The following is a 61,806-nucleotide window of genomic DNA, read 5'->3' on the forward strand; positions in this document are numbered from 1 at the left end:
CTGACATGTGTCACAGGACCTTACAAAACGATTCATGTCCTTAAAACATCCAGGCAAATAGTATTCTTGTAAAAGCCTCTGCTTTGTTTTCTTGATTCCCAGGTGGAGTGACCACGAATTGCCATGGGAAAGTCGCAGTAAGTCTTGTCGGTACTTCTGGGGAATGACTAATTGGTCTCGCTCCACTCCACGCTTATCCCTGCACAAGCGATAAAGCACACCTCCTCTCATTTGGAAAGCAATATTCTTTTTTTCCCTTACCTTTTCTGTGGAGCTTTCTGATCTCCTGTATCATCGGGTCATTTGCTTGTGTTCTACCTAGCTCTTCTAGGTTCGGACTGAGCAGTGTCTTGAAACTGCTTGACACTGGTGGCAAAAAAACCACTCTCTTGGATTTCCTCATTCCGCAGTTCATCATGCTTACTGCTAGGCTGACCGGTCTCGGGTGCCTTGTCAGCGCGATTTTCTGAACCTTGTTCATTCATCTCTGCCTCAAGTTTAACGGCTGTTTTCTCCGCACTGGAATTCTCAGGATTAAGCTGTGTTGCAAGTTCTCGCACCTTCGAATGGGTCAAGGCCTGCACAACTCTATCTCCAAGAAGGATCCCCTTCTCTCGTAATGACACATCCGATTTGTTGAAGAACAAATACGAATAGCATATAGGTAGCTTTGCTGACACTGCGGCTTCGGTTGTGAGCGTACCGAAAAGGCCCTCCATTAGCACTGTCGCTATAGGCAAGCACACGCTTTGTTCCTCCACCACCTGTCGGATCCATGCACATTACCCTGTGTAAACGGACGACGACACATACGACAGATGGACAACATCCATCATTGCGGCTGTGTTGTGCAGCACCTTGCATTGCTTCCCGTTCGCTACCAGGTCATGCATGTAAGGTTCCAACAGCTTCATGTTTTCAACGCAGTTACTAACATACGAGAACGCAAGCTTTTTTTTTTGGCAGTTCACTGCTATGTGACCCGGCTCATTGCATCTGCAAGAAGTGAGCGGCCTCCTAGCCTCACACACGACTTTTTCTTTCTGCGCTTTGACCACTTTTGCACCCTTCTCATTGTCTTCCTTTCTTTGACGTTTATCGGAAGATACCTTTCTTCGTCTTTCTCGACTGTAGAGCTACCAAAGTACGTCTCGTGACGATAATTCCCACTTCTACCGAAATTACGGGGCCTATCAACTGTAGTGCTGCTGCTAAACTGCCGGCGCAAAGCGTACTCCTAAATAAGTTCGACCGCTTTTGTTGCAGACATCACATTGTACTGGTCCTGTAACCAATTTTTTTTCTCTTCAGGGTGGCAGTTGTAAAACTGCTCCAACAAAATCCTCTCCACTACAGCATCCCAGACACTATAGGATTCTGTGCTGTTTAACCATTCGATCAAGTTCAGTTGCAACTTGCACAAAAAATCGGGATAGCTCTCGTCCCTAGACTTCTCAGCTCCCCGAAATCGTTGCCTGAACGCCTCGGGCTAAGTCTATATTTTCGTAGAAGGCAAGCCTTGACCTTCTCGTAGTTGTCCGTGTCTTCCTTGCTAAGACGCGCGACAACCTCCGCTGCCTTTCAGGGCAGAACCGTCAGTAGCCTCTGAGACCAAGTGTCTCGACTGCAGTATAGTTTCTCGCATGTTCATTCAAAATTTGCTAGATACAGACCGATATCCCCTGATATGATACCACATATGGCTGCATGTGCCTAGACATCTTGAACTCTGCCTCATTGTTGAGAAGAGGTACCATTTGCTGGGGACAATTCCCGAACTCTTGCTCAACTCCACTTCTAACTTACGGAGCTCTATCGGACGCTCCTGTTTTTTTGCTTCATTCTCACTTTCACGCTCACGCCTTTCCTGCTGTCTGAGCTGCTCTTTCTTTTTTTGTCCTATGAGGCTCCAGGCCTCATTGAGCTCCTCATCATCTGCCCCCAAATCAGTGATTACCTGAATAATCTCAGGTTTTCGTGCCAAACCCTTTGTATCGATCCCCAATTCCTTACACAACAGCAACAGGTTCAGCTTGTGCAGCTCCTGTAGGTCCATGATAGTTCTGAGTCCAGGCTATTTCCAAAACAACTATGCAAAATTACCAAACCTCAAGGAATTAAGCACAGGTCTCAACCAGTTCTAAATTTTAACCCTCTTTTAGAATCTGGTCCACATCAGAGGAAAGCCAAGCACTCATTCACACATGTGATCATGTCCCGAGACAGCTGCTCTCTCGCTGGCTGACTGTTGTTGCCGCTTGCAGGTTTCGATCTCACCGCTGGTCACTAGTTCTTAGGGTGCCAAGGCTTCGTATCCCACTGCTGCCACCAGTTGTCGTGGCGCAGGGATTCACTCGAACCCGGGCTCCATTGGGTAGCGTGTCCGAGCCTTCGGGTTGAAGAAATATAGAACTTTAAGCTTCGGAAAACGAAAAACAAAACGGGTTTACTGGCACTTTTCAAGAAACTTGATTACAAAGTTTAGAAGTGAACAGAAAGGGCAAACGATCAAGAATTAAATGTTCATTGCGTCAAGCGACTGGATGAGCCTTGTCGCCAAGGCCCAGAGCGCTCGTTCCTACTCAGAACGCTCGTTAAATAGACTGAGGCTCCGCCTCTTTCACCACACGATTCACAGATGGCAAGAGTCGCCGCGCAAGCACGCTGAGCCCCATGGGAATGGGCGAGGAGGATACGGAGGTCTGCTGCTACTTCGTCCTAAGCAGTCAGTCACGGTAGTTACGGGAATGCGCTTTTTCTCGCTCCCTTTCGTCGTCTTGTCCATCGTGGGTCGCGTCTTGCAGTCCGACACAAGGGGAGCGTGCGTGGTAAAGGTTCCACACGTAGTTTTCCCCGAGACATCTTTTTTTCTTTTCGTGGGGTTAACGAGGGGTCAAACAACGTGCCCCCAGCAGAGTCGTAAGAGCCCCCATTGCAAACCCTTCACTCACAGTGAGGAGTCATCATTCTGTGCTGTTAATGTGGCATGAGAATGGCAGCGCTGGCGGTGGTTTTTGCTGTTTGGGTTATTTTTCAATTTTGCTGTCCTGTCGAGCCGTTTCCTTTTATAAGCCTTTTAATTGCAGTATTGAACCATCCCACTCCTATGAGCGCAGTTAAAAGTAAAACAGAGAAAAATCCTTCCGAACAAGCACGCAGAATACCGGAATCCTGCTAGGTAGAGCCATAGAGGAAACAAAATTTCAACAACACTGTAGCATCTGATATCTTGTTTGTCTCATCTTTATTTACGATGCCATGCTTTGGTTTATATTTGAAAATATGAAGGGGGGGGGCCCTTCAGATTTTCAAATATAAAAAAAGGCAGACTTCCAATCATGTAAATACGGTATTCTATTCATAGCAAACCAGTTTAAGAGGAGAGAGGTACATATTTATAGGCTGCTCATCATACCTTTCCCTGGGGGGATCAAGGGCTGTGTAGTCTGTATAAAAGTAAATATTTTATTTCAGTTGTCGGCAGATATGCTAAGATAAGTGGCCTCTACAAAGCAGTGTTAAGCATGCCTAGACCACTCATGCCATCCCTTCATGTATCAATAGACCCCTACTTTTCCCTTCCTTAACAACCCAATTCCCTAACAAACAGCCTTCAGCCTCCCTTCCTAAATAAAGAGCTCATTATTTATTCATTTTAGAGCCATATGACCCAGCTCATTCACGTAAATATGTAACAGCAGAGGTCACAATACTAAGCCCGGTGGGACCCCGTTTTTGGTCTAGCACTGTGTCACAGTTTCCAACATTAACACATGGTTGGTCAAATTTAATAAAAACACTGCGACATACTTGAAAACTAGAATTATACAGACGTAAGTAAAACAGTGCCAATGAAAAAGCCCGAAGTCAAAACAAAGGCACCTTCAATCCAATGCTTATGTCAGAATGGACTAACTAGACCAGCAAGAAGTTCTATTAGAATTACACAAATTGACCAAAGCGAACTCATGCTCTACCACATCAAATGCCTTTTTTACAAATCAATGAGGATGCTGAAGACTTATTTTTGTCTTTTGCGTTGAGAACAAAATTACTAAAAACTTCTAAAATATGTGTAACACTAAATCTGCTCGGAAATCCATACTGGGCCGGATTAAATAATTAAAAGTTATTACAAAGGTCAGTCGGTCCTATCTGTGCTTCCACTTTTTCTTCGTATTTAATGTTTCCTAAATGGTAACATTGTTCTTTAGAATTTGCAAATTACACCACAGGTTCTTATTCCAAGCCCTCTTGTGATATGACGAGTGGTGTCTCTACTACTGAACATTGCAAGACTTGGGAACTTAAGCTGCAACTCATTTTTTAGACCAAAGTCAACAGCTCTCTGTAGAACAGCAGGTATTGAATAAATCAAAACAACTGGTAAATAATCCCAGCTTCTTTGTTTTGTGTGTTTATCATAATACAAACAAGCCAGACCATGTGCGCCACTGACCAATTTCATTACGTAAAAACCGGAATATAGGTCGAACTTTTTTTCAAAAAACCATGGTGAAAAGTCGACCCCCGTCTTATATACCGGTCATTGGCGGAAAAAATACGGAAGTCTTGCAACAATGGGTGGCTGAAGTCGGCAGCCTCCATCGCCATCAGCAGCAGTGCCGCCATTATGCGTTTCAGTAGATGCAAAGCGGAAGCTAACGGCAATTTACCGTCGCCTTCAAGAAAAACACGATTGAGTACGAGGAAGCTCACGGGAACCTGGCGGCACAGCGCGAATTTGGAGCATCCGAAAAGAGCATTCAGTACTGGCGGAGGCAGAAGCTGCGTATTACAACTTGAGGCAAACAGCAGAAAACATCATTTCGTGGGCAGACCGTAGTGTATCGAGAATAGGAAGGAAACGTTGCGCTGCGAGCAAGATCGCTGCCTGTGACTGCCGAATGCATCCGCGTGAAAGCGGCAGAGATCGCGCGTGCCTCTAGACTCACGAGGGCGCAATTTAAAGGCTCGCCATCCTGGTTGCGGCGATTCATGAAGAGGAGGGCTTTGCTCTACGGCGCCGTACTTGCCTGTGCCAGAAACAAACACGCGGGCCGATTGGTGCGCGATATTGTTAAAAAATTTTCCGGGTGTACATACAAGCAGCATTTAAATGAAATTAAATACTGTCACCATTGTGCAACCTCTTGAGTCGCATTTGTTTCAAAGTAAGGATGTCTTTCGGTACTTTTCCCATTGAAAAAGATCTTTTTCATTTTTAGAATTGGTTAGTTAGGGGGTCGACCTATATTCCGGTCCGACCTATAGTCCGGTTTTTACGGTACATAAGGAGCTATGAAATATGTGTAAAATGCAAAACTGAAAAAAAAGCTACTAAATGATAACAAAAGTACACGCAAGTGCAAAAAGACTAGTTGAAACACTTTAATACACTCGTGGCTGCTACATACTCAACTGCCAGCAAGTTCAAAAAATGCGTCTTGCTGGCACCTTCTGTTCATGCAGCCCTTGTCGGAAATAATCAAGAAAATTGGCACAAAATATGAATAAAGCTCATAAGATCGTGAGTGCCAATAGAAAGTGCAGCATCTTAGTCACTACACTCTCCAAGAACTTTGCAAAGAAAAAGGTATGACTCAAGCAACAAGTAAAAAACAGAACCAGGCTGTTGAGGCGGTCGAGTTGCTACAACATAGTATGTCTGACTTAACTTGCAAGTTCTCATTCAGTAAGCGAAAAACAGGCACAGGCATTTAAAAAGGCTGCAAAACACACAGTACAAAATGGAAGAAAGATGGCTGCTAGTGGCAAACCTAGAACAAAAAACTGAAATTATATAAATAACTTGAAAACAACAACGGAACAACTCTCTTTCTTTGTGAAAGTAGCAAAAGCATATCTGTGACATACAAATTATCATATTTTGCTGTGCCATCAGCGCTGTTCGACAAGAAGCACATGACAAGGCATTAACAGAACTTAGGGGCTTATTCTGCAGTTATTTACGTGGACAGTTGAGTGAGCAGAAGCCATTTGGCAGAGGCAGCGAATCCTTTTTGATGATGTTGCATAAGAGTGTTCGCGCTTCCTGGGCAGTCAGGGCGCCCCACTGGTTCGGACCAGAAACAAATTCCTCAGCCGTGAGAGCCAGGAATCTCATCTTAGAGAAGAATGGCTGCATGAAATGGCGAACACTCTTCTCTTCTCCATTTTCCCTGATTGCCACAAGACACTGGTTGAGTGCCCAAGCATGGATGGCTCGCATGACTGAGAATTCAGGTACATTGATGACATGGTCAATGACATAGCAGGCCGTGTATTCCAAGCAGGAATCAAAGCCTTTGGAGGAGAGCACGGTAAGGCTGTTCGCCTCGATGAGAGACCTTGTAGGGAGGTCAGTGACATCTTCTTCCCTAGCAAGAACATAATCCAGGACGGGGCACACGTCATCCTCTTTTATGTTGCGCTTCACGTAACTGACACATTTCTTGGCAAGTTCCGGCTCCAGATACTTGATGGCCGCGCTGCGAGTAAAGAGAGCCTGGTACACACTATCCACTTCCAGCTGGCCGCTGTAGAAGTACCTGCGTTGTACCAAGACGCACAATCATTAAGAAAGAACATTACATACCATCAACATAAGTTCAGTTGCTCCTTCAGTGAAATGCACTAAAGACCAGGAGACATGAGGCATCTCAGACTTAATGCTCATATATTATTTCCTCCATGCATGACTGTAAAGTTGGGCCGAGATACTACACAATCAAGACTGCTGCCAATATTCAATACTTTTTCAGCCATTGCACACTGTATGAATGGTAAGCACAGGCTTCATGTCCTTGTAAAATGCTCAGGAAGATCTCCAGTAGGCTACAAGAGAGAAAGATGTCCTTAATGCGAAGAACAGTGAGCGGATCTTTAGGAAGAACATGCCCCTGGATTTCTACTCCAGAATTCGAAAAGGAAGTCTGCATAAGATTTTGCACTGGTCCTTTTAGAAGGAAAAGAAGAGGGAATGACAGGGAAAGTGAGTGATATTGAACTGACAGAGTGAGCCGTACACAACATTCTAGGCAAAAACCATACAAAGATGGGCCTAGCACATATGCATTCTCCTTCAACGACCAAAAAGCAGACATCAAAGGCTGTTTCACCCTAGAATTGCAGGACCACAGTCATATCATGCCAGGCATGATAAAAATTCTACCAAGGTGCCCAAGTGAGCTTCTTCAGAAGCAACTCGGAAGTACAGACAAGTGATATGGTGGCTTGGCCTCTTGACCGCATAGCGAAGACACTTGCAAAAAGTATGCAGAAAGATCTCTCAGGTATTACAAATAGCAGCAAACAGTTCCTCATCTGTGTTTCTATAAAGCAACCCTGCAGCATATTCTTCGCAATGCCTTAAGCAGCGATATATGGTTTCTTTGTCTTGCCAGATCAGAAAAGGATGACCTATCAGATCCAAAGCAGAATCAAACTGCAAACCCAGGTTCAGTAAAGTCAGTTATTTAGACACACGAGTCACCCCAAATGCAATTTTTGACAGTTTTCATGGCACATGGCAGCAAGTTTGGGACATCAGCTCTGAAGAAGCAACTCATACACGCAACCATGAACACAAGCTTGTGCGTTACCAGCTGTCCTGAAGTAAATCAGAATTCATTGAAGCCTTCTGGCACACAAGGACACAAGACCAACCTGGGTAGCAGATGTTACTATTTAAGGGCAGCACTCACAAAGCCTTTCATTACTGACAATACTTCTTGAATGGCTGGCTGAGGAGCACTGACAAACCCTAACATTAAAAAAAATATCAAAGCAGCTTGCCAAGCTCATTGAAAAAATGATGGTTCTCTTTAGACCTCTGTTGATGACGCTAAGATTTTGCGAGTGTTTTTAACAATCTTGCCACTGCGATCAATAACAATTTCCTGCTGAGATTGGAAAGACATAACTCTGCATCATTTTTTTCATAGCCTCAGATAGGTGACTGTAGTTATGGAAGTGCCAACTGTTAGAAATCCTTGGCCAGCCACATAGCAAAGGTCATGGACTGTGATGATGACAAGTGCATTATGCCAACAAATTCCATTTGAAAAGAAAACTCCAGACATTAAGAACTACAACTGGAAACAGCGAGCGGCCCTTTGCTACGTCCAAGCACCAATTACGCCAGCAGACTTCGACCATCTGAGCAGGCGTTCCCTGACTGAATATCTTTAATAAATCGTTCTCGGACGGATTAATATTTGGATCAATCTGAGGAAATGTAGCCTGACAATACAAACCAAAACTCCAAGAACTATATTCACTTTCAATATCATTTAAACCTAGCATCCCAATCCAGCCTTTTATGGCTCATGGAAAAGTCTTTGGGGTTTTCTCTGACAAGAATGTTGAAACTGACAATGACGACTTTAAGACACTCTTGACAGTACCAGTCAAGATCCTGAGCACTGACAATTTCAGTTCTTTGGGCTGCATCGAAGTAATCTTACATTAAGCTAGTCTTCCCACATTTTGTTCACAAAGAGCATGTGAGGCCTCCCGCATGCCCATAGGAGGCCTGAAATGCAGCGTCCGTCTCCTGCCATGGTGGTTTCTCTGCACTGCATAGGTGCAAAGGGTTGATTTTATGGGCTAACGTCCCAAACCAGCTCAGGCTATGAGGGATGCCGTAGTGGAGGGCCCTGGATAATTTCAACAACCTGAGGCTCTGTAACACGTACTGACATTGCATTGGGGCTGTAGCATTCTGCCTCCATCGAAATGCGACTGTCACGACCCGCATTGCACCGGTGCCTTTCGCGACACCAGCCAGGCGCCATAACCAGTGAGCCACCGCGATGGCATAGGCGCAAAAGGGGGAAGCATAAAAAAATAAACTAATAAACTACAAGCCCGTTTCGGAAGGGACGCGACATGAAGGAAAGAAATGCGGCTCCTGCTTTGCAGTGCCTAACTGGCCTAAGGGGCGAAGCATGTGAGAACTACAACAGTGTGTCTACTTAAAAACTACGAACAGGCCGGATCTGGAGCACGAATTCTGTGACAGGCAGCCGCCGCAATGGCTTTCCCACAGTGCAGCAATACAAGGAAGCAAAACATTAAAACGACGGGAAACCTCTGCTACTTTCACCATCGCCGCCGGCAGATCGAATATCAAATCTGTTGGGAAGTTTCTTCCACGCTGAGAAAAACGCAACTGTGGACTGAATTCTGTAAGCACTAAAAAAGGAGAAGCTCAGATCTTGCACCCAACAGAGCCTTATCGAAAAATTTATGAAGTGAAAGTGCCAGTTTAAAAGCGTGCTTTATAAACAGTCACACTTTTTAAAAATTAGGTGGTGTGGATCATACACTTTCCCGGATAATGTGCTTGCAGTGCACTAGCACTAGAGCTTTCACTCTGCTGAAAAGCCACTGTCTGCTTGTCTGTCTGGTCCCTCCGTGACATAGAAGAGCTGGGTGCCAACCTCATGGCAGGTAGGCCACGTAGGTCATGTGACCTTGTGACGTCCTCACAACCTGCACACCGGATTGTGAACAACTGCCCACAGTGGCAGTTCAACTAATGATTAGTCAACCTGGGTCTCCCAAGCCTCACCGACGGCAGCACCTGTCATTGCACGGCAGTGGCACGTCACCTAAGCCACTGCACCAGGACTGGTACGAAAACTCCCAGGGATCTACGATTTTAAAGAATAGCCAATTCTACTGCAGCACGAGTCTAAAATGATGCAACATCACTCAAACTTGTACCATATGATACATCAAAATAAGCCAGTTAAAAGCAAGCAAAAGCTATTCAATGTCAAGATAAACCATGCAAAACCATGACTAACTGTGCTAATGCACGTTAATTTGTGATTAGCCCCAAGCTAAACCACCATTGATTTTTTTTTTTCGTATTTAAATGCGCATGAATGTAGTGTTACTGTACCGAATTAAGATTATCTCAACAAGACTTGGTATTTGCTACAAAAAGAAAGAACACGCATTTGACAGCATCAACTAACATTCCATCACTGGCAATCATAGCATGAGCTGTATCAGCCACTAAGATTGAGACGAGTACCCAGGTTTTGCAGCCAATTTATGCAAACGGGTCACTCATGTTACGTCCAATGGTGCTCCTACAAAGAAAACTGCAGCACTGCCTATACCCTCACAGTAAAAATGCAGCATGAATAATGAATAAACACTGTGCTAAGGCCCACGCCTGTTAAGAAAACAATGAAATTCAATGTGTCAACATAAAGCCCAAGGAAGCAAAGAAAAAAAAATGGCAACAGGACCTCAGCTCTAAAGCAAACGAAATAATCCGTATCTATTGGCAAGATAATGCAGAAAAAAAAAAGGTATTCGTTGTGTATTATTGGGCATACTGCAGCTCTTAATATATATCCACCGATTTTTTTCATTGCCGAGAAAGTTTATTCTTAAAATACAAGCCATTACACTTGAACTGAAGATAAGATTAAAAAAGCTTTTATATATGCTGAAGCAAAGAAGGTTACGTAGTATTGCTTTCGTTTCCAAGGTTAAGAGGAGAAGTAGCAAATTTTGAACTCCAGTCCACACCCAGTGCACATACACAGTTCTGGCTAAAAGCATTGCTTTTTGTCAGACTTTGTGAACAAGGAACATGATGCGTACTAAACAGCTTTATAGTCCACGCAAAACGAAAGTTACCCACATGCACAAAGCAGATATTCTCAAACTGGTTTCTGCAGAACCCAAAGATTCCATGGAGTGCTCTTTGAGTTCCTAAAATACATAAGCCAGTTAGATCATGGATTAACTGTGCCAAATTTGTTCATAGAAGACTGTTCCACTGTACAGTCATTATCTGAATTTGTGCACTTCTTGAGAAGACTGCATGCTCTTTTCTGCAAACACGTCAGCCAGGAACGGATGAAAGCCAAGACATGCAGGGTTCCTCAGCAACTTTCGAAAGACATTGTTGTTCCCCAAGACTACAACGATCGAGAACATCTCTTTAGGGCTCTAAAAGAGTTGCCAAATCGCATAACATTTTTACTTGATTCTAACATGCACCTTTTTTCCGGAAAAAACATCTAAAAATGACATGCACGTTTGAATAGAGTACGAAACTGGAACTATGCCAGAAACATCCTATTGTCATCGGCATCACAAAATAACCACTTGGTATTCCTTGCATGTTACTTGATATTGCCTACAGCAGTCGTGGATAACGATATGTCTCGCCAGCATCTGAAGTGTCCTCTAAGCGAGGCTCCGACTTGAACTTGAGTAAACATGAAAGCACTGGTCGCAAAAATGCGCCAATTTCACAATGTCAGTAAAATAACGGATCGTGTGCGGAGGCAAGTGGCAGTCGGGCTGACTCAGGTACTTTTTGTGTTCCTGCTACTTATGTGCCTGATTGCCAGAAGGAAAGATTTTAGCCAGGAAGTTGACTTGGAAAGGTTCCAAATGGGCCAAGCAACAGGATGAACTGTGCCTCACTACAGGACTTTGCAAGATGGGTGAAGGATGCTTAGTGTGCATGGTCCTGTCTGCCAAGGCCAACAAGGCCTTCAAGAAGTGCGGAATTTCAAATGCCATGCACACCACCGAGGGTGAATGCTTTGGGCCATTGGGAGCAACAAGGAGGCTTCCGACAACGACGAACAGTGAAAATGATGTTGCCGGCCAGATTGTGAAAAAGCGGCGCTGTTTATTTCATCGCAACATTAGGGCGGTTGCACTAAAGGCTGCTTGTTTCAAGTGAACAGAAGATTAATCTTTTTATCAAAGCATGACAATCTGATGCGCATTACAATTAGCATGCTAGAATAAAGTAAATAATGTAATTCAAGAAAAGGCAGCCCTTGTCTGAGCATTTTTTTTCACTTCCTTGAGAAGTCATATGGAAAATCGAGAGAGCTCAACATTGAGGCTTATGATAGAGGCCGCAGGAATGCCATGTAAGTTGTGCCATTATGACAGCCAGCAGGTAAGCAATGCAAGGTGCATGGCATAACATGTACTGCTATGTCTGACACATGGGATCTAGCATGGCTTGTTCAGAACACATAAAGCATTTTTACCCCTTACATAAATACACCCTTTTGAAAATTATTTAGCAGCTGCCCTTAAAGGCCATTGACATTTTTAATGTCCCTCCAGTGGTTGAAAGGACAATAAACACCAAATTTTTGCTAGTGTGTTTTCTTCTTTCAAATGATGTGTTAGACATGGGTATTCATAGAGCACCCCATGGTATTCGCCTACAATATCTAAAAAGTTTATAATTAAATTTCTTCTTGATGCTGTTTCAGTTTTATCAACGGAAAGATGGCTGTGAGGTTTAGTTGAATTTTAGGTTACGTGTTGTAAGTCATTTGTTATAATTCTAGCTCTAAAGCAGGCTGATCTATGTGCTTCAGTGAGTTAAAAGTTATGAGACGCACTTAAGTCTCCTTACCAACGGAAATGCGAAACCTGTGTGCTGCCTCCCACCTGTGCCATCTGCTGGGCCAGCACCGTACATCGCGAGGGGGGTTTTCAGTGGGCGCCGTATGATGGTGCTACGACTGCACGCCATGCACAAAGGAAATTTATTGGAGACGGAGGAAATTTGGTACTCGCTTGATTGCAACATCTGCAATTGACATGCTCATAATTACGCAAGTCTCAGCATATATCTTGAAGATACGTTTTCATGAACTGTGCATTCACTAGACGTGCCTTTATTCAGCTTGAAACGTCAGTGTCATGGCAGAGTGGCGGCGTCTCTGTCTCTCACGCCGGTGGCCTGAGTTAGATTCCCACCTTGACCCCAATTTTATTTTCCTATTACTTAAATTACCATAAAACTTATGATTGACAGTTCGTGCGGACACTTTTTCGGACAGCCTCTGTCTACAGCTTCCGTCCATGCCACTCATGAGCCATGAAAGACGGCCTTAAAATTATGTGTCGGCATTTTTATCGCAGGTTATCCATGCCTCACGTGTTTTAAAATTCGGCTGCACATCACAGCCATCATTCAGGCATGAGCGAAGAAATTCAATTACATGTTATTTAGCGGTCGCAGACAAATACCAGGCAGTGATCCATGCATTCCAATATCTAACACATCATTTGAAAGAAGAAAACGTGCAATAAAATTAAGCGTCTATAGTCTTTTAAAACCTAGGTGCTTTTGACAAGGTGACAAATAGCATGAAGCAAAAATATTTTTTCTTGTAGGTGCCCTGCAATGATGCTGTTTTTGTTTATTCCCGTACCATGACCCACAAAACACTTGGCTTAATTTATAGTGGACAGCATATATAAAGACCGCTTATTAGAAGCCATACACTGGGCACAGTCACGAAAATCCTTTTCTTGTGCTTGCAGAAGAACCTCCATCACAATAAGTAAAACTTTTCAGGCAGGTTGGTAGTGCAGTTTAATTTCCAAAGCGAAAGCTTTAGTGGCCTAGTCAAGCCAAGGTCACAGGCACCACAATTTGACCTTCAAGAGGAGGATTGGTTTAGTTTATGGGGGTTTAACATCCCAAAGCGACTCAGGCTATGAGGGATGCCGTAGTGAAGGGCTCCGGAAATTTCGACCACCTGGGGTTCTTTAACGTGCACTGACATCGCACAGTACACGGGCCTCTACAATTCCAGCTCCATCGAAATTCGACCGCCGCGGCGGTGGAGGTGTGGCAGCCATGTAATATAAACGGCACTGGAGCAATAGGCTGCTAGCATTCATCAGGTTCATTGGCGTTGGCAACGTTGAAGACCATTGATTTTAAGGAAAGCAAAGGCGCATAAGTGGCTCCCTGGATCAGTGGACACCTCAAACGCGCTTTCAGGTATGTGGTGGCAGTATCCACCTGCAAAAAGCTATGTTTTCGCACATTTCGTGCTTAGCAATGCTAAAAACCGCCAGCCATTTTTTTTGTTCTAGAAAGAAACAGTGAAACTTAATGAAATACAAAGCAAGCATTACCCGCCAATGATATACAGTAGTGCCTCATTAATATGGACACTGGTTCCCGAGCAAGATTGTCCATAAAGCGAGTCAGTCATAATAACCAGTCATGAAGAAGAGAAAAAAATGTTCAGGAAAAAAAAAACACTGATTATGATCTGCTTCTGTGCATAGTGATGTGCTCGGCAGTGAGGTGGCAATTAGACAAAAGCTTTGGAGTCAAGTGGATTATCATGGCTGCTGTTATTAAAAAAAATTGGAGGGGACCTTTAAGCTTCGCCTTAAGGGTTTGACATGATAGCTTTAGTGGATTATTGCCCATATGTGCAGAATTTGTCCTCCCTGGGAGTCCTCATACCACTACTGGCACAGTGGTACAGCGGTTAAGCGTTGCACTGCTGCCCTATGATGGCAGGTGCTGCCATCAGTGGGGCTTGCGTGACTGAGGTTGCTCTTCGCGGGCAACCTCCTTAACTGCCATCTGTCACGGTGTGCAGTTTGCTCACAATGCAGCAGGCAGGTTGTGGTGATGCCTCAAGGTTACGTGACATAGGTGGACCACCTGCCTCCTATGTTGGTTCTCTGAGGATTCTGCGGCAGATTTTCTGGGACAGAGCTCTTTAACACTATTTGTCACTAATTTGGTGCAGTTTGAAGTGCACAGCGGTCCATAAGGCGCATGACAGTATCTCAAGGAGAGATAACATATCTCCTCCACAATTGTTCACATTCCATGAAGCACTGGTGCATACCTGTACCCAATTGGCTGCATCTGCTCATTGCAGCTTTCAATGTAGCACAAGCTGTACAGAGTTTTCTTCACACTCGTTCATGCAATACGGCAAATGATAAGGCACACCAACTGCACACATTGGCACTGTAAAGCATGGAACCGTAAAACAAGAAAGCTTGTCAATCAAGAATTCAAATTTTCATACTGCTTTTCACTACTGACCTGCATTCAAAATAAAGAAAAGAGCTGGTCGAGATATTCGAAAATTTCTGCTCATTACTGCCCATATTAACGCAGCAAAAATACACAGGCCCCAATGGGCCTTGTCCATGTGTAAGCTCGTCCATTTTCTAGGCAGCAAGTTTTCATTTCAACGAGGCACAAGTGCACTGAAAAAAATTCTAAGTCCGATTACGATACTCCTTAATGCGAAATTTGAGCACAGCTCTGAAGGTGTTGTGATTCTGCCATATATTGAGGTAAAGAATTTGAGACGTGTGTGTACGCAGAATTGCAAAGCACTATTTTCCACACATACTCTTTCTTCAAGTAACACTCCTCTCCCAGTTTTTGATTGTTGTAAAGATGGCTTTGTGGACAGAGAAATGGATGGAGATTTGTTCAACTTGCTGCATCAATGCCTGGTTTATAAGCAGATGGTTTATACTAGGAAGACAATGCTGCGAGTGGCGCGACCAACATGGACAACTTATCGCATGCAGTGCATTTCACTGCACTGCCCACCAATGAAGCAGAGTGTGAACAGACTGCGAAGAGGCGGAGGATGGCGCCATCTATGAGCGAGCGGTGACAAGTTCGTTTTCTCGGCACAGTCGGCCTTGAAGGGAGTGCCCTCTTGCTCTGTTACACTGGCGACGGCAACGCAGCTCAAACCATGAACGGGCACTTAAGACCTGCACTCTAAAAGTTTGGTCTCCAGAAGAACTGCCATCCATATTAACAAGGGTCGTATTAACCAGTCACAACTGAATTCATGCCATATAAAAAGGATGCACACATGATATATTGATGTAATGCATGCGCATCATAAGCATGCACAATAAATGTGGGGCATGCACACACATTTGAAACCAAACGCATATACAGGAGTGCAACACTGTACCTGAAAGTGCAGGAGTGCTTTGCTAAGCACTTGGTGCAAAGACATCTCAGGGGAGTGTGCAGCAGGCATTTATTTTTCTAGACTACTCTGTGCACTTGTGATGCAAAGATTACAATTCAAGACAGAAAACAGCGCGAAAAACGGGACAAGAACCCGGTCTTGTACCGTTTTTCGTGCCGTTTTCAGTCTTGAATCATGAACCAACTGGCCCAACAATCCTGCCCTTTGCGGTTAAAGATTTCAAAACATGTATACTATTGCACCCTTTCCTCCATGAATAAATCAGCTCTAAGTACTGTTTGTACCTGACACCCTGTTTGTACCTGTAGCCCTTTAAAAAAAAAAAAAAAAAACTCCCAGATGGTCAAATCACTTTATTGTGGACTCTGAATATAAGAAATGTATATACTCGGGAAGAAATAGTAAAAAAAAGAATCAGGAACAGCAATTTACTGTCAGCATCACTCAGAACTTCAGCATGTTCAATAGCATTTCAGAGTGTGGTATTCCTCGAAACACAGGTGTACGCACAGCCCTTCATCGTAGCCCGCACACATAAAACCGCGGAAGAGTCATCGCTGCCGGTGTTAAGAAAACAGGTAGTGCATTCGGCCATGTATCACCGCTTTGCCGTGCATCTGAAGAACTCGAAGGAAATTCAGTAAACAAGGACAGCGAGAATGCCTCGTCAGCGTTGGTGATAAACCGAGAGCAGCGCTAGTAAAGATGAAAATCAACTTCTACTTCCGCAGCCCTGCAAGGGAGTGCCAATAAAGATGAAAATCAAGTTTCGCGTGCCTCCGTTAAGATCATGCGGCAAAATCGAAACCATGAAAGGGCGTTGCCACAGACCGTGCGATACCCTGAAGCCAGAAATCAGTTCTGTTTATCTTCGGAAGAAGATAGCGCAATAAAATTTCAATCGCTTCTTGTAAGTCCTAGAAGGTGGCAGCACTTCCCAGTGAGCACGCATCGTCATTATGGCGCGAAATTTCCATCAGACGGTTGAAACCATTCCCGTACAGCAAAATCCTTGTGGGATGGCAAACCGCCACTGTGCATATATGGCAAAAACCCTCAAGGAGTTAATCTGGGTTAGAGCTGTGCATGAAGCGGCTGAACACTTCTTAGCGCTTCTAAGGGGACGAGACAGGAACAGCGCCTGTCCTGTCTTCTTAAAGGGAAGCTAAAGCACTTTTCGAAAAAAATGAGTTCTCTCTGTCATTTTATAGCTTTCAGTCCGCTGAAGAAGAATATCTCATTCAAAAAGAGCGGACATAAACGCAAAAAGCTGATTTTAGAAGAAAACGCGCCCCATCGCCTCAGGGCGACGAGCGAACGCCGCTCTTGACCGCGATTGGCTGGGACTGTCGTGATGTCATCCACGGGGATCTCCAGCCGGCGCCGACGGCGCTGCTGCGTAGTGCGTTGCTTCACCTGGCTTTTAAGGACTACGTTTTGAATATTATAGATAGTTCAAGTAGTGTTGAACAGTTTGGACTTTCACCATGGATGTTCGAGCCATCAGCAGCTTCAGAAAATGGCGGAACCAACAACGCCGCAGAGTGCGCCGGCAGCGAAAGTCAAGTCGTGACCTTTTCACGTGTTGGAAATCTCGACTAGATGGATGGCTGGATGGATGACAGCTTTTATTTCCACCGGAAATGGAGACACCTAACTACTCACCGCCCCCAGCACGCAGGCCTGGAAGGCGGGGGCCGGAGCCTCTGTGACTAAAGGCTAACAAAGAGATTTTATCACTTCGCGGCCTCAGCCGCCAGGCGGATTGGCTTGTTTCTGCCGAGCGGGTTTTTCGCTGCGCAGCAGGGGTTCCCAGCTTTCTCTGCTATCAATATTTTCGTCGACTCCGGGGTAGTCAGCACATTCCCATATACTTTGCTTCCAGGTAATCACGCAACTGCCGGACTGTCAGGACCTGAATGAGCGCATGCAAACCTATTCCGAAATCGTTGAGAACTACAGACTAAACAGAAAACTGGTCCACCGCCGAATAAGAAGCTAAGTAATAGAGAAGCGACTGCATGGTGGCGCCTGCAAGCCGGAAATTTCGTTAGCCCAGTATGGGCTTTTAACGTCCTACCAGGGTAACACGAAAACCAAACCTCAACTGATACGTATGTTTTGCGTAGGTGCATGCGCGTGCATATCTTTTGTGTAGGTGCATGTGCAAGTGGCAATGAAAAAAAAAGGAAGCTGTGCCGAAAGGTTGTTGCGTACCGCTGCTGCATAAAAGTCTGGCTACCAACTTCTTTCCGGCGACGGTCTGTGTGTGTCTTCTCCTGGCCCTGCGTCTTTTTTTCGCTGTTTTTTTTCTCTTGACGAACTTCTTGTAACACCTGTAAATATGATCTAAATCAGATCACCGGCAAGCTTACACGAGTCGCGCGAGGTAAAGCATTTGTTTGTTCATTTATTTATGGTTACTTGCCTAGTTACTCCCGAAGGCCTTTTAGAACTACAAAAGAATGCCAAACTGAATGAGTTGGAGTGGGTTCACTGCTGTACTGCAGCGCGAAGAGACGAGGCGACCGGCGGAAGGAAGCTCCCGTGTGCGCTTTCCTTCTTTCGCATGTTCAGGCTCCTGTTCAACCATGAAACTTCTGCACTTACCCCCGTGCGTTTTTTGTTTTTTTTTGCATGCTGAACACGCGTTTGAAGAATAATTATGGCTGCGTTTCGGAGCTCGCAGTGCTGCTCATCAAAACTAGTGTGCTGCGACATATAGTTGCTGCTGTTGCGTATCGAGATAACAAGCAGAATTACTTGTGGATGACATACATGTATGCGTAACGCAGCTCGACAACTTTGCCGTTCTGACTCAAGGACAAATTAGCATGAATTCTGGCACCATTGTCGATCGTCAGCCATGACCAAGCGCTCATGAATGCAAATGTTTGCTTTGCTTAAGTATACTAGGCTTATATAATCGCTTTTTTGTTCAGTTAGGTGCAGCTGCATTTGCTGCGCGCTGATGAAAGATTAAGAGAATTGCTTGCGCTGCCATGAGGTGCAAGCAATCAGGAAAATCCAAAAAGGCACACAGTGCGTAACGAGCTCAAAAGAGTTCAAGACTGTGTGCTTAAAGACAGTGCTGGAAGTGGCCTTAGCTCAGCATGGATGTGAACCAGCTGAAAAGGGAGAGTTTACAATCAGGTAAGAAAGCAATATAACGAAAATATAAATATTGATCCAATAAACATAGTTTGTGCAGGCAGTTTTGGCATGCTGTGTACCATCAGATTGTCTGGTTAACGTGGAAGAGGCTGGGGGAGAACAACCGACGGATTCTACCAAGCTGTGTGCTGAGCGCTGTTCAAAAGAAGCACCATGCCAAAACTGGTTTATATACACGTTTCAAGCATTACACGGAATGACCGAACGAGAGAAAGTAAACGGCACTGGAAAAAGATTACGTTGATCTGTGGTTCGCCAAAGCGCGGTCCGCAGCGAAGCAAGCGCAGCCGGACGGCCGGCCGACTCTCCGTGAATGGCGTCACTTCCGCCAGTTCTCCCTCTCGGCCATCCCCCCAACCGGCGCTTCCGGAAGCGATGAGGACGCGCCGGCGGCGGGTTTTTAGGAAGCGATTGCAGCTCTGTTTGCAGACAAAATCGGGAAAAAATTTACACACGATTTTCGAGGTCCTTTCTTTTCAACCACGGCGTTTCATGCAGTTTGAAAACCATTTCAGCTTCCCTTTAATACCTTGCGCTAAGAAGTATCCTGCCTTGCAATCCTTAATACAAAGAGCCCTAACTAATAAGCTGTGGGACATGTGCAGTGAAAGTTACATAAGACAGCACAAAAATCTTTTCTGAAGCTGATAGCCTCCGAACTTCAGCATCAGTTATTTTTCTTGTAATCTGCCATTTTGTAACATTATTTATTTCTGTGCCGTTGTCGGTATAATTGTGCTCTGATCAAATCGGGCCAAGTTTACCATCTATAAAATAGGGACCAGGCCAGGCACTAGGTCAGACTTACAGCCTTTGCACAGCTATAATCTGAGCGTCTTTTCTGCTGCATCAGGTTCCTTTCAAGAACCGAAGGTTTACAAACATGAAAATTACAGCACATTTTGATGTGACACATTATGGGTACAAAAGCTGTAGAAGAGGGCTGGATGCACATACCGAAGAAGGCCCAAAACACCTTCCGGGTGCAAATCTGTGATGACCACGCGTTCCTCCTTGGCGAAGTTTCCATAAAACATGGCCCTGAAGACATCATTCTGCAGTGCCAAGAGCAACCGGTGTGCCTTGAATGATCTGTTCTGGTTGGGAAAATCCTTGTTCTCGACGGCAATCTCCACGTCAGTAAGGTCCTCCTCTTTAAGAAACTTTGCAAACGAGAACTGCAAGCAAAGGATAGGGGGTCATGTTTCCAACCTAAGTCACTTCACAATTCCACCAAAGGCCAATCAAAAAATGCTGCCCCGTGTCAGTTATCAGATGCAGTAGGTCTACAACTCAAGAGCTGTTCTTTGTTAAGATGGCCATAGTATCACAAACGCCTTACAATGATTATTAAGTGGAATCCGTTAATGAAAGGATCATCGCTATGGCCTTATAGCTTGCATGCAGTGCACACCTTGAGATGGTAAACAGAGAAATGCATTTGTAATTTTACATCCCCAGGAAACATCACAATTGAAAAGACAGTTCTGGGCCAACTAACAAGAGTGCTGAAAACTAGCTGCACTTTTCTGTGAAAAGAATACCACTACCCGTTTGCACGTCGACAGAGGAAAATTCTGAAAGAGTGGTGAGAAAGGCACTCTAAACCAGAGCCCTTTAGCACAGCTCAGAAAGGTTGTCTATTCACTGCAGTGCACTCTTTGTACCAGCATTTCCACATACGGTAGCATTTAGAGGGCAATGCTATCTACTCTCTAGGCACGAGAAGAACCACAACTGTGTGCCAGTGAGAAATAAGCAACGATAAGCAGTTCCAGAGGAGAGAGCTCCTCCAGAGAGGGAAGAGGCGGCTGGTAAGTGGCGCCACTCCTTTGGAGCCTTGGGCCACCCAGACCAGTGCTTTTGCACAATGACAGTACCACTGCTTCCGCAGTACAAAAGTACAAGTGCAATGACCAGTATTAATAATAATATAAACCACTCATAAACAAAAACTGTCCCACTCATAGGCAGACACAGAACACAAAAAGGATGGTGGGATATGAAAGTGGCAGAGGAATAAACCAGTGTGAGAGGTTCCACTTCAAGGGGCACTTTAAGCATCAAAGAAACAAACACTGTGGCAGAGTTACTCAGTGACCCTGCAGAGTCATCCGGGACATGTTCACAGAGATGGGTGGCATACATACTATTGTCTCACGATGCAAGTAGAAACCCTCCCACGGCGGCTTAAATCGTGAAACAAAAGTGGCTCACTAGACATGCAAGGCTTTTCATTCCAAACAAAACGAACCAAGCTAAGGACAGTCATGTGCAGAAAAAAAATTTACTTTCCCTGTTTCTTTGGATTGACTACTGTAACTACCACGGTAAGCAAGGTGAGTTTAAAGAGGAGCCACCAAGAAAAGGAGAGTTGCCATTAAAATATCCATAGATATTAGCCACCTTTAATGCATTTAGGGGACAGACTAGATAGGGAGCCAGACTTATAAAATGAACACTGAGGAACACACCATCCAGATTTTGTTCTTAGTAAACACTGGCTCTCTGGCTCTTTCTGGTAACATTTTTTGGGCTGGGTTATCAGGTGCAACGTCCCAAAGCGGCTCAGGCTATGAGGGACGCAATAGAGAAGGGCTCTGGATAATTTTGACCACTTGATGTTCTTTAACACACACTGACATCACACAGCACACAGGCCACTAGCTTTTTGCCTCCATCGAAAAACGACCGCTGCAGCCGAGATCGAACCTACGTCTTTCGAGTCAGTAGCTGAGCACCTTAACCACTGAGCCACTGTGGCGACTATGTTGATGTTTTTCCAACAGCAAGAAGACCTTCTGTTGTTGAGAAAATTGGATTTAACACTCGAACATTTTCTTCTTATCACCACTCTATAAAATTCATGATGACAAGACCCTAAAGCAACTCCGTGACCACTTACTGGAAGTGGGTCGCACCATAGGCTGGCCTCAGGAACTAACCTCAAGAAAGCTGTGCTGAAGTCACCATTGTGTGCCTGTGAAAACATGTGGTGGTGGCAAGACCTGCATTTCTTTTTCAGCCTTTCTTAGCTTACAAAAACCCCATTTTCTACAACAGGGGCCTCTTCATAATTCCGACAACCTCCACATCCTGGACTGGAATCTGAGAGAAGGCAAGCGGATCAAGGAGTGGCAGGAATTGGTGGATCGTCAAGTGGGCAGATAAGATTAAGAACTTCGCGGGGATGGATGGCCACAGTCGGTACAAAACAGAGTTGGAGAGATATGGGAGAGGCCGTTGTCTTGCAGTGGGCGTAGTTAGGCTAACGATGATTACTATTAAGAGCAGGAGGAGAAGGAAAGCACAGCTTTCTACAGACACAAGCGAACTTAAGTCTGTACTCAGTACCAAAGTGCTGAACAGGGCTAGTTGGAACATCTACTTCTCAAGAGGCAGCACAAAAGTGGCATGACAAAAGGAAGGGAACATCTAACAGGAAATGGTAGTACCAGTGCTGTCTTACGAGGTTTTTTTTCCCTTTTGTCCTGTTGTTTTACAGCTGCCTCTTGAGGAGAAATATTAAGCATCACGTGCCACAAATACCAAGCAGGACAAAGTTGGTGTAGCATACTGCTGCCAAATAAAATAAAGCAGGCAAGCCACAGAAGTGCGCGAGGGGCTTACCTCTGCCGGGCCGTCAGTCTGACAAGACGCAAGAGCGTAGCGCTTGCTGGAACTGTAGCCATAGGAAGAGCTCTTCCTGCCGCAGTACTGGCATGCAGTGTGGGAACCGCACTTGGTGCACAACACTGCACATAAAAATTGATACAGGAAACACATGGCCGCAATCAGTGGAGCTCACATTCTACAACTGCGTGAAGTGGTGGCAGCTACCTGTTCTTTTACAGAGCTCAACGTTGAGTATGAATACAGCTAATAACACTGCAATTTTCCAGAACTGATATTGTCCTCAAAACAGGAGATTTATGTCGACTAAAAAAAATTTCGAAGGCTTGTTGCTGTCCATTACAAGTGACGTTGACAATGATAGTGGTCATTGTATGCTGTGCTTCTGTGTCAAGTTCATGGGCAGACACCGAGGAAGGTACTGCACCACGCATTTACCACTTAGCTGAGTGGCCACGAAATTATTGAAACTAAGGTTTGGTAGCCATCTGTGCTTTGACAGCTCATGGCTCCAATGCATCACATGCCCAGGATGCCCGGTATTCCTCTGAGCTTAACCTATGCCAAGGAAGCCTCCTCCAGAGAGGTGTTGCAAGCTCAGGTAAGCACAGCTGCCGGCTTTATTACAGCGCCATGCTGCTCAGGCTACAGTGTACAGAAATTTTGGCATCGTCTACATGTGACACTTGCAATATAGGAGATGAAGCCTCTTGATGATGCATACTTTTTGTGTGAACACAGTGTTCACTGACAAATACTGCATCCACACCTGGTGGCAGTTGCTTCTTGAGCACGCCCAGAACTGACTGCACTCAGATCACTCATCACAGATGTGATCATAGTTGTGGCAATTATGCAGTGACCCAAAAGGTATTATTCTTGCACACCTCATGCGATAAAACAGTCTGACACAGCTGAATGAGGTCCTTGACCTTCTGTTTGGCATCTCTGAGAAGCTCATCCACTGGCCGACCAACAAAGAGCACAGGCACAGCCAGCTACATTTCAAAGAAACTGGCATCCATGATATACCTATGACATATCCACCGAGTCCTTCATGACATGTCCCAGCTGATTTCAGCTTGAGGCCACCTTGACATTCATACCCAGCTAGTCCTAAAGAAATCTTGCACCAGTTCCATTGAAGGTAAGCACGTCTTTACTTCTACAAAGCACATAACTTATTACAGTCAGATACAACTCAAGAACACAGCCGCAAATGTGCCCCAAAGAAGGTCTTCCTGCCAATGGCGGCAACTGGTTTTCACGACGTCGAGGTTAATCCCCTTGTGTCGGATCACAGAAGAGTGGAAGGTGCCTCCATGAAATGAGACTGACTGCAGCACTGTGACAATGTTCACAAATAGAAATTCTGCTCTTTTGCTACGGCATGGCATGACGAATCGACAAACTACGACAAGACTGTATTAAGAAAGGTGGCTGAAATTTCGAGAGACCACAGGCGCTTTGAGGAGCCTCGGTTTCACGCAAGTGCAATACACAAACCATAAAAGCAAGCAAGCATATTTTCTCCGTAAGCCAAGCAATCACAGTGTCCACACAGCTAGCCTCACACAATTAAGGCCAGACCACACTAACAGTGTGAATGTTCTAGCTCCGTGATCACACAAGAAACTTGATCACAACACTAATAAACAAAATGCACCTGCAAAGATGGGCAATCACACATGTAACAACAGCATGGACTCCAACGTTAAGGTACGTTGTTGGGCAAGTTGGTGACTTCGGCAATAATCCTATTGAAGTGGCTTCAGAAGCAAAGACACTTGGTGTGACATTTCATCAGCACTTATCATGGAACTCACACGTGCAGCATATATTAACCCATCTTGCCAAAATATCAGGAGTACTCTGGAGGCTCCGTTATATTTTACCACTGAAATTTAAGCTATTAATATATAACGCGTTGTTCTATGCTCAACTAAATTACTGCGGACTTGTATGGGGCACAACATCAAAAGAAAACATAAATAAGATTTTTTCTCTGCAGACGAAAGCCCTTCGTCACATAGTCAACATTCCAAGTGAAAGCCCATTACATAATACCTATTATGAATACAAAATTATACCCTTTCCAGTATTACATGACTTTAACCTGTTGATGAGATATAAACATAGCTTAAAAACTAATAACAATGCATTTTTGTCTTTATGTAGTTTAAAAAGCCTTCCTGACAGGGGGTATGTATTTCGGAATAAAGGAACATGGCACGTGCCATTCACTAGGCTAACACACGGGCTAGATAGCGTCGAAAATCGCCTTCCGAGACTATTGAACAAATTATTAATGATGGAAATCGACCTGCAAACAGCCACTAAATGTAATATAAAACTTCATTTCATCAACCAGTTTCATGGCGTTTAACAGTGTCAACCATGTTCATAACCAAAAACAGAGCTTTTGTAACACGTCATTTCATCCCAAAGTACTGTAGTTGTGTGTATTTGTCTTTACTATTTCTTTTCCCTTATATTCAGGCAAGTTTGTTTATTGACATTGTCATTTTTTAGGTCTGCTATCACGCGAGTGTTTGTTGCATTTTTGTTGTATTTTTTTATATTGTAACAAGACTGCATTTGTAACATTATTCATTTCCTGCGCGAAAATCGCATGTGCTGTGAATTGTTCTCTTTTAAACATTCAACATTTCATGCATAACTGCTGCACAAACTGCCATGTAAAGGGGACCCAGTCAAGCTTGCCTTAGAGCAGCTTTTTGTCCCCACTCCCTGCATTTTTATTTGTACTAAAAATGCAAAATAAAGATTGATTGATTGATTGACATTATGGACTACAACGATGTTTGAAGAGGTGGTGAATGAACATTCATAGATTACAACGCGCAATTGTTTATAGCTCTAATGAACAAGTATGGCGATAATGAAACATGTCACGCAAACCCATGGGTAAAAATAATACGTCAGCGTCGGCACGAGCGTGAGAGAGAGACCGAGGAAAGAAAAAGCAGTGGAGTTAACACGGCAATGCACCTTTACTTAACCCACATGTGGAGAGGGGTATAAAGGGAGGACGAGAACGGATAATCTGAGTTCAGTTCATTGGTTATGGAATGTGCTCATGCTTCCTAAGAGGTGTAAAAACAAAAGGCGCCCACAGTCCATGTACAGCCTGACGCTCAAGCCTCCGAAGCATAAATATGTGAGGATATGCACCTAGCGTTAGTAACGAAGACAAAAGTCACGGTCCCAGGTTCCGCTGGGGAACGTAGGGACACTTTGGCGTGGCTTTTCATTGTCGTGGGGAAGTCGAAATAACCATTTGGGTTGGACTTTATTATCGGAATGTCTAGCGTTCCGTCCAGATGGAACGGCGTGATTGCTGTTGGAGTTACGTCCAAACATAGCATTTGCTGGCATTGAAGTTCCGTCCAAACCATACCCCTCGTTTCTTTTTCGTCCAACTCGTGGTGCTTAATGTCCCATCAGGTTTTGATCATACTAGCACCAGTACATAACTTCACAGTGATCACAACGTGTACGATGGCATATTGCTGCGTGATTTGCTTGAATCTAAAACAGTTAGATTTAGTTTAGTTAGGCTCGCTTCACTGTCACAGAACTCACGCGGCAGTTGCTGTTTTTTCTAAACATACCAAGAGCAGTTAACTTTGTTTCACAATGTGGACGGCACTAGCTACAGCCTCTTATTACTGCGACAAAATGAGACTACGCACCCGAACTTAGCCGGACGTGGCCGTGAGAAAACCGACCGCGTTTGAACGGTAAGCAGGAAACGAGTGAGGACAGCGGAAATAGTTTAAAACATTTTTAATGTAAAACAAAACAGTAAAGCGACTACTTACAGCTCATCGTTTGAACCAAGCGTCCCGTGTGCACCCCTCACAAAAAACCGTTGCGACTGCCTTCAAAGAGTCGTCCAGACCCCTCGCAGTTAATGCGCCAATTCTAGCGAAACAAAGTCGAGCGCAAAACACGCCAGAAGTAGCCCTCTAATCAAAGTGAAAAATTTGTCGAGCGTACTCGTTTTGCACGTAGAATCGGCATGCACAACACCGCGCGTCTGCCCGCAAACGCCGCCCAATTTGAAGCTACCGTCTCTCGAACAGCCAATGGAATCGAAATTCGTGAGCGATGCCAGCGACCCTGCGGCGTCTGACCATTGACGCTTTCAACTTAAAAGTTCACATTGCTTTGTTGTTTTAATTTAACCTATCTTATTTATATAGTATGTGCTTGCTAATAAAATTAAAAACGACAATCTTGCTCGGACCCTTCGAAGCACTCAGACACCGATCGGCAGGTGGTGAGGGCAGTGCAGTGCCAAAGCCAGCCCGAGCCGAGCCGCAAAAGCAAGCCAAAGCGCCTTTTGCGAAGTGCGCTTGTTGTTTTCAGCTGGGGTGTGTTCTTGTTGCTTTGGCAGCTTTGACATTCTGTGATACTCCTTTTCAAAATTCAAAATACGTGAACGTGTACATTGACTGCCGGGAGTCGGACGGAGCCTAGGAACAGCAATGCCTAATGGTTGTTGTGTGGCGGGCTGTCGTTCGGGGTACAAAGGCAACGACGAGAAAGTGTCGCTTTTCAGTCTTCCTTGTAACCGCGAACGGCGAGAAAAATGGAATTATGCCATTGGACGAAAGGAAAATCCCTGGGTTTCTTACGAGTCGCGGCACTTGCGTGTTTGCGAGAAGCATTTTGACCCCGCGGACATCATTCGGCACGATGTGTGCGTAATGGATGGTGACTCTGTGACCCTGCGGCGCACAAAGCCGCAGTTGAAACCCGACGCTGTGCCTAGGACCACAGAAGTATTTCCAAGGTCCTCATCCCGGCCGAAAGCACGTTCTTGGACACGTGGAAAGCGACGGCGTGTCGCCTCGGATGTCTGCGGAGATGACTTGACCCCGAGCGTCGACTACCCTACTATCGTAGTCAAAAGTGGTAAGCACAAATCTGTCATTTACGTCAGTGCGTCTAAACTTGAAGTCTTAACAACGAAAGAATCTTTTTAAAACGACACCTTTGTAATTTTTTTTTTTTTTTCAGGGGCTGAGCAAAATGCGCGTGTGACCGTCGACAAAGCCTGCCAGACTGTAAAGACGCCGGACAACTCCGAAGTGAAGGAACTGAAATCGCAGCTTCGCTCCACAAAGCGGCAACTCCGCCGGTGCCAGAAGAAGCTCGCCGAAGTCACAGCGCGTGAAAAGGAACTGAGCTGTTTTGTGGACACCTTTCAGAAGCTTACGGACAAAGAGAAGTTAATCCTAGACCAGTGCCTGATGAAGGCACATGCAGAGTCCGCTAAAGCTGCGCAGTAACCGAATTTTTTTCGGAGGTTGCTGCGTTTTCGTGCTTTGCAGGGGCGCCTACATGTTATTTAAGTCAGTCATTTTATTTGAGGCAACAAAGTTGCCTGCATGTGCTGCATTCTGTGTCAGAGGGAAGAATCTTCAAGGATTTAAAAAATCAGCACTGCTTCGCTGGTACATCCATATAGGAATGGTTGTGTAACTTCCTGTTCCTGAACATTCAGTCCATATCCATACCCGTGTTTTGTTGTGAGGTTAAGTATCTTGTGCGTTTTCACACTCTACAGCTACCACAACAGCTCATTTGTGTTTGCTGTGCTGGAGAAAAAGTTACACAAGTAGTTCCTGAGAGAGAATGACAAGGTTTTGCAACAACCTGTCACTTTGTGGGGTTTTTTTTCTTGTAAATGACGAGACACAAAGTGTGGGCTTTTTTCTTTAAAGTGTTCTAATCCTTGACAAGAGAGCAAGGCTTTTTTGACAACTTTAAGGGTGGAAACTACATTTTGTTATTTTACCCGGTCATTCCTTGGTTGCTGCTCACTAATTTGTGCACTTTGTTCCGGTTGGGCTGCCCCTGGCACAATATAGAAAGGTTCCTACTGTGTATTACAAATCTTGCAAATGGTGGTACTGTGGCGAATGCAGCGACATCTCACAACTCAACACAAACCAACTAGATCTGGCCGCCTTCAGTGAATACTTTTTCACATTGTCATCATGAACACAGATGGTAGCAGTGTCGTAATGTGGATTCGTATTAGCTATCAGTGGTGCATCATTCTTGCACCTGTATGAACCCTCTCTGTGTACTCGTTAAAGAGGTAGTGAACAAAAATTTTCCGCCGAAATTTCTGGCCCAAATTGTAGCTGTGGCACTGAGGGTGACCAAAAGAACACTCTTGAAACAGAAATGAGTAGATAGTAATTATTTTAATCATATTTCTCAAACCGCAATACCTAATGGTCGCCAGTGAAAGCTCCCACATTACTGGACGTGACATCAACCTTACCTGTTGCAAGCTATCGCCGGCACAGACCACACGAAAGTGAATTTGTTTGACGCGCTTTTGCGTCGTCGTACAGTCCGTTTTGTTCGTCTTCCTCATGTCCATGTTTCAAGATTCTCTGCCTACATCTCGTGGTTCTATACTTTGGGTGACTACTTGCCTGATTCTGTCCGTATTAGTCAGAAAACCCTATTGGCCACAGTGATGGCGAATTAAAAAGGCAACATTTTGCAGAGACAGTACCAGTAGTGCCATGTCGCTCCTGCCGGACGAATGAGCAGTCAGAGATTCATGAACTGTGCGCGCTGCGCACTGCCAAGCCAGCTTGCCTATGACACTGCTGAGGGTAGGCTTGATGTCGCGCCCGCCGCTTCGTAGGCAAGCGTGCGCTGAGTGAGGCCTGGCGACCACTCACAAAACGCCAAAAACGCTGCCATCTAGTCAAAAATAACCAGAATAATGACTCTATACTTGAGTAATCATATGTTACTCTAAGGAAGCCAACGGGCATGCGTGCGAAGGGCATGGCCATCGCCTGGTGCACGCTTCTGGCTGTACTGGCTGATTTCGGACTGCTGTTGGCCCTACTTTCATTCTGAAGCTTTTCCAAACAAGCCCCACCTTAAGTTACAAATGAAAATCTGGTGCTTTCTCAATATTTCCAGATTTTTAATTCAGTATCTCTTTAAATCTCCACACATCCTTAAGTGCGTCAGGTGGAGGAAGGTGCAGTTTGGAAAAGGGGGTTTAGACTTGCAAATGCAATATTTTAGCCTGTTTTCGGATAAAGGGGCGGCCAGTGTGGTTCTTAAACACATGATCACAATTTCTCACTCGCGGATGGTGATTCTTTGTCTGGAATAACCTTGCAAGGGCTGGCCAATTTTGGCTAATTCATAAATGCTGATCGATCAGTGCGAATTAGTGTGAGAGCACTATTCCAAACTTACCAACCCTGAGCAGGAATCTTGTCTTTTGTTCAAAACTAACTCGAGCTTACCCGAACTACTCGAGTAAGCTCGGGTAAGTTTGGAGAAGCATCGTGCAAGCTGCATCCAATGGCAGGAAGCTCGGCTAAGCATTCAAGCGGCTCATCGAAAACCTCTCATCATAATTTATTTCCATTGTTTGCCATGACCACCCACTCCCTTATGTAATGTCTTGATTGAGACCTTTGAGGAAATAAATGAATGATTGTAAGTTCGGAAGAGTGTTGCGCCTGCTGTAGCCAATGGGAGGAGGGCGTCACGCCACCTAGGCCACGTAACCTTGTGGTGTTATCATAACCTTCCCTGACAGGTGGCATTTAAATTCTGTTGTGTTTTGCTGTGTTGGGTTTTATTTATGGCACATAGGCAGCTAAGGTCATCATGCGCCAGGCTCAAGGTATAGAATAAGTTTCGTGCAGAATGTTTACAAATGAAAAATAATATCGATGGTGTAGATGGCCTAAAATATTGTACTGTCTAGTAATAACATAGGGGAAAAAATTTGGAAAAGGCCAACTGTGAAAGCCTTAAAGTAGGTCAGGTAACCTCAGCGGCTATCCTTGGCTGGGCAAGGATCCTGAGGCTCCCGACCAATCAAAGAAAGACCTCAGCCTTCTTCTTGGTGATAAGAAAATGGGTGAATGTGTATCATACTATAAAGCGAGGCAGTGGTTCAAAATTTAGTTTTTCAAGTGCGCCTGCTTCTTTTAAAAAGCTAAAAATAGAAGGTACGTTAACAATAGCATTATCATCTAGGAGCAGTGTTGGATGAACAGGAATGCATTCATTATAAAATTGAGTAAAATACTTTTTTCTTACTCTTTCCAGTTTCACAAAAGAGAATAAAATGTGGTTAACCGTGAACCCATCTCCGCATTCTTGGCACACAGGTTTGTCTTGTTTTGTTAGTGGGAAGTTGTGTGTAAGGTGCGTGTTGCCTATTCGGAGACGACATAAGATCACTTCCTTGAAACGTTCTTGGTGCACACACGACTTAAATTCACCTAAAACTGGTTTTACCAAGTGTAGTTTATTATTTACTTCATTGTTCCAAGCCGACTGCCATTTTTTCCTTAGTCTCCTTGCTACTAATTTCATGCAATCATTAAACGGTATATTCACTTTTTTTATTTACTTGCCACGAGCTGGCATTTAAATTGATTGGTCACGAGAGGTTGTTTGGGAAAAGCAACATAGGTCGCAAAATCCCTACCAATAGCTGCGATAGAAACAGCCACCTGCCTGTGCAGTGTACATCGCTTATCCGCACTGCTCTGATTGTAGTATGAGGACTCGCCATGATACATGAATATTAATTAGAGACTGACCAATTCTGCATATATGGGCATTGACCCACTAAAGCCATCGTGTCATACCCTTAAGGCGGAGATTGAGTGCACCCTTCAATTGATGAATAACACCTGCTTCGCATGTCTACTCAGTTTAACTACATTAAACCCCTGCCACTTTTTTTCTCTTCATCATTAAGCTTGTAACACACTTTCTGCTAATGTCAAAGCTTCCACAAGGTATAGAAGCACTTCACTATGACTGTTGGGGTTTGTAAAAGTACAAAAGGCAGCAGTCAGGTCACTGGGCACAGCTGAAGCTTGGAATAGCTTACATCATTTTGAACTCATTATAGGAAGTCAGTGCGAGACTTGCTGTTCACATCAGTGGTTATGGGTGCCATTGGTTAAGATAGAGCTAATGAAGGGCTTGGGTGTATCTCCATTGCTTTAGTATGACACCATGTTCCAATATTAAATTTTTCTTCATTTTGCAGCTGTTTGGTGAAAGCACTGGAACTCTACAGAGCTGAACTCCAAAGAGGAAGGTTACGAAAGGCTGCTTGAGTCTTCCGGGGCTTCTAATTCGAGGTTATTGATGAACAGTTTCTGCCACTGACTCGACACAAGTTCAGTGTAGTGGAACAGAGCTTATCACTGTGAGTTAACAGTTCTTGCAAGCTATATGATGGATATCTTGGGTGCTATCTGCCTTTCTCCTCCAGACACTGAAGAAACGATATTGAGTGGCTTCATGCTTGATGCTCACTCGCAAAAGCATCATGGGTCTCTTGTAGTAGTAAGTGTTTAATCAAAAAATATAATAAAAAGGAAGTTAAAAGATTTTTGCTCACCCCGGCATCTGCCATCACTGTATCGGCGGCACCTGAGCTGGGGCAGCGGAAATAAAGGATAGAAGGCAGTATGAAGAAGAGAAACGAAAGAGGTGAGGGGATAAAGGACATAGGGAGTAGTCATATTTACACTATTTACAGAGTCCAAATAAAGTAGTCCAGGTCGTGCGCGCGTACAGTCAAAGAGGAAAAAATAAAAAAACGCGCACAACACTTTGCACACAACAGCTGGGGTGGGGCGCCCAGCTGTTAAGCGTCTGAGGTAGTGCATGGGAAGCATTCCGTCACAGCGCATCACTACCTGGCGCAGAACAGACGGGACGTCAAGCCCGTCTGTTCAAGGAATGCACAGAGGCTCACCATTGTTCGCTCACGGGTGCGCGCACTGCCCTGCGGCCACAGTAGTGTCTTGAGCGAGTCCGGGAGTAGGCCCAGCTCTCTGTAGGCCGCGAGCATATCGCGACGAGCATCAGCGAAGGAGCAGGTGCTCCAATGTCTCCACTGCACCGCATGGGTCTCTTGCAGAAGTCTGGTTTTTGGGATATTTTTGAGAACCATGCCCCCCTGAAGACAAATGCAGTCTGTTTGTTTGCCAACATCTTGTCTCGATAAAATTCACATCTCATTCATCTTTTCAGAGGTATTTGAGCATAGCAAGGCACACTACTGTCTATGCAGCAGTACCTGTTTATTTATCTGATGCTATCGGTAAAATAACCTGGTTGGTCCTTCCAGTTAAAACTTGAGGGAGACGGACCTGAGCAGATTGCAGGAACTCTGAACAAGAGCCCTCAGTAAACCAGGTCAGCAACCTTAGACATCATCCAACTGCTCCCAGATTTAAGAACCAGACTCCATGTTCACAGAGGTTTCAATTAACCCCTCCAGACTGCATTTATCATTTCGACTCAAAACAACTATTTTTTTTACCTGAATATCGTATCTAAGCCTCTAGAGAAAGCCAATCCATTAGCTTTCCAATGGAAAACAATAATGGGCAATTTTTTGCATGCAAACGCAAATTTTCTTACAAATTGTCAAAACACTTGGAAGCTGTAATAATCAAACAACAGGATTTATGATATAAACACCGTAAGGATCATGGAATCATTTGTTGCTCCGAAGATGAATGTGATTCAAAGAAATCCAGGAAAAAAAATTGACTTAAGTACCGGTGGCAAAATCTCCCTGGAAGAAAATGTTGCAACATGTGCTTCGAAGCTGTTTTGAAAAATATTTTTTGCTGCATTCGTCAATTGGTGTAAAAGCACCTTATTTGGAAGGTGAAGGATGGTAAATTCACCTGAAAAGAAGAAATTAGTGTTAGAGCATGCTCTGAGTAAACACAAATTCACATCGTATGCACTTTTGTATGAAGTGCCTTAGCTCTTTCCTTGCCACGAGAAAACAGGCAATTTCAGGGTAGTGTGCATAAAATACTATTTCACCCATAAATTTTAAAATTTTGCTCTGTTGCAGTGCAGTACGGTTTAGTTAATATAGGCCTTTGTTTAATAACAGAGAAAAATCAAGTAATGTATTGCTTACATAAAAGAAATATCCTTAATTGGTAAAATTTGGGAGTAGCACAAAAGTTTGCAAGAATATTATGTATATTCATTAAGGAAAGATGAGAGTAATAAATTCAGAACATACATCTTGGGCATTACTATGTCAGAAACAAGTATTCAAAGTTAAAGAACTCTTCATGCTAAAGATTCTGTTCAGCAATAGAAAAATCAATTGCTTGGCTGCACCACTTCGAGCTACTCCGCAGTGCAGTGTCAAGGCTAGGCTGATGTCGGACCTTTTGGAGAAAACTCGATCCGCTATAGACTGCTGGTGGCACGCATTTGTTCAAAATATGCCCGGTACCTTCAGAGAGGCTTGGAAAGCAGCAGATATCCTTTGCAACAGCAAAAATAAATATTAAAGACAAGCACCTGTCGACAGTCCAGGGTAGGCAGAGCAGTCATCTTTGTCCAAATTAAAATTAGTCGAATGGGCATCACCTTTTCGCATTAAAATTAGACACCTTTTCCACAAAGCTGTTGCTTGCATCTACAAAGTCAAATGTCAATGCTGCGGAATCACGAGAACATCGTTGTTGATGAGCAGAGTCAGTGCGAGAAGAGGATGCCACCTTGAACACCTTGCTCGCCATGATCGCTGCACATCGACAGGCTTTGTGGGGAGTGTAAAAAATACTCGTTGATATGGTTGACAAAAAAAAAAAAAACTGAATGCAAAGCTGAAGTGCTGTTCTGTTACATACTAGATGGTGTTACTCATCCAGAACTGGCATTGACAGGCTTTGTGGGGAGTGTAAAAAATACTCCTTGATATGGTTGACAGGAAAAAAACTGAATGCAAAGCTGAAGTACAGTTCTTCCGTAACATACTGGATGGTGTTACTCATTTAGAACTGGCCCAAACTGCTTTGAATTGGCCATTTAGTGATGTAATTCAGATTGAGCAATTTGAACAGGCACAGTAAGGAAAGAGTTAAAGGGTTAAAGCAGGAAGGTGAGTACTTATTTTTCTGTTTAAACACACCATTTTCTTTTTTAGGCCCAGGTGGACTCAATAGAAGAGGAAAATGTAGTAGCCAGAGAAGAAAGCACTACACTTTGATATAAGACAACCTCGATAGAATGCACGAGCCTCTACACAGCTTCTGCAAAAGAGAGGATGGCCGGAAACTCATGCTGAGCAGCCAAGCATCGTATCCAGCAAGCCACCACAGCGAATCCTGATGGGAAGAGGAGTTTGTAGAGAGAGGGGCATACTCTGTCAATAGTCTCATTCAGTGTTCACAGTCACGAGTGGAAATTTGCAGCGTTTGGGATGAGTTTGCCATGATGCGCTTAGTGTGTGCACACAGACCGATTGTACCATGACAGCAAGAAGCCAGGGGACACTCAAAACAACTAAGTCATGCATACCAGCAGCTTTGGGAACCTGGCCAAGTTTCATTTTCTGTGCCTACTTTACATCTATTTTACTGGCCAGTGTCCCATCACTAACAGAAACTCTAAATTTGAGGTCAACACCTCAGTGCTCTTTTGTTATTTACATTTTAATGTGAGAGCGTTAAGAAGCTCGTGTTGCAGAAAACCCGGTGTTGTTGACCATGAGTGAGAAATCCCCAAAAAAGCAACCTAGGAGGAGGTAGGTAGGTCACCAAGGTCACGTGACTTTGTGGCGTCACCACAGCCTGTCCATCGGATTGTGAGCTAACTACCACCGTGGCAGGTGGCACATAATGATTAGTCATGAGAGATAGCTGGGGAGAGCAACCTGGATCGCACCCGTTCTATCAGTGGCTGCACCTGCCATCGCAGGGCAGTGGCACACCACTGCACCAGGAGTGGTATAAAGACTCCCAGGCATAGGGGTGCGCACCGCGGGAGGGGGGGGTATGCTGCTTTCCCCTCCAGTCATCGAAGAGGGATGATAAGTTTTCCCCATACCTTTACTTTGTCGGACTTGTACGATCATTGTTTATAGCACAGTGTTGTGGTCATGTCGGCTTTTTGACGACACTGGTGGCAGAGGACTCGTGACATGTTGCATTCTAGGAACTGTTTACTTGCCCAGTCACTTTGATGCAATATTTTCAGGTTCTTTTTTTACAGTTAACAAAAGACAAATGTTGTGTCGTATATCTTCTGCGGTTTAGAGAAAACGACAATTCCTTCGGAAGCGCTTTGTTACATTGATGCATTAGTGGTGCAGGGACTGCCTTTCTCTGCTGATGTTACATATGAAAATAAAAACTACTGCTGAATAATATTTTGTATATTTTGCAATTCCATCACACTAAAATAAATGTTTTACAACCATTCCTCACCTTTGCACTGCATTGTGATCGTGGGGGCATCAATAATAATTGGTTTTTGGGGGAAAGGAAATGGCGCAGTATCTGTCATACATCGTTGGACACCTGAACCATGCGGTAAGGGAAGGGATAAAGGAGGGAGTGAAAGAAGAAAGGAAGAAAGAGGTGCCGTAGTGGAGGGCTCCGCAATAGTTTCGACCACCTGGGGATCTTTAACGTGCACTGACATCGCACAGCACACGGGCGCATTAGCGTTTTTCCTCCATAAAAACGCAGCCGCCGCGGTCGGGTTCGAACCCGGGAACTCCGGATCAGTAGTCGAGCGCCCTAACCACTGAGCCAAAATGTGGGGGCATTAGTGGGGGGTTGTTTTTCGGTGGAGGGGGGGGAAGGTGCAGCGGTGAAACTTGGCTCCCCGTAATGCAAAACCCTGTGGACACTTATGCTACCAGGATTCTATGAATGTTATGTTCAGAATGACTAGTTCTGCATATATGGGCAAACCTATTAGCTATTTCTTATATCCCCCCGAGTTTTTCGGAACCAATACGGTGCCTGAAGGACAACTGTGTCTATAACCAGCCCATATCACGCAAAGATGTTGCTTTGGAGCACCTTGAAGGATAGTTTGATAAGCTGCACTAACTGTCAGGAGACTTTAGTTGCCATTGAAACAAAAGGCTACCTGCGAGTGCCATCTGATCAGGTACTTAGTGAAGAATTGCAGATGATTGTCCAAAAAAATGCGTGTTTAGGTACAGACTGACTTTGTGGAACAAGGTAATGGGAATGTTAGATGCACACTTAGTGTGATCTGCGGTAGAAGGGACCCATTTCTGGAATTCCACCAGCAGTTTTTTCACTGCAGAAAAGAAAAAGATAATGCATCACGAGAACTGCCAACCCGGTGGAGGCAGCAGGTTGTCACTAAACTGCTGTCATTAAGCACTCTGCTTCAGTGTGCTCTTTATTGTGTAATTGCTCTATATGACTAATTTTCATTTTTTACTAGATATTGCACATGCGGATCTGAAGGCAGGCAGATTTACAAATAGAGCTAGCAATACTTTGACAAATAAGGCTGTGCTACACATACTATACTGTAATGTGCGCCTAAGCACGCTTTCAATTCTTACTGCAATTAAAAAGTTAACAACACATCTCCCAGTTTTACCTAAATAATGCTTTTGGCAGCCCAATAAAATAATAGGTCAAGCAAATGATGTCAAAAATGCGCTGAAAGCAAATGAAAAAAATACCTGTCTTGCTGTACCTTGTCACAGAACTTAAAGGGGGAGGCGAGAATCATAGATGAAATATTTTATTGTCATGGTGTAAAGCATTGAAATTTATTTGGCATGCCTGTTTGGAAGTCCATAATATTTTGGTTAAATAGAGTATTGGACTTCAATATCCTAAGTAGTTTGATCAAATATTTAGATGCTTCATTGCTACACCAAACTTGCAGACAGCCTGACGTGACAACAAAACATTATAGTAGCCTGAATTTATGTTTTACCTAAATGTTCTGCAAATATTTTTGCAAAAAATGCAGCCTGAGTTGTTTAATGTTATATCCATTCTTGCATTGTGCACTTATTATCGTCATGTCAAACTAATGACAGAGGGAAAAAATGAGAAAGTAATTCAGAAATAAAAAACATCGCTGCATATGGGGCAGTTATCACGGAACGCAATGCAATAAACCACATGTAAATTCATGAAGCTATTGTCATGCTATGCTATGCAAGGCAGTAAGGCTAAAGCATTTTTGAGAATACAGGCATTTTCATGGAGATCTCAAGCCAGTTTCTTTCTACATACGGTCAAAAAATATTTCTAAAGTCACTTCTGGGCTGTTTTCAAAGAAAGTTTTTCGGAATATAATAGAAAGACCTTATAGATATGAAAACTGATCCCTTCTAAAGCTGCCGACTACTTGTCTAACTTTGTACTCGAATTAAGGCATTCTCAACTATAAATACGATACCCAAGTGTCTCTTTCACGGCGTGTCAGAACTTGTTTGCTGTGGAGTCACATTTATTATGTCTGCATGCCGTTCATGGCATGATTTTTCTCAAATTTTCAAAAAAGAAAAAACTTGCTAAAGGATGCCAACCTTCAGCAAACCCGCTTTCACAGTAATGCATTGCTATCATGCACTACGTATTTTTACCGGAGGAGCATAAACAGGTATAAGCGCCCCTGGAATGAGTCATACAAAGCTACTGAGCTGACAGGGTTCAACACGGAGGACACCATTGCCACGTACAATACTTATTTGCCATGATGCGCATACATTCTTTATGTTTATACATGCCACTTCAGTGAGCCCCCATTCGGGGTCAGTGATGCTTAGTACTTCAGCCAAAATAATTCAGATATCACATTATGAGGGCACAGATGTCATTTAATTAAAAGCTCGAATAGCTCACATCAATTCAAAAAACACGCTTGATTGAACTATTGCAAAGTTGTTCAAAAAGCACCTGTACACCCTTCGCTTTCTTGCACCCGAAGGAGCTGCAACACACTTGCACCCGTGCACCATTGAAGGGTGCATCAGTGCTTTAACGGTGCTAATGGGCTCAGTGCATCATCATTATCATCATCAGCCTGACTGCAACCACTGCAGTGCAAAGTCCTCTCCCATGTCTCTCCAATTAACCCTATCCTTTGATAGCTGCGCCCACCCTACGCTTGCAAACTTCTTAATCTCATCCGCCCACCTAACCTTCTGCCACCCCCGGTACGTTTGCCTTCTCATGGAATCCACTCCATTACCCTTAAAGACCAGCAGTTATCTTGCCTTCGCATTACGTGGCCTGCCCAAGCCCATTGCTTCCTCTTGATTTCGACTAGCATGTCATTAACCAGCGTTTGTTCCCTCACTCACTCTGCCCGCGCCAGGTCTCTTCTGTTACACCTATCATCTTTCTTTCCATGGCTCCCTGCTTTGCCCTTAACTTCAGCCGAACCCTTTTCATCAACCTCCACGTTTCTGCATCGTAGGTGAGTACTGGCAAGGTACAGCTGTTGCACACTTTTCTCTTGAGGGATATTGGTAAACTGCCATTCATGATCTGAGAGAACCTGCCACATGCGCTCCACCCCATTCTTATCCTTCTAGTTCTTTCCCTCTCATGATCCAGATCAGCTGTCACTACTCTAAGTAGACGTATTCCTTTACCACTTCCACCTCCTCGCTGCAAATTGTGAACTGCTGTTCTCTTGCTAGACTTGATCAGCACTTTGGTTTTCGGCATGTTAATTTTTAGACCTACCGTTCTGCTCTGCCTGTCTAACTCCTTGATCATGATTTGCAGTTCACCTCCTGAGTGACTCAGCAAAGCAATGTCACTAACGAATCACAAATTGCTAAGGCATCCTCCATTAACTTTTATTCCCAACTGTTCCCAATGCAGGGCTCTGAATACCTCCTGCAAACAGGCACTCAAAGCACTGGCGAGATCGTGCCTCCCTGTCCGACGCTATTCCTTATTGGAATTTTATTGCTGGCTTAATGGAAGACTATGGTAGCTGTGCAGTTGCTATATATATATATATCTTCTAGTATTTTGACATAAGGCTCTTCTACACCCTTATTCCACAATTCCTGCATGACTGTTGAGGTTCCCACTGAGTCGAATGCTTTCTCGTAATCAATGAAGGCTATATATAGGGCCTGGTTATAGTCTGCGCATTTCTCTATCACTTGATTGATAGTGTAAATATGATCTATTGTGGAATATCCTTTACGAAAGCCTGCCCGATTAATTGATTAAAGTCTAACGTTTCCCTGACTCTATTAGCGATTACCTTAGTAAATACCTTGTAGGCAATGGACATTAAACTGATCAGTCTGTAATTTTTCAAAACTTTGGCCTCTCCTTTCTTATGAATTAAGATAATGTTTTGTGTTCTTCCAGGCTTCTGTTATAGTCGAGGTCAAAAGGCATTGCGCGCACAGGGTGGCTAATTTTTCTAGCACAATCTCCCCTCCATCCTTCAACAGATCTATCTGCTGTTACCTCATCCTCACCAGCTGCTTTTCCCTTTTGCATTGCTCTTAAGGCTTTCTTTACTTCCTCTTTGGTTACTGCCGGGATGACACATTGCTGTGCACTACTGTCTCTCAGATTAGCGTTCTGATTACTTTGGCTCTCCTCAAAAAGAAAACAAGAAAAATTAGGGTGTGGAAAAGGTGCCGTCGTAAGTGTTCTATCTTTAAATATGCAATTTTTCTTTTTTACTGTCGGCCATGAAAGTGCGCTCATTGCTCCACCTGCCTTCCGGATGCCATTTTCTTAGCTTTCTCCACATAGCGACCTGCAACGCGACTACTTCTGATCGCCCGCCTTCACACGTACAGTATACCTTCCCCCTTTGTTGCCCTTCCCTCCCTCATTCCAAAATAAATATGCCAGTTTCCGCATCAGTAAAGCTCGGTTGTTACTTAGCCTTGTGTGCGTGTTTTGTTCACTGTGTGGCATTTATTTGTCAGCTGTAGTTTCCTTGAACTATTTTTTTTAAAGCAGAACCTAAGTGTACCCTCCAAATATTTTTTTTTGTTAGTGCGCTAGCACTAAGGCCCTCACTCACAGATTTCGCTGTTTACTTCGTTTATTTGTCGGCTGTAGTTTTGTTGAATTATTCCTTTAAAGCAGAGCTTAAGTGTACCCTCCAATTATTTTTTTTTATTAGTGCGCTAGCACTAAGGCCCTCACTCACAGATTTCGCCTATGTTTGTCTGAAGTCTGCTTCCTTCTGGCAGATGGTCCAGCTGCCATTGTGCGAAGGTGGCAACTTGTCCACCGGGTTGTGGGCAACCTTCTTACATTGCCTGAAGCCTGCTTGATCTTGAAAACTGAGCCTCGATCCGAAACCTAAGTGCTAGCGCAGCTAAATCCTCATTTGGCCCACCCATGCTAAGTCGTTCATTTTTTTTACACGCTTGTTAATACAAGCGCGCGACTTGCTTAAAATTAATTTCGAAGTCAGTGCTTCGTGCGGCTGTTGTCTTGGCCGTGTGTTTAATCTTCACTCTTAGCAGTAGGAAGGCGACTGCACATAACGTAGGAGGGCCATATTTAGCCAGCACTTTCTTCTTTTCCTTTGGTTTTCCTTTCTCGTTGGCAGCGGCCTCCCGTGATGGCTTGACAGAGATGGTCGCCAAACATTGTCGCTCTTCGGCTCCGTTATCGAAGGCAATGAGGCAAAAAGATGAAACCAAAAAGCAAAGCTTAAAAAATACTGCACTTGTGCATGTGTGCAGCCTTCGAGTTCTGTCTGTTCGCGTCAAAATGAGCCCAGAATCTTCCAGACTGAAGATTATAGGCGGCGGCGGCGTGGAGCCCGCTAGCTGGGGCGCTGAATCGCCCTCGCTACGTGGGCTGAGGACGTGAACAGTCACACACTCAACTTGAAGGGGTTGCGAGATATGAGTAGTGAGAGATGGTTGTTCTAGGATAACACGGAACTGCGGATGACATATGAAAGTAAGCGGATCACTTGATGTGGCTGATCAGTACGAAACAGGGTGAGGGCCAGGAGAAGTCCACGAATGGCGGCTGCACAAGAAAAAATCTCCCTTACAGCAAGCAATCCCGCAATGGTGCTTAGATGCCAGCTTGAACCCCGCGAGTTGCTACTGACATTTTTGTGGATCTTTCATGAAGTATATTATCTCTCGCTATTTCAAAGTAAAGTTGGAGGATCTTACATTTTACCACCTCTGGTGAGTGTGTGCTTTGGTCACCCCTCTAGGCGCCTAGGTTTGTTAGCCAGTTGTTACAGACGGGAAGCCCGTATTTATTCAAGGTGAAGTATGCCCACTATAGTTGGCTGGACTGGAAGGGTCCTCTTTCGGTAGCAAAAAAAAAAACATTGTTAAGAGTATATTGCTACTCTGAACTTTTTAAACAATGCACTAACTAATTCGACTCCGTGGCATTTTTCAAGCAACGTTACTAGGTTACCTGTGTTCAAAAAGTGTGAAGGCGAAGAAGTTAGTTCTGCTGATAGACGAAGAAGAGCTTCCACGGTTCACAAACATGTCGGCGGCGCAGGAAGAGGCGCCATATTTCGTCGCGGCAATGGCTGCTTCCCTTGACAGGCATCAAGCTGTGCCCCAACAACTTCGAAGGGCACGGACATGGAGACGGCGGTGACTGCCTCTCAAGATCTATATTGGAGAGTGCTGGACGTGGTCCCCGCCACTGAATCCAGTGCCTCTACCACTGCCACCAGATCGTCCGGTCTCCGTCTCACCAGAGGAGAAGCAACGGCTTCAACGACGTCTCCGAATGGACGTCGTACTGCCTGAAGGTGATGAGACTAGATGTGTCGAGGCTCAAGCCAACCTAGGAACCGTGACACAAGGAGACCTGTCAGTGATCTGGCCCTGTACTAGCTGAAGGCAGGAAGACAAAAAATACCAGAGCCTGCCCAGCAAGAAAACAAGGCTGAGAATGCCTGGACGCTCGGCCACTTCTGCGGTGCTGGACTTTCGACCAAATCCGCGCTCGTTACGTCAGAATCCGCGCTGGTTACGTCAGCAGCGGATTGCTATTGGCTCGCGCGTGTCGGCAGCCGGCTAAAGTGGTTATTTGGGGGAGGGAAGGGGGGAGACACTCATACGGGGTGGGAGGGAAGCGAGGAGGAACGCAGCCCGGTAACTGCCTCCTTGTGCAGGCGGCAGCCGGCGGTGGCGAGTGCGAGGGACCAGCGGAGGAGCGCCGACATTTCAGCGCGCAAAAAGTGACGAGAGGAGAGGGAAAGGCGCGAAGACGCGGAAATTCAAATTTTGAGACAACTCAGCTTCCACAAAACGCATCTGAAAAATTCTTGCTGGAGGATATTTGTGAAGCGGCGTCGTTTAGGATCCTAGGCACATCGCATCTTTGTTGATACCCGCTTTCAAAGCCCCTATAAGACACACACAGAGAGACCGGGCTTCAGTGTAAACAAAGTTTGCTGTCTGATCAGGTCGCAGATGAAATTTGCAAGCCGGGTTTTCATGCTCCAACTCTTTATTTTGGTCCTGAACATTCGCAGACACTCCAAGCTTCAGCAGACGATCGCTACTCCAGCAGCGACAAGACGGAACGAGCGCCGAAAGAAAGGTATCTGAGCTCGATCTGGAGCTGACGGACTTGAGACCCGTCATGGAAAGGCTGCGCAGAAGACAACACGGCCACGGGGAACTGGAGGTACCGTTTGGCGGCCAGCCATGGACAAGCACTGCAGCGCCGAACGCAGAGGCTGCATGCAAAGATGAATGCGCCGGAACAGCAGCGCTCATGGGCAGCACCACCGCTAAAACAGCAGGAAAGCCGCACTGCGTGCGAACAGCTACGAATCTTCGCACTGAAGCTGGCTCTGTGCCACTGCATGCACTAAAAAGGGAAAGGCGACTGTCGCGTACTGTGAAACTGGCAAAGATGGATGCACTGGATGGCTTCGTGCAAACACGAAAAGAGCCGAATTTCGTGTCTGTTGATTCACAAATTTCAATCGACAGCTGATGCCAAATACAACCGGATGACAGCCCAGGAGACAAAAACACAAAAGAAAGCCCCGGACGATCTGCCTGGGATGTCCTTAAATTAAATGCGACGCGTCTAGAAAGAAACAAGCGAAGCCTCCCGAGCAGTCGTCGGGTGAAGCAGGCTACGCGGATGACAGTGCTCATGGTGCACCACACTTGCCAGGCACTGAGGATCCTTGGTTTCGGTGACTGTTGGCTTCCTTAATATGGCGTAATTGGAAGACACGGAAGCGTCCGTAACAGCACTGTAAGGACATAAGCGGTGACGCAATCTTCCCGCCAGAGGTGCAGATAGTCGCGTGCGCACCACCTGCCAGTTGGATCTAGTTATACAAGGCAGGAAAGAAGACTTCGCAGATTTCCGTTGTCTTAACATGAAAGAACATTGCGTTTTTATGCAGCTGCTGCATTTCAAGTCACACTATGATCGATTTACCTTTGTCAGATTCGGATGTCCGAAGTTCATCATTTCTTGCAGAGATCAAGAACAGACGAACCCGCATTGTTACTTCATGTCGCAGTTTTAACGAACGAAAATGCAGTTTCTGCCGACAGTGCATCCAGATCGATGAACAATCTGCTACGCTTCCGAGCCTCCTTCCAGACCACAGCGGCTAGCATGCAGGGAACCATGTCACGATAACATGAAACTCCCGCCCATTTACGCCTTGCCTATACAAAAAGATGTGACACTGATACCAGCACTGCATTCAAATTGCTGATCACCACGAGTGCACCTACGCGAAGGCACAGCCAGAGCCCATTAGCACAGTTCCCACATTCTCACCAGGACCGATCTTCATTAACTTAGGGTTTTAGATCCATCTATCCGGTGCACACGTCTTTCCCTGATGGCGCGGTAAAGGCGCGGTACATCTCTATAAGGTGACAATACCTGGCAGGTGTGTAGACACCTGCCTAGAGTTTTTACAAGTTACTCGTGAAAAAAAGAGCCGCCGTGGTGGCTGAGTGGTTATGGCGCTCGGCTGCTGGCCCGAAAGACGCGGGTTCGATCCCGGCCGCGGTGGTCGAATTTCGATGGAGGCGAAATTCTAGAGGCCCGTGTATTGTGCGATGTCAGTGCACGTTAAAGAACCCCAGGTGGTCGAAATTTCCGGAGCCTTTCACTACGGCGTCTCTCATAGCCTGAGTCGCTTTGGGACGTTAAACCCGATAAACTAAACTAAACTCGTGAAAAAAAGAAAGACCCGCGTACCCTGTATGACCTCGTTTGCACGCAGTTTTCTATTAGTACCTTAGGACCTCCACTGGGATGAGAGGGTGTTGTCGCATTAGGAGTTCAAGAAACCACTGAGGACGGGAGTAACGCAGCACACGGAACAACGAAGCGGTCCTCGTAGACTTCTTTATGTAGCTTAGCTCATTATTTGTTGCCTAACATAATTACTGGACATCGCAAATTTACTTACGCATCGCACCAGGAAAGGCCAGCAGAACTTGTCTTCTTCAACTTCTTCTGCTTCCGCCGCCAGGCACGCGCCCAAGGCAGTGAGCACTGTTCAAGATATGATGTGATTGCCTAAATGAATGAAACCTCGTCTTTGACAATGACATGCTTGAGCTGATAATAAACCTTCGATGCGAATCGCCTGCCCGCAACAGTAGACAAATCACGTGATTGCTTCCGCGCCTGTGTATGCTAGAAGGCTGATAATGATAATAGCTTGGCATAACCCTTTCTAGCGGGCGGGTACGACACTTGTGTCCTAGCCGAAGTAAGAAAAAAAGTTGTGTTGTTGCGCCACCTTTAGGGAAAAACAAAAACTACAGGAACAACAGAAGCTGGGCTTCGTTCGCTATCGACCACAGCGTTCCAGACTGCATGCGTTTGCATTGGGCTCGGGAGCTGCACCTGAGAATATCGTTTAATGTTTGTCAAGGAACACAAGCCAGGCATGCTCTCGAAACTCTAAACACTTCAGAGTCAGATTTATCGCTTTGGTTGCCCTTTGTGTCTTTGCGACACACCGCAGCCAATATTCCCCATTCGTCTTGGGCCTGACGTGCACACAGTCCGAAGAGTATACGGCCTCAATAAATGGTCTTTTGCTGGGCACCGCAAAATCCTACGGTGTTCGCCCATAGTGACGTAGCGCCATCTGGACCTCATTGATCGCGCAAGCCATTTCCTATTTATAAAATTGGTTCTTTTTGCGTCCTCGGGGAATAAAGAACGCCTAAAATGTTCTCGCTTGCTTTAACATGCCGTTTTAACCGGTGGCTGATGCTTCTGGTTCCCAACCCGAATTTCGACGACTTGAATCACCACCCCATGCTAACGGTTTTCGCACCTCATGTATGTTCCTTCCGTCGCGTGAGCTTCGAGGCGGCAGGCTAGCGAATAATACTGAAGAGAGATTCAGGATAGCGTGCCAATCGCGGTGCTAATTAGTGAGAGCGCCCTGGATAAATTACAGAGAGTGCATTACTATCAATTTGAAATTAAGAGATAAATTGGTCCAGGTCATGCAACACAAGCACTCTATTATAGTGACAGAGGGGAAAGAAAACTGTGGCGCATGGTGTCAGAGAAGGCGAAAAGATCTGAAGAGGTAGCGTCACCCCACCTATTGCGCTATTACATTGTTACATTAATATTAGTACACGGATAATGTACTTGGGACAAGAGGTAACGCGGCCCAAGCGCTACGAGCGACGAATGCTCTTTTAAATCTTCTCAAGGGCACAGAGTTGATGTGGTCCCCATTAAAGTACTATGTGTATATCTAAGTGCGCCGAATTTTTGTACGTGTATCACTTCATCCTTATGATCCCCATCTCGAGTACCCTTCGATCTCTAGCTTCTGTTCAGAAGTGTCTCTTCATCCTCGGATGCGTAGCGCAAAAGGCGATGGGTAGGTGATATGCGATGCAGCAACAGTGAGCCCTTGGAGTGCACATGCTTTGCTGTCCGATGGCGTACGCGAACAACCTTTCTAGCGGCATCGCAAGACAATCGAGGAACACTAGGCGACGACCTCATAAGATCGTTCGTCCTCGGCGGCATTGCAACTTTGGATAAAGAACGCGTCCGGATCGGCCAACATCACAAGGAGCTGTGCGCACTGGTCGTCATAAGCTCGCAGCGCAGTACAAACGCATGCTCTTCTGCGGGCACCGGGACCCAAAAAACCAAAACGTTTCTTCTTTCCCGGGTTCGAACCCGACCGCGGTGGCTGCGTTTTTATGGAGGAAAAACGCTAAGGCGCCCGTGTGCTGTGCGATGTCAGTGCACGTTAAAGATCCCCAGGTGGTCGAAATTATTCCGGAGCCAAGCCCTCCACTACGGCACCTTTCTTTCTTCTTTCACTCCCTCCTTTATCCCTTCCCATACGGCGCGGTTCAGGTGTCCAACGATATATGAGACAGATACTGCGCCATTTCCTTCCCCCAAAAAACCAGTTATTTCTTCTTTCACTGCCTCCGAAGACTAGAGGTGTCTCGGCGGAGGGCTCCGGAATAATTTCGACCACCTGGGCATCTTTAACGTGCACTGACATCGCACAGCACGCGGGCGCCTTTGCGTTTCGCCTCCATCGAAACGCGGCCGGCTCGGTCGGATTCGAGCCCGGGTATGCCGGCTTAGTAGCCGAGCGCCCTACCACTGAGCCACCGCGGCAGGTGGCGTTGCTTGAGGGGGAAGGAACTGTGGCCACCAAACTGCACCGGTCATCCGAAATGTGTGTTTCCTTAAGGTTTAACGAATCACACCGCGAGTAGATCGCAGCGAAGTTATTGTCCGTACGTGGCAAGGAGGCACAGAGATAGCAGAGAACTAGGAAAATAAATCTGCCTCACAATTGAAAAAACCGGTACATTCAGCATTGTCCTCTACTCGCTGACAACGGGTGAGCAGCACTTTCGTCGCCACAACGCGGACAATGTGAATGAACATCGGCACCGGAAGCTCATTTATCTCCTCTTGCGCTTTGCGCTGTCGAGAAACTTGGTTCTTGCTGTGTTGTGTAATCAATATTACCCCGAGTATAAAGGCCAATTGTGAGGACAACGTGACCCAGAAAGCCGGATTATTACAGTTCTAATTCAAACAGATTCTAGAACTAAAATTTCTAAATTTCTGCTCTAAACTGAATGAAAAAAAAAAACAGATTTCGCAGGTCGCGGTAAGAATAAGTCGGCTAAAGTTGTGTTGGGTGTAATAGCGCATAGGCAACTAAGGCTATCATGAGCCAAGCTCAAGGTATAAAAAATTGTTTTGTGAAGATTTTTACAAAGATCAAAAAATGGCGGTGTAGAAAGCTTAAAAAGTTATTTCCTTCTACCTAGTATTGAGAGCAAAACAATATTGATAAATGGCTAATATTAAATGTTTCGGAGGAGGTCGGGTAACCTCATCAGCCGTCCTTGGCTGTGCAAGGACTGGAAGTCCCCAATCAATTATATAAAAACCTTAGCCCTTTTCTCGGGAATGAGAAAGTGGCTGAGGTGCATCAGGCGAAGCACTGGGTCATGTTTTACGTCTTTCTTAAGAATACGAACTCTAAAAACGCAGTACATATCGACAATTGCATTTTCACCTAAGAGCAGTGCTGGGTGAAAAGGGATGCAATGGTTATAGAATGGAGAAAAGCACTCTTTCCTTAGCTCTTCCAGTTGCGAGCATGAAAATAAAATGTGATTAACTGTAAGTTGATCTCCACATGTACAAACTGGTTTCTTTTTTCGTAAGCAGAAAGTTGTGTGTAATGTGTGTGTGGCCTATACAGAGATGGAAGATAAGGACCTCCTTGAAACGTCTTTGGTGCACAGATGACTTCCATTGGCCTAAATATGGTGTTATTAGGTGTATTTTGTTATTTATTTCGTTGTTCCATGTGGACTGCTATTTTTTCCTTGCATTATAATGTAGAAATTTTATGCAATCTTAGTCAGGCATATTTACATTTTTAATTTGCTTGCCACAAGCTTGAGCAGCGCACAAATCTGCTCTTTCGTTGCCTTTTATGCCGACATGACTAGGTACCCAGCAGAGTCTTTAGTTTTGTCCTTGAGCTATGACTGTTGTAATGTTGTGCATGAGGTCGCCAAGCAGTGGAGGTATTGCATTTCTAGTACGAAGGGCTGTAAGCACACTTAGCGAGTCTGTGTAAATAGTGCTGTTGGCAAGGTTCTCCTTTACTATTTTTTGTATGGCTACACAGATGGCGTAGCATTCGGCAGTGAAGATGGATGCACACTGTGGAAGTCATACTATTTTATTCAAATTCCCTTGTACTATTACGCTTCCAACTTACGCCTCTGTTTTTGACCCATATAATATGCTGCGAAAGTACCTCATTTTTCGTCGAGTGTATGAAATTCTTGCATTATAGCTTCTTCTGCAATTTGTTTTTTGCGAAACTGCGTGAGAGTGAAATCACAGATTTCAGAGAATTACCATGGTGCCAGTGGACCTCGCCTTCGAGCAATGCTTGGCAAATATGTCTAGTACACCGAGGTTCTGGCACATCTCTTCAAATCACAAGAACAGTGGCCTTGTAGCTTGCACTTTATTGTTAAAGAGTATTCTAGATGGGCACTTTGTAGCGATGTGGTAACAAACATGTTTGTGAAGTGAACACATTTTAAAAATGTACGAGCATGTGAGCATGGCTCTTCTGCCTGTAAGTGATGGTTCATTGGCTTCTACATACAGACTATTTATGGGTGAAGTCCTGTATGCACCAGTAGAAAGACGCACGCCGAAATTATGTACTGGATCCAGTCGCTTAAGGTACAATGTTCTCGCTGTTCCATAAACCATACAACCATAATCTAAGGCAGAGCGTACTGCAGAGCGATAAATTTGTAACATACATTTCCTATCGGAGCCCAGTGTTTTCGTGAGAGTATCTTTAGTATATTCAGGGATTTAGAAGCTTCTTTTTGAGGGTGCTTTTGTGTGGCGGGAAAGTGAGTTTTTATCAAAAGTTATTCCCAAAAATTTGTGCTCAACTTTTATTGGTATTGTAACTTCTTTCAGATAAAGGATGGGATCAGTGTGCAGTCCTCATTTCAGCGAGAACAGAGCAGCTGCTGACTTTTGCGTGGAAAATTTGAAACCATTTTCATCTGCCCATGTTGTTAGTTAGTTTACGGTCAGTTGTATTTGTCTTTCGCATGTTATGTTTAGAATGCGCAGGTTATTTGTAGATCATCGACATAGACTGAGTACATGATGGACTTGGGGATAATTTTAACTATGGAATTCATTTTTGTAACAAAGAGGGTCATGCTGAATGTACACCCCTTAGTTACTCCATTTTTCTGAATGAATTTTCTTGAGCTTGTCGAGCCTAAGCGTACGTGGAAAGAACAGTTTGAAAGGAAGTCATTGAGGCAGGTTAATATCCTACAGCGGATAACTAGGTCGCCTAGGTCGCGGAGGATCCCAAACCTCCAAGTTGTATCATATGCTTTCTCCATATCGAAGAACACGGCGAGAAAGTCCTGTTTGTGTATAAACGCTTCTCTAATTGGATGGTGTGTTGAAAAAGATGGTGTGTTGAAGAGCATGCCTTTTTAAAACCGCATTGATGGACGTTAAGAAGTTCGCGGGATTCAAGGACATATGTTAGTCTTATATTGAGGATACTTTCGAATGATTTGGCGAGGTAGCTTGTAAGTGCTGTTGGCCTATAGCTTTCAGGAGAAGTTGTTGGTTTTCAGGTTTCAGGAATGGCACTATGACGGCTCTTTTCCACTCCTGAGGCATTCTTCCTTCTATGAATATTTCTTTAAAGAAACTCAGGAGTGCCTCTACGGCAGGCTGGGAAAGATGGACAAGCATTTGATAGTGTATCTGGTCGGGTCCTGGAGCAGTTTTTTTTTCCGGAAGACAGTACTCTATTGATTTCTTGGAGAGTAATCAAATGGTTGTATTCTTGCTTTGCGCCTCCACTTGTTAAACTTCTTTGTTTTTCGGCTATATTTTTTGTATTTTAGGAATGAGTGAGTGTAGTCAGACGAACTGGAAACTGCAGCGAAGTGTTCCCCCAAAATGTCTGCCTGTTGTTTTATGCCTGTTTGAGTGCCAGGTGTTAAGAAAGGAATTGTGAAAAGTGAAAAGGTGCCATTTAATTTTCGAACCTGTTCCTACATTTTTTTCGGACGTTTCACTGTTTATAGAAGAAACTTAACTTTGTCATGAGGTTTTCTCTGCGCTGCGATGGATGTACCTAGGTTTGGCTCTTGTCTTTTTAAAATGTACGATGTTCTCTTGTGTTGGGTACCTAGAAAATTTACCCCAAGCTCTGTTTTGTAGTTTTTTGACTTCTATGTAGTCTTTTGTCCACCACACTTTGTGGTTTTGTCGCACAACTCCTGAAGATTGAGGAATCGCTAAATTTTTGGCAGTTATGATGCAATTTGTGAACTTTTCATTTATTTGATCAATGCTCAGATTTTCTAAGACACTTTTTCTAATGTAGCTTCTGCTCTAAAAAGTTGCCAGTCTTTTAAATGAAGCTTCCCGCGTCGCGGTTTTTTTTTGGATGATTTACGGTGGGGATGTTAAACTTATTTATACAGTAAGGTGATCGGCGCCTTATGGGTTGTCATTGACATCTCATTTAAGCTCGTTAAATACACAAGTGGAACAAAAAGATAAACCTAGGCATCTCATTTTCCCGCTGCTTGGAGAACAGTACGTGTGTTTGCCCGTGTTCAGCAGGCATACATTGTTGCAGAAAATAAAATCTTCCAGAATTTTGCCTCTGACGTCCGTATGTTCACTTCCCCAAAAGGAGGAGTCAGCATTAAAATTCCCAACTAAAAGATACGGCTCCGGTAGTTGTACTAAAAGCGTTTCTAAATCGTGAAGTGTGACGGTTAGGTGAGGTTCAATGTATTGGAGCATATTGTTACGGTGTTAAAATCGAGGACGGCGACCGCAACTTCCTCAGATAAGGTTTTTAGGTGAATTTTCTGAGTAGCAACACCACCCTGCACCACAATTGCAGAGCCTGCTGAGAGCCTGCTTCATTTCTCTCGGTCGCAGCGAAATACTTGATACTTTTTAAGAATTTTTTTTTCTGCAGTGCTAGGTTAGTCTCCTGTGTGCACATTGCTACTGGGGAGATTTAATGTAAAATATCTGTTATGTCAGTGTAGTTCTTTCAAAGTCCGCGACAATTCCAGTGAACTAGAAATGCCATTGTTAAGACTAGTTGGGGATAAGTTTAAAACCTTAGGTTAGCGGGTGTTTTGAACCTATTATTGGGACTTTATTCCTTTTTTTCGCTATATAGAGCTTTGTCGCCGCTACAGCAGAGGCGAGGGAGGACTTTTTTTAAAGCGAAATTTATTGCCCCAGGGCATCAATGATAGGTGAAGGTGTGATGAATGATGTAGTAGAGATTAAATGAATGGAAAAAGGCTAGCTGATTTGATGAAGTCCAGTAGAGAACGATGGTACGGTCCCTGCGTCCAGGCAATGTATGAAGCAGGGTTGCTTGGTGAAAGACCTGCTACCATCAGGTGCCGGACCCTTGTAAGCTTGAGCGCTGGGCAGTCCCACAGTAAGTGATGAATGTCGGCCTCAATATCCTCGTGTTTACATATCGGACACCCTGGCCGAGGAAACAATTCGTGAGGGAGGAGTTGTGTCCATCGTATCCTCCGATACGCTGGACGAACGTGCTGAACGCATGGTTGTCTTCATGTTACGCCTCTCCGTGTGGGGAGGGGCCTTAGGACCGGCTGACCTGGAGGTCCGTGCGGCCTGTTTTGTGGGTGGTGGCGCAGAACTAGCTGCGGTCACCAGGGGCACGGATGGCCCTGCTGCAGGCTCACTGTGTGTGAGCTGTGCAGGTGCCGAAAGACGCTGTGATGCTGTGCCCTGCTGCACCACGGCGGAGTAGCATGGATTCTGCAACGAATGGCGTTTACGCGCTTCCTTGTATGATAAGTTTTCTTTGAACTTAAGTGTAATAATTTCTTCTTTTTTTCGGGCTGAGCATGACCGTGAGTATGCCGGATGGCTGCCCTCACAGTTTATGCAAAGATGGGGTCCAACATCACAGTTTTCAGTGCGGTGGTCGTGGGAAGCACATCCGACGCAGGTCTGTTTGCCCCGGCAGCTGTGCGAACAATGGCCGTACCTCTGGCATTTGTAGCATCGACGTGGATTTGGTATGTATGGTCTGAGTTTGAGCTATGTGTAGCCTACTTCGACAGAATCGGATAGTATACTAGAGGCAAATGTGAGAACAATGTGCTTCGTTGGTGCTTCGATGTTGTCGCGCCTTATTTTCATTCTGTAGACATTTGTTACGTCTTGTTCATTAAGTTCGTCAAGGAGTTCTTCTTCTGTTCGGAATTTCAAGTCATCAACGAAATTACTCCGCGAACAGCGTCCAATGATTGATGCTGGCTGAATGTCACTGGTAGATCTCACCAAAGCCTGTTACTCCTGACAACTTCTCGTACTCGTGGTTATAAAGGACTTCCGACTGGAAATCGCCATTTGCAAGTTTCTCGATTTTGTAGCCTTGTCCGATGCTTTCAGTTAGGGTTCTTGTTAAAGTGAAGGGTGACACTAGTTGCGCAGTTATGTCCGCGTGCTCGCTGTGGACCACATGGAACATCGAAAAGTTGTTTACGTTTTTTTTTAAAATTTGAAGTCATTTCGGTGCCCCCTCGTTTCGGAGGGCGATCGGTTGCAAGAAATGATGTAGCATTAAAATATTTGTCTATTGAGCCGCGGTGGCAGCCACCCACCAAGGAGCCGAAGGAGGGAACGGGACAGGAACTTGTAACCAAGTCCTCCCCTCGCCAGCTGTACACCGCGAATATAACCAAATATGGGGCAACTGAGGGTAGCTACTCCACACAAGGTTAACCCTAGCCGTCAGGAAAAAATTTAAAACTTAGAAGTGAATAGGGGACAGGAGAGTTGTAAGAAAGAAGATAGGAAAGTGAAAGATAGAGAGGAGGACAGGAAAAGGCGACTGCCGATTTCCCCCGGTCGGGTCAGGCGGGAGGTGCCGTCTACAGGAAGCTGGAGCCAAAGTGGTGTGTTGCCTCCGCCGAGGAAGAGACCCTAAGGGTCCAAACGCTCGGCATCGGCTCAACTACCAGGATCCCCTTTTCCCAGGACACGGCGATGCCACGCACGGCTAGGCGCGGGGAGTCGAGTCCGTGGTGATGCACTGTTCACCATCACCCCCCCTGCGGGGATGTCCCTGCTGATGCTCGGGAACCCATGGTGTCGCCACTCACCAACGGGGGAAGTCGGCTAAAGTGTCAGCGCCCGCAGCCGCGTTTTGTCGCCCATTGCATCGCGCAGATTCGATTTGCCGCATCGGCGGAGAGTACTTTCTGAGGCAACACGTAGACTATGGTAAAGTAAAATATATTTTTTTGCGAAATAAAAGGATGTTAAGAAACGAATTTACCGTGCATACTTAATAGTTCTCTTTATTCGACACTAGGTTGAAACGTAGTACATGCAGGAGGGCGGCAATATGCGCTATGTTTGAAGTTGCCCCTCTGTGGCCTGTAAGAAGGGCGTCGTCGAAAAATTTCGTGCGCCTTCGGTTCTCATTACTTCTATTCCATATTAATTCCGCTTTTCATTAAAGCGCTAAGTTGGACAAGTTAGTATTTGCTTGCTGGAATCATTTTGTTAGCTGCTTAAAAAGACACACACTACCCCTACGACGAACACACAACGGACACAATCATTTTCTTGGCGGTTTAAAAACGCAGACACTACATCTACAACAAACACACAAGGGACACAAAACTTTCATAGCGATTTAAAAACGCAGGCACTACATCTACGACCGTGTGTGCCTGTAAATTTAGTGTCTGTGTTTTTAACCCGCCAAGAAAACAATTGTGTCCGTTGTGTGTTTGTCGTTGATGTAGCGTCTGTGTTCTTAAACCAACAAGAAAATGGCTCCGATTTTCAAAACCGCTTTTATTTTTTTGCTTTCTTGCTGTTCTCCTCACACAACGTGGAGGATTGCCGCAATGATGATAGGTGGCAATTCTGCGTAAAGCCGAGCGAACATAAGAGCAAAAAGCTGTCGCTGTGAAGAATAATGTTCAGCAGATAAAGGCAAATGATCAAATGATCAAAATATTTCAAAGAGAATGAACAGGAAATAACCAAGTGTTCTTCCTTTAGACCTTTTCATTCAGAGCTTTCTTGGGCATAGCCACATTTCTCGCTGGGCTGTTATGTGCACTTGGCGCTAGAGCGGTGGATGCGGCAGCAGAACCGGTTCACAACAGCCCAGAGAGAACGTATTCCTTCATCCTCCTCGTCTGATGGAAATGTCTATAACTAAGGTGAAACTGCTAAGCAACTTATGTGCCTGTTTTGAATACAAACACAGATGTTACAGAGACTTGTAGAAGTAGACAGGATCCAAGTTGTCGAATAAATAATTTCTTGAAAGTTAGCTCTCGTGTCGTCCTCTCTTCTGCTCTCGTCCTTCAGCTGTTGATGATGATGATGATGATGGATTTTTATGGCGCAAGGGCATCTATGGCCAAAGAGCGCCATGACACAAGGTATCTTTCAAATTCTCAAGGTGGGGTCAAAGACCCATTTCCCAAGCATTTCACCCTAAATAAGCCGAGCACCAGACCAGGGGAAAGCTTGTACCCATTGTATCACCGGTGGGTACCCGGCGGCACTGGGGATCGAACCCCGCACCTCCCGCATGCGAGGCGGATGCTCAAAAACTTCGCCACCGCTGCGGTCGTCGTTCAGCGTTTGTGCTTTTTCTTCTTCATCGTGAGCTACCAAAGTATCACCGGTGGGTACCCGGCGGCACTGGGGATCGAACCCCGCACCTCCCGCATGCGAGGCGGATGCTCAACCACTTCACCACCGCTGCGGTCGTCGTTCAGCATTTGTGCTTTTTCTTCTTCATCGTGAGCTACCAAAAAGCCCAAATAACCACTCTTCTAGACAGAGAGCGCCTGAGCGATGAAAGATTTTTAAATGCGCCTTTTCCCGAGGCCGAAGACAAAGACAGGAAAAGAAAGTGTTCTTGTGATCCGGGATCCTCATGAACAAAGAGTTAGGCGTGAAATTCGAAATGAACGAACGCCCAAAGCGTGTTAAGGCCATGCTTGTAATCTGTAGAAACCAGAGGGCGCTCATGGCTCCTTCCAAGAGGACGCTGACAACCCTGGAAGCAAGCTCGTCCAGTTATGTAAAGTAAGTGATCGTGGGTAGCTCTGGTCAGCTAGGTGGCGAACTACCGATCAAGTCGGCTGCTTGGTAGAAATCGAGAGCAAACTGCCCTACACTACAGAATACTTGATCAATATGCGAAAGAGCTTACTTTTGAAGTTTAACTGCACCGGATGATATCAAGTAATTGTAATTTATTATTTAATTAAATAGTAGACCACATTCTGTACCTATCCGCTTAAGCATGCAGCTTATATGCGGATAGGGCAGTCCATCTGTGTAAACGAAGTACATATACATAAATACATCACAGATCTCCATCTTTCAAAGCCCCTTGAAACACTGATCCATTCGAACAATTGAAACCTAAGGACCCTTAGCATTCACTGCCCAGAAAGAAAACAAAATGAGCAAACCAGACAAGGATAGAACGACGGAACAGCACGAAGAAGCATATGTCTTAAAAAACGCTCCTGTTACGTAAGGAACACATTTCCAGCTTAGAAAGACAAATAATAACAACCAAGATTTTGCACATCATCATTAAAACCCTCGATATGACAACAAAAAGCACGCTTTGAAGCCAAAACAAAACCTGTCAACTGACTGAATCTGTTGACTGGATATTCGTCGAAACCCATTCATACACTTCACGTTTAGTTTTAGCAAATTGGATTTTGGGCAAAGGAACTGGCGCAGTATCTGTCTCACATCTCGGCGGACACGTGAACCGCGCCATAAGGGAAGGGATAAAGGAGGGACTGACAGAAGACAGGAAGTAAGAGGTGCCGTAGTGGAGGGCTCTGGAATAACTTCGACCACTTTGGGATCTTTAAATGTTCACTGACATCGCACAGCAGACGGGCGCCTTTGCGTTCCGCCTCCATTGAAACGCTACCGCCGCGGTCGGGTTCGAACCCGGGTTCTCCGGCTCAGTTGCAGAACGCGCTAACCACTGAGCCAACCTGAATAATAAATATTTGTCCTTAAAACTTCGAGACTGATTTATCTTCTCTAGAAATAATTCCCCAAAACAAATGTTGGTGTGTATGTGTAGCACCATCTTTTCGGGCTAACCTGAGCTATTTATGTTAATTTCTGTGCAGCCGCTAGATGGCACTACATGTAGGATATACATTGTCACTAGTCGTTTCCGCATTCTACCCCGAATGAATGTGGACAGATAGTCGTCCACCTCCAACAGCGTGTAAACATAAAATTATGTGTGAAGCTCTGCAAGGCAGCCACACTACGTATGAGCTCCTTCGTGACGCTTACGGCAAGGGGACATTATCGCGGGCGCGAGTTTTCGAGTGGCACAAGAGGTTCGTTTCGGGAAGAACGTCGGTGGAAGACGACACAAGGCAGGGGCGCCCTTCAACCTCACGGAATGAAAACAACGTGTCTCGGTTCAGGTAAATCATACAGCAAGATCGCACCATTACAGTCCGCATGCTATCAGATGCTCTCGACATTAGTAAGACAACATGCCACCAAATTTTGCCTGAGAACTTGGAGAAACCAAAGCTGAATGCCAAACTTGTGCCGCACTCCCTCACACAGGATTAGGACACGCGGACATCAGTGAGCGCTGATTTGCTCTCAGAGGAAGAGAAAGATGCTGCATCCGTCGACAGCATCATTGCTGAAGACGAAACATGGGGTTTCCAATACGATGCTCAAACAAAAAGGCAGAGCGCCGAATGGCGGTCCACAAGGTCTCCGGCGTCGAGAAAGGTGCGGCGACGGAAGACCAAAAGACGATGCTGATAGTTTTTTTCGATACCACAGGTGTCATACACCACGACTTCGTCCCAAAAGGACAGACGGTGATTTGTTTGGTTTGGTTTATGGGGATTTAACGTCCCAAAGCGACTCAGGCTATGAGAGACGCCGTAGTGAAAGGCTCCGGAAATTTCGACCACCTTGGGTTCTTTAACGTGCCCTGACATCACACAGTACACGGGCCTCTAGAATTTCGCCTCCATCGAAATTCAACCGCCGCGGCCGGGATCGAACCCGCGTAGGACAGACGGTGAATCAGGAGTTTTATATCCGCGTGCTCCTACACATGCGTGCCCTGACTTATGGGCATCTGGACAACGGAACCTTCTGCACGATAACGCAAGGCCACACACTGCTCTCAGTGTGACAAAATTTCTCGCCAAGCACAGCATTACTGTACTTCCCCATCCGCCATAATCGCCTGACTTCTCCCCATGCGATTTTCTCCTGTTTCCTCTCCTAAAAGGTCGCTGGATGGGGAGCGTGAAGGCCATTCAAGACGCCACGACAAAGAAGCTGACAACCCTGCCAAAAGAAGCGTTTTCCAACTGTTTCCATGACATCACGAAGCGTTGGAAGCTGTGTACAGACTGCAAGGAAGACTATTTCGAAGTGGTGCTGCACAAATGATTTCAATGTCAAACGCATTTTTTTAATGGACTCAGTCTCGAAACTTTTTTTTTTCATACATGAATCTTCTACCCGACCAGACGAGTTTTCGTCAGACTTTAGATTTCATTACGCTACGACGGTCGTATGGCCAACCTTTCATCACTCAAGTGCGCCAGTACGTTTCGCTATCCATGCGACTCTCTGCTTTCAAAGCCCATCTGGATTTTAACCTCATATGCAAGGCTAGGAGCCTCATTCCGAGATCCCTCCGTCTGCTGCGACCTGTTGACACGGCCTTTGGCCACAGCGTGGTATCAAGAGCGGAACGGAAACTGCTTCAAGCCAGGATCCTAGATTGTAAAGCCTCTGTCAGGCACCTGCAGAACGAAGTCTTCTTTGCTCGTCGCCGCCTCGAGCACCAGTGTCCGGACGACTTCGCCAGCATCCAGTTACATGCTAACTACAAGGTGAGCCTCCAGTTCCGCCAACGAGAGTTTTCCCATCAAAAGAAGTTATCAAGGCTGCTGCCTCGCGAAAAAGTGTTTGCGCCTGGCCCGTCCACTTCGACAGTCCACAACCTGTCTTCTTACAGGCCTACTCGAGCAGAACTCGCCGTACTTAAGCTCGGGTTGAACTTTAACACGAGACCTCTGCCGGACGCAAGAAAAATCGTCTGTGCTGTCGAACGCGCTATAGGTCAAGTAGATAACAACCGCCGAGATGAGGCCCGAACTCGTGCAGTCAGCATCCTTGCAAAGCTTCCGCGACATCCTCCGACCCCCCTTCTTTCCGAGGAGCGTGATGCTATCAAAAGCCTGCGTAAAAACACGGACATTATTATACTTCCCGCTGACAAAGGCAACGCTACCGTCATCTTGGACAGCAACGACTACGTTGAGAAAATGACTGGCCTTCTGCAAGACGACAGTACGTACTTGCCGCTGAAGCGGGACCCTACGCTCAAGGTAGAAAGAAACTTGCAGATTCTTTTGACTGACGTCTTCCGATTTGTTCCACCGGACCACAAGTCACTTTATTTCAAGCTCCTCTGCCACAATGGGTCAGCTCCCGCCTTGTATGGTCTCCCGAAGATCCATAAGCCAAACGTCCCGATGCGACCAATAGTTGACTTTATACGGTCGCCCTTATACCGCTTGTCGGGCTACTTACACAAGGTTTTTGCGCCACTCGTTGGAAAGGGCTAGACTTTCATACGTGACTCTTTCGATTTTATTGAAAAAGTACGTGATGTCACTGTGGAGGACGACGAGGTCATGGTGTCCTTTGATGTGAAATCGCTGTTCACCAGCGTACCCGTTGATCTGGCTGTGGAGGTGTGCCGCTCAGCGCTGCAGAATGACGACGGATTGTGTGAAAGAACCCCTATCGAAGCATCGGATCTTCTGAAGCTGTTGCAGTTCTGTCTTGAGAACACTTATTTTGTTTTCCGGGGTACAGTCTATAGACAAGTTCATGGCACTGCTATGGGCGCATCTATATCGGTGACAACCGCAAACCTTACCATGGAAGCAATAGAAGCTCGCGCACTGCCTTCCTTCGAACCGCGCCCAAAGGTTTTTGTGCGTTACGTCGACGATTGCTTCTGTATTATCAAAAAGAATGCGTTAGGTCCTTTCACAGATCACATCAATAGCATGGAAGATTTTATTCAATTCACTGTTGAGGAGGAGGCTGCACGCCGTCTTCCTTTTCTGGACGTTTTGGTGGAACGCCTTGGAAACCACCTTTCTTTCAAAGTTTATAGAAAAGAAACCCACACAGGCCGGTATCTTCATTTTAATTCTGTCCACCCGGTTTTCCACAAACGCTCCGTCGTGGCTTCCCTCGTCCGACGTGCCAAAAACATCTGCCCAAGGCCAGAAGATCGGGCTGCTGACCTACGCCAAGTGCGCTGAGAATTGAGTGAATGCGGCTACCCCAAGCACTTCGTGGATTCTGTCCTTCAACGGTCTTCACGCCCATCAGAACCAGTTGGTCCTCCTTGCCGAGCCCGAGCCGCTATCCCATATGTGCCGGGCGTGGGCGAGTCTTTGGCTCGCGTTCTGCGCACTTACGGTGTGCACGTCGCTCACGTTCCTGCGTGCAAGCTGAGGCATGAGCTGGTGGCCGCCAAAGACAAGATAAAGAAAGAGAAGTTTCTGGGCGTCATCTATAAGATTCCCTGCGCAGACTGCGACTACTGCTATATCGGCGAGAGCGGGAATTTCGAAAGGCGATTGAGGGACCACAAGAACGACGTCAGGAACAAAAAGATTGCATCTAATGCACTTGCGGAACACGTGGAAGCCGCGACGCACAATATAGCTTCGGAAGAAGCATCAGTCATCGCAAGAGGAAAGAAATGGCTGTCACGTCGATATCTGGAATCCCTGATAATCCAAACAACAGACAAAACCCTTAACCACAACGCAGGCAATCTCCCGCCTACGTACGCAAGATGCTTGGGGCGATTACTTCGACGCACTTAAGCTTTGTGCTTTGGGCTTTCCGCCCAGTGATCAAGGCTTCCGTATGGAAGCCGAAACGTCTGGTTTTAAACAACAACCTTTTGGTCGGCGTTACTTTTCTTTTCTTCATACATGAATCTTCTACCCGACCAGACGAGTTTTCGTCAGACTTTAGATTTCAGTCTCGAAACTTTACGGAGAAAGGTTGTATTTGCGGATCTACAGCAGCCTGATTAAAATAAATGGAATGTAAAATTGTCGTGTTCGTTTGCCTCAGTTTGTGGAGACTCTTAATACCAAAACCGCTTCTATTTCATGAAGGTCACCAGTTATTGTATTTTTATTTTAAATTTACTATGAAATTAATGTTTTGTGAGTACCATATACAACACCACTTCCTGAACTTTGAGTATTAAATGTTGCTTCATGAGTCCAGCAATGTGCTCGTTGTTCTCATTAGTTCCATAAGAAATGCTTCGTGTTATTTGATATAATATTGTGTTTAAGATATTCAACTTGTGCAGCCCATCCAAAGACTGGCACCATATCTCAGTGTTGACTCCTCAAGTGCTTGTAACTTATTCTACTTAATGCTATACTGCAGGCTATATTAACCTGTATACGATTGCAGAAACAGTTCTTAATCGCTTAGCTATGTATTCTATGTGGTGTGTCCAAGAAAGGTGCTCATGAAGAAACAATCCTAGCTAATTTACTTTTTTAGAGATCTTAACACTACTACATTTTTAATTTTTGCCGTCATGACACATATAAAGCGTGGATGACTCAACAAACTTCCTGTGAGGACTGTGGAAACAAATTAATTGCGTTTTCTTTGTGTTAAGATAGATAAAATTATTATAAACCACGTCATTTTTTACAGACATCCTGCTGTAGCAAGACCCCGCCTTTATCATAGTTTTGTCGAAGGAGCAATAAAATGAGCGCGGAATGAACTCATGCCGAAAAACAACCGGGAAGTTCCCACCTTGACAACACGTTCCGCGCCAGTGTTGATAAATGTGCGAAAGCAGAAATGGTACACAAAAAACCCTGTGTGCTGCCAGCAGAAGGCAGTTTTCTTCCGTAACACAAAGCAAGCTGTTCACAATGGTGCTTAGGCTACAAAGGGTTGCAAAAACTGTCAAGAGGAGAATAGTAACAGTAGAAGCTGGCGGTTTACATTGTTTCTGCTATATCAAGGCAAGAAGAGCTGATCAGAGTCAGGAAGCACATAGAAGTATATAACAAAACCAAAAAGCTTTCGTTGCTTTACTGTTTATTGAGGCCAGTTTCTTCGAATCTCGCTAA

At 45.1% G+C, this 61,806-nt stretch overlaps 2 protein-coding genes across 4 annotated transcripts; one reads left to right on the forward strand and one right to left on the reverse strand.

Moving 5' to 3' along the window:
• Window positions 1-5,367: 5,367 nt before the first annotated feature.
• LOC144101235 (BTB/POZ domain-containing protein 6-like) lies at window positions 5,368-26,703 on the reverse strand. The gene is made up of 4 exons (XM_077634312.1): window positions 26,456-26,703; window positions 22,608-22,732; window positions 19,935-20,155; window positions 5,368-6,551 (listed from the first exon to the last, which is right to left on the reverse strand). The coding sequence occupies exons 1-4, from the start codon at window positions 26,460-26,462 to the stop codon at window positions 5,966-5,968; spliced, it is 939 nt and encodes a 312-aa protein (XP_077490438.1). The 5' UTR covers window positions 26,463-26,703; the 3' UTR covers window positions 5,368-5,965.
• Window positions 26,704-26,940: 237 nt separating this feature from the next.
• On the forward strand, window positions 26,941-35,914 carry LOC144101236 (uncharacterized). 3 transcript variants are annotated; one of them, XR_013307964.1, is made up of 5 exons: window positions 26,942-27,554; window positions 27,660-30,811; window positions 31,708-31,869; window positions 32,800-32,867; window positions 34,636-35,914. XR_013307964.1 is itself a non-coding variant. In XM_077634313.1 (2 exons), exons 1-2 carry the CDS (start codon window positions 27,125-27,127, stop codon window positions 27,929-27,931), a joined length of 702 nt encoding a protein of 233 aa, XP_077490439.1. In that variant the 5' UTR covers window positions 26,941-27,124; the 3' UTR covers window positions 27,932-31,704. The 3 variants fall into 3 exon arrangements, 1 of the variants encoding a protein (XP_077490439.1); XR_013307965.1 differs by lacking the exon at window positions 32,800-32,867 and having other exon boundaries at window positions 26,959-27,554; window positions 34,636-34,809; window positions 34,875-35,913; XM_077634313.1 differs by lacking the exons at window positions 31,708-31,869; window positions 32,800-32,867; window positions 34,636-35,914 and having other exon boundaries at window positions 26,941-27,554; window positions 27,660-31,704.
• The last annotated feature ends 25,892 nt before the right edge of the window (window positions 35,915-61,806 follow it).

This window comes from Amblyomma americanum, chromosome 8 (assembly GCF_052857255.1).
Source record: "Amblyomma americanum isolate KBUSLIRL-KWMA chromosome 8, ASM5285725v1, whole genome shotgun sequence".
Taxonomy (NCBI): Eukaryota; Metazoa; Arthropoda; class Arachnida; order Ixodida; family Ixodidae; genus Amblyomma; species Amblyomma americanum.

Bases quoted from the DNA above. Each gene is read 5' to 3' on its own strand.
- LOC144101235 (XM_077634312.1), bottom strand. The intron at 20,156-22,607 runs GTAAGCCCCTCG...CTTTGCTTGCAG, and splicing joins AGACTGACGGCCCGGCAGAG to TTCTCGTTTGCAAAGTTTCT. The intron at 6,552-19,934 runs GTATGTGCATCC...GGTACAACGCAG, and splicing joins GGTGTTTTGGGCCTTCTTCG to GTACTTCTACAGCGGCCAGC.
- LOC144101236 (XM_077634313.1), top strand. From the start codon at position 27,125: ATGCCTAATGGTTGTTGTGTGGCGGGCTGTCGTTCGGGGTACAAAGGC. The intron at 27,555-27,659 runs GTAAGCACAAAT...TTTTTTTTTCAG, and splicing joins TACTATCGTAGTCAAAAGTG to GGGCTGAGCAAAATGCGCGT.